Source organism: Somniosus microcephalus, unplaced genomic scaffold (genome assembly GCF_052327205.1).
Source record: "Somniosus microcephalus isolate GS21.2 unplaced genomic scaffold, FLI_Smic_1.0 unresolved_chr2, whole genome shotgun sequence".
NCBI lineage: Eukaryota > Metazoa > Chordata > Chondrichthyes > Squaliformes > Somniosidae > Somniosus > Somniosus microcephalus.
In genome coordinates, this window is record NW_028225180.1 from 59,646,100 (window position 1) to 59,718,188 (window position 72,089).

The 72,089-nt window shown below is 43.2% G+C and overlaps 1 protein-coding gene across 8 annotated transcripts; it reads right to left on the reverse strand.

Annotated features, from left to right (window-relative positions):
- Positions 1 to 9,673: 9,673 nt before the first annotated feature.
- LOC147092704 (beta-1,3-galactosyl-O-glycosyl-glycoprotein beta-1,6-N-acetylglucosaminyltransferase 3-like) lies at positions 9,674 to 37,009 on the reverse strand. 8 transcript variants are annotated; one of them, XR_015075064.1, is made up of 5 exons: positions 36,937 to 37,007; positions 29,689 to 29,782; positions 20,834 to 20,919; positions 12,455 to 12,518; positions 9,674 to 10,063 (listed from the first exon to the last, which is right to left on the reverse strand). XR_015075064.1 is itself a non-coding variant. In XM_085975993.1 (2 exons), the coding sequence occupies exons 1-2, from the start codon at positions 20,436 to 20,438 to the stop codon at positions 17,484 to 17,486; spliced, it is 1,347 nt and encodes a 448-aa protein (XP_085832119.1). In that variant the 5' UTR covers positions 20,439 to 20,827; the 3' UTR covers positions 16,417 to 17,483. The 8 variants fall into 8 exon arrangements, 1 of the variants encoding a protein (XP_085832119.1); XR_015075063.1 differs by lacking the exon at positions 12,455 to 12,518; XR_015075065.1 differs by lacking the exons at positions 12,455 to 12,518; positions 29,689 to 29,782 and having other exon boundaries at positions 36,937 to 37,009.
- Positions 37,010 to 72,089: the final 35,080 nt, after the last annotated feature.

The window sequence follows — 72,089 nt, forward strand, 5'->3', positions numbered from 1 at the left end:
CGGGCACAGATAAACAAGTGTTGAGTATGATATTTTGGCTATTACTGAGACGTGGCTGAAAGAAGGGCAGGACTGGCAGCTCAGCATTCCTGTTTATAGGGTTTTCAGGAGAGATAAAGAGGTGTTAAAAAGGAGGGGGTTGCAATATCACCACATCAGAGGAAAATAAATTAGGATAAAATACACACCAGCCCGAGCAGCTTCCGAAAAATTATTAAAATTATGGCGTGTAGGCAATAGTTTGAACGACAGACAAGGCCGTGTGAAAATATAAACTGTGTGTGTGTATTTATAGAATCATAGAAACTCAAAGCACGGAAGGAGAACATTTTGCCTGTGCTGGCTGAGAAAGAGCAGACGTGCTTAAAATTCATTCTCTAACACAACGTTTTTATAAAATACACTGACCTATCTTTCTGATGTCCAAAGTGGATCATCACATACTTCCCCACGTTGAACTCCATTAATCACAGTTTTGCCCACTCACATAATCCATCAATGGCCTTTTACAATTCAGTGCTCCCATTTACACTGCTTACTTGGCCCCCAAATTAGTGCCATCAGCAAACTTGGATATCCGGTTCTCTATTCCTTCATCAAAGTCATTTATCAATATAGTGAAAAGCTGAGGGCCTAGTCCAGATCCCAAGGGACACCACAAGTCACATCTTGCCAATTGGAGTACATACCCATTATCACTACTCTGTGTCTCCCCCCACCTAATCAAGTCCCTACCCGTGTCAACACATTGCCTCAAATTCCTTGCGTTTTGGTTTTTGCTTACAGTCTCTCGCGAAGAACCTTATCAAATGCCTGCTGGATGTCATTATATTAAATCTAGTAAATCCCTCTGTATGATTTATTTCTCGTTTTCTCCATGTCTCTGGTAGTTTATCCTCTCCCTCTACATTGAGGACCGATGCATGCCTGCCATTTCCATATTTTCAATTACAATGTCACCTGCGTCTATCCAGAAGGGGTCCGCATTATCCTAACCCACTCTGTGAGACCGTGAATAATTATGCTAAACCTGAGATTCAGCGATTTTTGTTAACCAAAGTTATTCGGTGATCTGGAGCAAAGGAATGCAAATGGAAATAACAACCGAAAATGCTGGAAAAACTCAGCAGGTCAGGCAACATTCGTGGAGAGAGAAATAGAGTCAACGTTTCAGGTCGAAACCCTTCGTCAGGACTGAAAAATCCCAGGAAATGAAACAGATTAAAAGGCCAGTTTGGGGGCTGGGAAATGGGGATGAGAGAACAAAAGGGAGGTGAGGAGACACTAAGAGGTATTCAAAACGTCACGAGATTGTGATAGGACTAGTGGAGAGACAAAAGACGGCTCTAGATTATGAGTGAGAGTGCGCTGGCAGAATGAGAGACAGCTGCTGTGTGGGAGAGAGAAAAAGGGGGAAGGGCCGTTTGCATTCGTACGATTTTGCTATCGTACGAATGCAAATGGAGTTCGGTCACAGATCTCATTGATTGGCAGAAAGGCTCGAGGGGTTAAATGGCCGACTGCTGTTACTATTCTCATTGTTCAATAATCAGAGCACGAATGTGGAGATGAGAATCGCGATTTGGAAGCAACGCTTGAACAGGAACTTGAACCCTAGATTCTGAGATTAAAAGTCTGATTCTCTAGCCAATGAACTATCCAGGCTCTTGTTGACGAAAGTTCACACCAGGACATGCATTGGCTGCCGTGCATCATTGCATCCTCTACAAATTCAATGTTCTTGTCCAGTAATCCTGTCAGTACAGTGCATTTCTCTAATACACCCAGTCTGACTGCCTCAAGCCGGCTTAATTTCAGAAATATTCTCCCTCCCACAAACGACACGCTCTTTAGTAGCGGCCTCAGATGTGATACATGCGGTCACCCAGGTATCTGTATTGAATCTTCAACTTTTCACCATATTTATTATTGACTTGGATGGAGCAATAGAGCGCTGTAGATCCAGGTTTGAAGATCGTACTAAGATCGGAGGCACGGCAGTAGTGCAAATTAAACTGGGAGATAACCAACTGGACAGAGACAGATAAAGTGAGCTGGTATAATTATGTCAAAATCGACTTCACTGAGCGAAACTGTGACACCATCCAGTTCGGAGCATTTTATTATATATAATGGGAAGCCGTTAACTGTTGAGGAGCTAAGAGATTTGCGAGTCCCAGTTCGGAAATCATTATAAGCTAGTAGACTTGGAGCAAAAGACTTTTGATAATGTCCCTCATAAGGCACTGTTAGCTGAAGCTGAAACTCGAGGAAGTGAAGGCAAACTATTGTCCTGTTTCGGAAATGGGTTGAGCGACAGGAGAAAAAGTGTCTGTATAATGGGCAGGTACTTTAAATGGCAGGATAGTGGAGTCCCTGAGGGATCGATTTTGAGGCCTCAACTATTCACTGCTTTTATTAACGACTTAGTTGATGGGATTGAGAGACATATATCCAAGTTTGACGCTGACACAAAGTTAGGCGGCATTATAAGTAGTGTAGATGGAAGCATGAAATTAAAATAGATATTAACAGATTAAGTGAATGGGCAATACAGTGGCACATTGATTTAAATATTAGCAAGTGTGAGGTCATCCACTTCGGATCTAGTAAGGAGCGACCAGAATACATTCTAAACGGCCAAGAGCTGGAACCAGTGGAAGTCCAAAGTGATTAGGGGTCCATATATATATGTATATATATATATGTAAATAAATATCATATTAAATTGTCATGGACAGGTAATCCAGGGAGCCAGACACGGCTAGATAAGCGAATGTGGACTGACAGGAGTGACAGTTTAATGGCACAGCTGCAAGTTTCCTCAATTAGAGACGATTTCTGAGGATCAGACAGCGGTTGAAATAATCCCAGTGTTTAAAGTAAGGCCACGAGTGACCTAATGGTTGAGTACCTGGGCGAGAAGCAATGTAAAAGGGAATTATATTGGTTTGAGGGACGATGTGTCATCTTTAACTAACATGCTGGAATTTCTGAAACACATTACTGGCCTGTAGGGCAGGGGAAATGCAGTTGGAATGACCTGGTCGAATTTCAGCAAAGCAGCGGATAAGGTTTCACATCTACAAACGGTGAGGGATTATGGGATGGGTGGGAGATCTGGCACTGCACAGAGAGCACATTACAAAATATAAGTTGTTTATCGACAAACGAGAACCTGTAAGGGGCGGGTGACTATTGAACTACTGGGATCTTCCTTGGTACCATTTTATTTTTAATGCTTTGTTTAATAGAATCTCAACGGGGATGTGGGTATCTTAGAAACAAAAAATGGAAATGATACCAACATAGGTAACATTATAAAACCATAGAAATTTACTGGGTGGGATTAGGTCATGTGACCCATTCTATCTGTTCTGGGTTCTTTTATACAGCAATCAAAAACTATCCACACTGTTCTCTCTCCACAACCATTTAATTTCACTGCTTCAATATTAATTTAACTTTCCCTTAACTATTCCATGAGGCAAAACATTACTGCTGAAGCAAGCCTTTGCTAACCTCTCTGCTCATTCCCTTTGTGACCATTTGATGTCGATCACCCTTTATGGCTTGCACCCCAACTAGATAGAATGAACCCTCCCTATTCACTTTGCTAAAGCAGTTCATATTATTAAAAAACTTCTATTATATTTCCTGTTATCTTTCGCTGCTCCAGTGCAAATAGTACCAACACCTTGCCCCTCTCATCACCAGTATAGTTCTGATCCATGTCACCATCCTGGTGTAACTACACTGCCCGCTCTCTGTGGATTTAATGACCTTTCCACAATGAGGGATCGCAGCTGTACCTGGTGTTCTAACAGTAGCCTCACCAGTATTTTGTAACAATTCATCCTCACTTGTTTATTCTAATGATCTATGCCTATGTCTACAAAACACAAATTTCTGTTGGCTTTATCATGGACGTATCCACCTGCCAACACACTTCCTCTGAATTGAGTATTTGGATCACTATCGCTTCCTGTCTGATGTGAGCCCTCACAGTGCGGACGAAGTGATATACAAGATCGACGTCACCGGCTTGTTGGTAGAAAGACAGACCAAATAATTGGAGTCACAATGGTTTATTCAGGCCTGGGGAGAATCTCTCATGTCACTGCGTGAGTTGAACTCCACCGATATCCTAGCAACGTTCAAAATTATACAAAAATCAAACCCCTGCCCTAGGGGCGGGTGCAAAGCTTATCAGCATATGCTAAGTTATTGCTAAATGGCAATTATAAACCACGACATTTCATCCTTCCAGCCGCCTACAGATGACAGTTCTGTTATCAGTTGGTCTCGTCACCTTTTGTGACTGCGGGCCTCATCTTAATTGCTTTACAACCATCCATTTGCCTCTAGCCAGGTGGTTTGCTTGTTACAAGCACAGACTGTTGGCCTCATCTCGGGTTACTTCTGAAAAGCAAGCGCATCCTCATTAGTTCCACCATACTTTGATGTAATGCAACCCTGTTGTGAGTTCACAACAAACAAATTCTGAGGTATGTTGTATATGTGCTGCCACGCCTGGCCGAGCAGACATCCTCCCCAATCTTCCCACAAGTTGCTCTGCAGTTTAATTTCTCAGCAATCTAAGTCACTTAATCATGTTTTTAAAGCTTAGCTGGTTAAATGCAATATACAGGCCCATATATCGTTTCACTCAGGGTATGCATTAACTCATTACCTCCACCTTGTACATTGGTGCTACATTATACGTACTCTAACATATAAATTAAAGTATAATATTAATTTGGTTACTTCAGTCACCCCTTATTGCCCATTGGTCACTTTGACCCAATATGGCCAACACAGTACAGTTTAAGATTGTTTGCTGAGTACCGTCGCCCTAGTGGTACCAAGCCAGTGTGTCTAGTACTCATACTTCCGCAATCCCAAACACAGTTATCATAATAATTATTCACACGCCCTACCCCTTTTGTTTGTTGCTGGTTAGCAACAGTGTTTCTTTCTCTCCTTCCTTCTTTATTTGTTTGATTACGGCTTGTGGTAGTTTTTTGTTCTTTCGCCACCAGCAATATCCACAAAGTAAGAACAAAAGGATCATTAATACGGCACCTTGCACAACTACCAACACGTGTGACATGATCCTTATCCAGGGGTGTATATCGACATTTAGCCCCCAGTTTCAGATCATATTGTACCAAAGAGTTTCCGCTAATATTGTACTAATGTCTTTTTGTTGATTCTTTAAGTCTTCTTCTATTTTATGATAATATTTAAAATATCCTTCGTTTCCTGCCGTTTTTTCTTCCAAGCTTCCTCTTCCTCTAACTTAGGAATTGCCTTGGGCTCTGGTATGACATAAGTTTCAACCTCTTTATTAAGTCCCATATTATCAAGTGAACAGGTTTTCTTTTCCTGCTGTCTTGGTGGGTGTATATATTAGTGTCCTATCTGTGTAGGTATATTTAGATCAAAACAAAAGTTTGGGGAATGGGACAAGTCATATCTTGATATTCATATTTCTGTTCATTTGTGGTGACACAACATGTCCTGTTCTTACATGTTGCTACACTTTTCCGGAGTATCCCCCTTGGATATACCTCAAGGGTGCAATTGGGGATTTTTGTAAATCTGCACTCGGATGTGTCTCCCTCGTTGGGGGTGTGTGTGCACACCCATGTCCTTCCCTTGTGGTGGCACCCGTCCATTACCACCCCCTTTAAAGTTCCATTCTTCTGGTTATTATCTTCATCCCTTTCCCAAAGTGCCATGGTAGGGACCATCATGACGTTTAACTCATGTACCACTCCTATATTAATCACATCGTATAGGGGCTGTCCCTCTTCTGGGAGTTGTGGGATGGCCAGTATAAAGCCAATCATCTTAGTCCATGGGGTCAGACAATTGCCTGTACTTGTCCCATTTTACGCCCCTTGCATAGACTTTCATTTGTGTCAATCCAAGGTACCAGATCCTCATTCGTAATCCAATCAGGGATCTGTCCATTATTTATTTGCCTCATGTTATGCTGAGCATTCGACAATAGCCATGAGCCATACATGGCACATATTAGTTCCTTATGGGTTTGGCGAGAAGCATTGATAAGTCGATCAATAATTGTATTGATTGTTTCTGTATGGGGGGCTACTATCTCTTCCACCCCCAACAATTGCATAATTGTCTGTTTTCCTGCCAGTGCCAATTGCTGGCTATTTCCGGTAGCTTGTTTTAGTAACTTTTCTATTTTTGCTTGTAGTTCTTCTACTTCTTCGTTTACTCCTTCTATGTCCAAGCTATTAACTGTTGCTAACCCGGCTGCATACCCTGGTCCAACCATTTCCAATACTTCCCGTTTCTTACTTCTTTGTAAGGTAGTTTTCTCCTGTGGACCCTCGAATTGTTTTACCCACAGGGAGTTCCATATTTGTTTTGTATGATTGTCACACATCGCTGGCATCTCAAAGTGCTCATATTAATGGCAAGCTTAATAACTCTATGTGCCACACTAAAATACACCTCATCCTGTGTTTTCCTTATTACTAATCGCCCTCGACAATGGCAATACTTATGCTCATCCCTAGGATCAAGGCGAGGACATTCCACCTCATTCCGGCCGTCCAATGTTCCTGTAATTACAGAAAGGAGGGGGCTGGTCGTCACCAGCCAGTTAGAATTATTCTACTCTTATCCGTTCTATCAGTTCAAAATGCTGTACATCTGATTCATTTCTTGTTCTGTGGCTCTGTCTCCAGACATACCTGAAGATGCAAACTATGGCTTATAACATTATCATCATACACAGCCCTATCATTGATATATGTAGTAACTCCCCTTCCCATTCTTTATACCTTCGAGCATACTCCTCACTCTCCTCAAAAGGATCAAATCATAATTTTCCTTCTATCACTGTGGGGAAATATTAACTTAACATTAAGAAACTTAAATTTATCAGCGTCCAATATCTTTAAATTTTATTCAGTAATACTGCAGTTGTTGCTTGGTGAACTTAAACAGCTGTCAGTGGAAAGGGTTAACTCCTTTGTAGGTTTTTGAAGGTGGAGCAAAACATTATGGCGTTACTTCACGTAACTTAAAAAAACATTCCTGATCGAAAAAGACAGCTGTGTTTTCACACTTTAACTAAATAGGAAAACGTGGGCTTCATTGGTCAGCTTCCCTTTCTCAGCTGCCCACTTAGCTGCCTCGTCTGCCCATGCATTGCCCTGTTGGTGTCGGTCAGTAATCTTCTTGAGTGCTTTAATTTATTATTGCGCACTCTTTGGGTAGGAGAGATGCTCCTACTAATTCCCTGATTATATTCTCGTGTCTTATAAGTCCTCCTCCTGATGTCATATATCATCGCCTACTCCAGGCTACCATGTAATCAGGCATCACCCCAAAGGCATACTGACTATCTGTATAAGTTTACACTTTTTCCTTTGGCTAACCTCAGGGCTTCGGTGGGAGCCATCAAATCTGCTACCTGAGCCAATAGGCTTCCTTCTCGCCGACTTTCCCTTTTAACCTGTCCGTTACCATTGTAATGATCCTTATTCTGGTAGTTATAGATCCGGAATGGCCTATTCTGGACTGGTAATCCCAGGGCAGGAGCACTTACGAGGGCTTGCTTCACTTTACAAAAGCTGTTTCATGGTCGGGGCCCCAGTCCACCAGCTCCCGGGATGGTTTCCCCCCTTTGATCAAATCCTGTATAGGCTGGGAGATTTCTGCATATTCTGAGATACAGTTCCAGCAATAATTAAATAGCCCTAATACCTCCCCTCCCCACTCTGGTACGGTCCCTTCTTTCTGTTTTCTCTAGCTGCTTGGACGTACGGGACTGTGAGAAATCAAAGCACGGAGCCAGTGATTGCATGCTGCTCCTCTTGGCCCTAATGCCGCTATCATCAAACTTCGGGCATTTGTCTCTTCCCTTGTGTTATTATGCATCCTAGGCAGATTACATCGTCCTTCCCTGCCTGTACCTTTTTAGGGTATACATTTAGTCCCACGTTCTGTAGTGCTCCCAGTATCGTTGTCAATTAAATATTGTAGAGGGACCTGCCACTATCAGATGTTCTCGCAGAGCGGAGTTAACTTATTCAATGTGGTCGACACAAATTTACACCAACCAGAATTTCACCATAGCAACCGCGACTCCAAGGTTAAATCTTAGCCTGAAAATTAATCTTTTGTTAAACAAAGTGTGTTTGTTCTTCTCAGTTGTTTTACACACCAGCTTAACCTAAATTCGTTCAAAGATTTTTTTTCAATTCTGGGGGCACAATATTATTGACACATTCTTAAAACTTGCAAAATCCAAGACAAGACAAAAGTTTTAAACGCTTTTAACACAGAGAAGTGGGTGGAGCTAAAACACATAACAGAATCTTTCTTTTAAAGACAGACTTTTCAGACAGAAGAAATAGTGTAACTTCTTAAACATTCATAGTCAGGAAAACTTTCAGACTTTGACGCACACATATTCAACCAAACTGAAATTCCAGCATTTTTTTAAGGTTCCTTTCACTCAGCAAATCTTGTGCTTTATTTGTCTCGGCACAGATGTTAATAACTTCCATGTTGGTAAAGCTGTAAGTTTATTATTTTCTCCTTTTTAAATCGGCGACTCAGCAGGTTTCCCTGGCTTTCCAAATCCCTGTTCTTTTTTCTTCCTTTGCTGAGTTTCCAAATTGGTTAGCCTGCAAATTAGATCTTTTTCCTTCTGTATCTCTTCCTTCTGCTTCGATTCCTTACATTGTTTCTGGTAACAAGCTAAGATTACCATTCCCCCTTTTCCCTCTTTATCTTTGATTTGTCCCCTCCACCAAGCCCTTTGCTTTCTGGCACTGTCGTCCAGGTCCCATCCTTTCCTTTTGAGTGATTCAATTAATTTTATTATTTTTATCTACCAGGAATCGGGTTGTTGAATCCAGGCCCCCATCACAGTGGGGAATCCTCCTTTCCATCTCCTTTTTTTCTATGATTCTAAATTCACTCGTTTCACTTTATATATCTGTTCTCAGATTTCCTTCTTTACTTCCTGTCAATCACTCTGTTTCGTTAAACACACACACCAACCCTTTAGTCACGAGATTCTGATACTGTGGGGTCTGTATCTCCCTACGTCTTACTTGATCCTGGCCGTCAAGTGGGACTATTGTCCTCTTAATTCCGACTCAGGCTGGGTGTTTGGGACAGACCTCACCCTTGTCCGTTTCAACCTCTTTGTGACGATTGAGTTGATTCATTCACTCATGATTGTACAATCATTCATTTGTTTACTGAGGATTCGTTGCGTCTCGGCTTAAGAGGATTTCCCACTTCCCGGGTTAGGGGATTTGCCACCCTTGCCGGCCTTTAAAATTTTCATCGGCCAGAAGGACTCATCCTTCACCCAGTGTTAAAACAGCCTGGTACTGCAGTCCGGCAGCTTTAACCACCTCCAATTAATGGTGTCTTACTTTTTATAGTTGTTTTGTATGTCGATCTTACTTAATGTCTCGCCAGCAATTAACCTCTAATTTTACAGGTGGTAATTTAAACATACTCACCCGTCTTAGGTTATCATTGTCCGAGAGTTTTGTTCAGATCGTGTATCCCATCCTCGTTGCCAATTGATGTGAGCCCCCAGATTGCGGACCAAGTGATATACAAGGTCGACTTCACCGGCTTGTTGGAAGAAAGACAGACCAAATAATTGGAGTCACAATGGTTTATTCAGGCCTGGGGAGAACCTCTCACGGCACTGCGTGAGTCCAAAAAACCACCGATATCCTGGCAACATTCAAAATTATACAAAAATCAAACCCCTGCCCTAGGGGCGGGTGCAAAGCTTATCAGCATATACAGAGTTATTGCTAAATGGCAAGTATAAACCGTGACATTTCATCCTTCCAGCCACCGACAGATCACAGTTCTGTTATCAGTTGGTCCTGTCACATTTTGTGACTGTGGCCCTCATCTTAATTGCTTCACAACCGAAGATTTGCCTCTAGCCAGGTGGTTTGCTTGTAGATGTTTTCTTAAGATAACAGTCCTCGCTCAGTCTGTGCAAAACACAAACTTTTGGCCTTGATTTGGGTTACTTCTGCAAAGCAAGCACATCCTCATTAGTCCCACCATACTTTGATGTAATGGAACCCTGTTGTGAGTTTACAGCAAACGAATTCTTAGATGTGTTATCTCATATATGTGTTGCCTCGCCTGGCCGAACAGACATCCTCCCCAATCTTCCCACGAGTTGCTCTGCAGTTTAATTTCTCAGCATTCGAAGTCACTTAATCATGTTTTTGAAGCTTAGCTGGGTAAATGCAATATACAGACCCATATATCGTTTAACTCAGGCTATGAATTAACTCATTACCTCCACCTTGTACATTGGTGCTACATTATACATATTCTAACATAAAAATTAAAGTATAATAGTAATTTGGTTACTTCACTTTCCAACCATACCCGTCAGCTCCTTTCCATTGAGACTCTGCTCCCATTTCTTGTCGTTCCTCGCAGATTGGGGCGAGATCATCGATGAACAATTTCTAACTGCTTTAAAGTAGTTGGTATTTTTCAATTATTATTTGGGACAAAGTATAACCACATAATAAGACGATAAAGACCAAAAATTCTTTCTGACCATCTGCAAATATTCAGCAATACAGAATAATTATTACTACAATAGCTAAATACTGTGGATGCTGTAAATCTGAAATAGTAACAGAAAATGCTGGAAACACTCAGCAGCCCAGGCAGCATCCGTGGAGAGGGAAACAGAGAAACAGGTCCCAGACCTGCAACGTTAACTCTGTTTCTATCTCCAAGGATGCGGCCTGGAATTTTGGAAGATCACAAACATTGCTTGCAATATCTATACCACTTTAAAAGCCCTAGCATGTAGGCCATCAGGTCCAGGGGGTTTATCGGCTTTTAGTCCCATTAATATCTCAATTACTATCATGATTACTAATTTCCTTGCATTGCTCATTCTCCCTGACCCCTGGTTCACACTATATTCAGAATTTTGTTTGTGTCTTCTTCCATGGAGACAGATACAATGCATTTGTTTAATGTCTCTGCCATTTCCTTGTACCCATGATAATTTCTCCTGTCTCTGCCTGTCAGAGACCCACGTGTACTTTCGCTAATCTCTTCCATTTACATACCTTTTTCATGTTTACAATCTGTTTTTATGTTTCTGCCTCTTTAATTATGTACGCGAATGTATGTTACATTATATACAATTTAGAAGCACAAATTCAGTTTAAAAGCAATGTTGTGTTAGCCATTGCAGAGTTATGTTTGCAAACTGAGCATGATTGAGATCTTAACTTTCCAGCTGACATGATCATTAGAAAGGACAGGAAAATTGCTAAAATACACAATTAAGCAGTAGAAAGAAACAGTTTCAGTAAAGGTTGATCAAGAAGTGGAAGCACTATTCGTAGAGTTAAGGAGCAGCAAAGCATGACATCTCTGGTGTGAGTTGCCTGCAGAGCACCTGATCAGAGTGATTCAATGGGATGTTTAATCACGGAGATCAGGGAAGCATATAGCCAAATGTAGTTATAAAGATAGATTTTAATTTTCAGGCAGATGGGGAGAAACAGAACCGCTCAAGAAATAAAGGTAATAAATTAATAAAATGCATTCAGGGCAGTTTTCAATATTGGATATTTGGATCCATGTGGGGGCAGCTCAATTTGAGGGCAAGGGATCGTCCTTAAATGAGCATCCATAATGGGACTGCAAGGAAAATTGGCTTGAGAGGTAGATGGTCCTGTATCAAATCAACGTTGCAATTTAACTAAGGCAAACTTCTAAGCAATGGGAATCTAGTTGATCTCATGAAACTTAACGTATCTTAACGGAGAAAACTTAAACCAAACAGATAGAATTATTCAAAGAAGTAATTGGTACGATACAAAAAGCAGCACCTGCCCCTTAAAACACAAGTATCCACTTATGTGGTTAAGTAACCACAGCCACCAAATGAGGCAACATACAGTATCCAGCTGAACAATTCACTTTCACAATTGGAGTGAGGATTGTAAATTCAGCATTTTGTGAGAGCTAGTAAAAGCAACAAAAGGTGTAAAATGTAATAAGAGGTGAAAAAACGGAAAATGGATTATCCAAACTAAGAGCAAAATATTTGTATGAATATATTAAGAGAAACAGAGTGGTAAAGGAGCAAGTGGGCTAGAAAAGACAGATGCGAGCGAGATTATAACTCGTAATGAGAAATGGGAGATTGTTAAATGAATGTTCTGCATCTAATTTAACGTGGAAAAATACAGTAAAATGCCAGCTATATGAAGGAACCGAAAACAACTCATGGGCAGGAATATAGTGGATTTAATAGAAGTGAAATAGTAACGAAGAAAATAATGTAATTTAAGGTACACAAATCTACAGGTGCCGATGGTTTCCATCCCATAGTATTTAAAGAAATAGGTGAGGAAATTGCATATCTGTTACATACATTTCCAAAGCTCCTAGATGTCGGGCCTGTGCCGTTGGTTTGGGAAATTGCAAATGTTACTCCACTATCGAAGAAGGGAGTGAAAGAAAAAGCAGGTAAATACAGACTGGTCAGTATAACGTTAGTTGTGGGAAATATAGTTGAATCGGTTATCAGAGAAGAGTGAGTGAACACTTAGACAAGTATGAGCTACTCAAATAGAGGCAACATGAATGGGCGACGGACAGGTCATGTCTGACTAATCCAGCTGATTTTATTGACGTGATCACTTGCATGTTGGACAGTGAATTGTCCATGGAAGATGTCTATATGGACATTCAGAAGACATTTAATAACGTTCCACAAAAGCGAATATCAACAATAAACAAAATGAATGGACTGGTGGTTAATCTTGTAACATGGATTGGCAATCGATTGGCAGATAGGAGACAGAGATTAGGGATAAACAGAATGCTCTCTGATTGGCAGGATTTGACAAGTGGTGTTCTCGAGGGATCTGTACCACTGCCTCAGTTTTTAACCATATATATTAATGACTTCGATGAAAGAACAGTGAATTGTATATTCAAGTTTGCATTACACTAATTTAGGAAGAAAAGTAGGTTGCGTACGAGGGAGTAGGAAATTACAAAGGGACATAAACTGCATAGAGTGCGAAAACCTATAGCAGATACAGTTGATTGTGATGAAATGTGACACCATCAACTTTGGATCATAGAGAAACAAATCAAAATTGAATTAAAAATTAGAAATCGATGCTTCCGTTTTACATAACGTTGGTCAGATCCCATCTCGAGCATTAATTTCAGTTTTGGCCAACGAATATCAGTTACAGCACATATTCACTAGAATTATACTAGCAATTGCAGAGTTAGATTATGAGGCCAGGTTGCATATACCTGGTTTGTATTTCCTTGAGTTTAAACGTTTGAGGGTTGATCATATCGAAATATTTAAAGTCATACATGGATGCCATGGGGTAGATACAGACATACTATTTCCTCTAATAGGGACATACAGACTAAGTTCAATTCATGAATCTGTAGACAGGAACCGTATGGTGTAACATGCGATTCTCCTCCGCATCTCAAGCGATTCACAGCAGCTATGTCTGATCCTCATTTTCACACTGGAAATGCGATATTCATGCAGCCCCATATTATAGAAACATAGAAACATAGTAGATAGGAGCAGGAGTAGGCCATTCGGCCCTTCGAGCCTGTTTCGCCATTCAATGAGATCATGGCTGATCATCCAAATTCAGTACCCTGTCCCTGCCTTCTCCACATATCCCTTGACCCCTTTAGCCTAAAGAAATATATCCAACTCTTTCTTGAATATACTTAATGAACTGGCCTCCACCGCCCCCTGTGGCAGAGAATTCCACAGGTTCACCACTCTCTGGGTGAAGAAATTCCTCCTCATTTCAGTCCTAAATGGCTTACCCTTTATCCTTAGACTATGACCCCTGGTTCTGGACTCCCCAGCCATCAGAAACATCCTTCCTGCATCTAGTCTGTCCAGGCCTGACAGAATTTAATAGGTTTCGATGAGATCCCCTCTCAATCTTCTAAACTCCAGTGAGTATAAGCCCAATCGACAAAATCTCTCCTCATACGTCATTCCTGCCATCCCAGGTATCAGCCTGGTGAATCATCGCTGCACTCCTTCCATGGCAAGAACGTCCTTCCTCAGGTAAGGCGACCAAAACTGCACACAATACTCAAGGTGTGGTCTCACCAAGGCCCTGTACAACTGCAGCAAGACATTCTTGTTCTTGTACTCGAACCCTCTTGCTACGAAGGCCAACACACCATTTGCCTTCTTAACTGCCTGATGCACCTGCATTCTTACCTTCAGCGACTGGTGCACAAGAACACCCAGGTCTCTTTGCACTTCCACTTCTCCCAATCTATTGCCATTCAAATAATAATCAGCCTTCCTCTTTTTGCCACCAAAGTGGATAACCTCACATTTATCCACATTATAGTGCATTTGCCATGTTTCTGCCATATTACCCAACCTGTCCAAATCGTACTGGAGTTTCACGACATCCTTCTCACAGCATAACCTCCCACCCAGCTTTGGGTCGTCTGCAAATTTGGAGATATTACATCCAATTCCCTGGCCCAGATCGTTAATATATATTGTGAGCAGCTGGGGTCCTAGGACCGATCCTTGCGGCACTCCACTTGTCACTGCCTGCCACTCAGAAAATTACCCGTTTATTCCAACTCTTTGCTTTCTGTCCGCCAACCAGTTATCTATCCAAGTCAATATCTTGCCCCCAATCCCATGTGCCTTAATTTTGCACGCTAATCTCTTATGCGGGACCTTATCGAAAGCCTTTTGAAAGTCCAAATACACCACATCCACTGGTTCTCCCTTATCTATTGTACCAGTTACATCCTCAAAAAATTCCAATAGATTAGTCAAGCATGATTCACCTTTTGTAAATCCATGCTAACTTTGTCCGATCCAGTCACTGCTTTCCAAGTGCTCTGCTATTACATCTTTTATAATGGACTCTAGCATTTTCACCAATACCGATGTCAAGCGTGCCGGTCTATAATTCCCCGCCTTTTCTCTACCACCTTTTTTGAATAGTGGGGTAACATTAGCTACCCGCCAATCCATGGGTACCGTTCCAGAGTCTATCGAGTTCTGGAAGATGACCAACAATGCATCTACTATTTCTAGGGCCACTTTCTTAAGTATCCTGGGATGTAGATTATCAGGCACTGGGGATTTATTGGCCTTCAGTCCCATCAGTTTTCCTACCACCATTTCCCTGCAAATACTGATTTCTTTCAGTTCCACCCTTGCATCAGACCCTATGTTCCCCGGCATCTCTGGGAGGTTATTTGTGTCCTCCTTTGTGAAGACAGAACCAAAATAAGTATTTAGTTGGTCTGCCATTTAATTGTTCCCCATTATAAATTCCCCCGATTCTGACTGCAAGGGACCTACCCTTGACTTCACCAATCTTTTTCTCTTCACATATCTATAAAAGCTTTTACAGTCAGCTTTTTATGTTCCCTGCAAGCTCACTCTCATATTCTATTTTCCCTTTCTTAATTAATCCCTTTGTCCTCCTTTGTTGAATCCTAAACTCCTCCCAATCCTCAGGATTATTGCTTTTTCTGGCCAATTTATATGGCCTCTCCTTTGACCTTATGCTATCCCTAATTTCCCTTGTTAGCCACGGTTGGGTCACCTTTTTTGTTTTATTTTTATGCCAAACTGGGATGAACAAATTCTGTAGTTCATCCATTCGGTCTTTGAATGTTTGCCATTGCCTATCCACAGTCAACCCTTTGAGTGCCATTCCCAATCAACCCTACCCAACTTGCTCCTCAGACCATCGAAGTTTCCTTTATTGAAATTGAGGACCCTTGTCTCTGAGTCAACTACTTCCTTCTCCATCTTAATGAAGAATTCGATCATATTGTGATCGCTCCGACCCAAGGGGCCTCGTACAACAAGATTGCTAATTAATCCTTTCTCGTTACCTAATACCCAGTCTAAGATGGCCTGATGGACTGTTATAGTCCTAATCAGGAGAATGCTCCAGTGTGAACGATTGATGCAGCCTCTGTTACATTGCTATTGAGGAGAAAGCTCCAGTTTGAACGATCGATGCATCCAGTGTAACAGTACTAATCAGGAGATTCTCCAGTGTGAAGGATTGAGGCTGCAACTGTTAAAGAGCTAATCAGGAGAATGCCCCAGTGTGATCGATTGATGCAGCCTCTGTTATATTGCCATTGAGGAGAATGCTCCAATTTTAACGATTGATGCTGCCACTGTAACAGTACTAATCAGGAGAATGCCCAGTGTGAACGATTGAGGCAGCCTCTGTTATATTGCTATTGAGGAGAATGCTCCAGTATGAATGATTGATGCAGCTACTGTTACATTGCTATTCGTGGTGATACTGCCGTTTGAACAACAAAAAATGCTTACATTTATATAGCGCCTTTAATGTAATAAATCTTCCCAAGGCACTACAGAGGAGCGTTATCAAACAGCATTTAACACCGAGACACAAAAGCTGATTTTAGCACCGGCCACCAAATACTTGCACAAAGAGGTCGGTTTTAAGCAGCGTCTTCAAGGGGGAGAGAGAAGTCCAGAGGCGGAGTGTCTGATGGAGCAAATTCCAAATCATATGTTCCAGCCAATTTGAAGGCTTGAGAATCCGCAAGACGCCGGAATTGCAGGAGAGTGGAGATTTCGGAGGGTTGTAACACTGGAGGAAGTTACAGAGATAAAGAAGGACAAGACATTTAAAATCAAGGATGAGAATTATAAACTGACGCATTGCTATAACGGAAGCCAATGTAGGTCAGCGAGCAGAGGCGTGATGGGTGAATCGGTGAATGGAACCTGGTGCTAGTGAGGATACAGTCTGATGAGTTCTGCATGAGATCAAGTTGATGCAGTTTGGAAGATGGAAGGCAGGCCAGGACAGCATTAGTTTAGGCAACTCCATAGGTAACAAATATACGGATGTGGATTTGAGCTGCAGATGAGCTGTGGCAGCGGCGGAGACGACCGAGGTTACAAAGGTGGAAGTAGGCGTGCTTGGTGATGGAGCCGATATGAGATTGGAAGCTCATCTCTGTGAAATAGGCCGCCACATTTGAGAACCGTCTGCTTCAGCCTCAGACAGTGACCAGGGAGAGTATGGCTGTGGGATGGATTGTGTGGCGAGGAGCAAAGACAGTGGCTTCGGTCTTCCCAACATTTAGTTGGAGCAAATTTTTGCTCATCCAGATTAATGCAGCCCCTGTTACTGTTCTGTTCATGAGAAAGTTACAGTTTGAGTGACTGTTGCAGCCACTGTTAGTGCTGTTTATGCAAATGTTCCAGTTTGGGTTACTGATCGAACCCCTGTTATTTATTTTGGTTCATGTGTGACATTTTCCCGCATTATTATTCAACATGTTGCTTCAATCGGCAATCTGTATGCATTCGCTGATAGAGTCCCGCCATCTGCCAGTGACTCAAACATTCCCATTCATTCTTAACTTCTTGTTCCATGAATCGCTCTGTGTCGGACATATTCCTCCATACATTGCAAAGCTGTGTTGTCCACTTCAGGATCAAACTTGTTGGCGAACAAAAGTTTCTGTTGGACGATCCAATGGAGATCTCCAGACCCATACACACAGAGCTGATGGCTGTACCTTCCTGTACAAGACGGATATAAGCCTCCTTTCGCTATATCACCAGCTTCAAAAGACCACTTCACTACTCGAGTAAGGACTCGTGCGTCACCCCTGTGTTGCCTGGGAGTGTATGAAATGGAGCCGGGCACCTCGGGCATTCTCTGAAGTGTGGCCCAGATGTGTTCATCGGGGCTGTAGGTATCCTTGGACCACTTGAAAAATGCCTGGATTTCCGCGTTCACAAATAAAATGCTCACAAATTCTCTGGTAACCAGAATGTATGCGCTTCCCACAAACATAGGGCTGTGAATGGGTGGGCGGCTCTTCACTTGATCTGTTCTGACCACACCCTCGTAAATATCATGATGATATTTCCATCGTCTCTGAAAGTCAACACAAAGAATTATCGTTTTTCATTGAACAACTTAATTCTCATTTTCTTGCCACACCACACTTAGCATCAGTAACGATAAACTTTCATTCTCTCAATGACTTTGAACTTTTTCTACATTTTTGATTGGAAACATATTGCGTGGAAAATGTTGATACCTGGAGCGACTCAAAAGAGGAAATGATGGAGAAATGACAAGGCGGTGGCTCACTGCACTGCTACTAATGGCTTTTTGAAGGGCAATTATTTCGAAAATATATCAACAGATTGGCTCAGATTGGATATTTAGAATTGTTCCGGCCACCGTAAGCATCGCCTTTAGACTTGTGACAAAAAATAAGGCAATCAGCAATCACACCCGCAATTAAACTATGTCAGGGTTTTGAAAACAATGTAGGAAACTGCAAATGTTCTTCTGCCACGGCTTCAGTTGCCCAGGAAGAGAGCCCAATACAATAAGTATGATGTCATCTTTCTATTTTGGTGCACATACCAAGTGATTTTAAACATCTGATATCGGGCTTGAGGAAACCTAACTGGAAATTCTGATCAGCCCTTGACTGTCCAATGCAGTGAAGCAGGAGATGTGAGACCACCTGTAGGGACACATTTAATTCTGGTGCATCACGTGATGTGTAGTGTCACTAAAGTCTGATGATGTGCATGTTTTTATCATCCAATCCTACAAATATCTATTCAATTATTTACTTCATTTAACCTCAGCCGCCCCCTCTAAGTTGGTGCAACCCACGTGGTCATTGCACTCTGTGCTTAACAAAGTAAATGTATTGAGGAGAACGCTACTGATCTACAAACATAGGCGACATTGGTCAGGGAGCGATAAATATAATAGTGCGAGTAAACTGGATGGAAACAAAACTGGAAGCAGTGACTGAATGAGCGAGTGGGGGGGCGGGAGGAAGGTCGAGGGAGAGTTGGATGGATCTTTGAATATATCGATGAATGGACGGGCGGATGGATGGCGAGATATTTGGGTGAATGGATTTGTGGGTGGGTTGATGAATGGATGGATGAATGGATGGAGGGATGGATGTATGTATGGATGTATGGATGCATGGATGGATGGATGGAAGGATGGATGGATGGATGGGTGAAGGGATGGATGGAGGGATGGATGGATTGATGGATGGATGGAGGGATGGATGAAGGGATGGATGGATGGAGGGATGGATAGAGGGATGGATGAAGGGATGGATGGATGGAGGGATGGATGGATGGATTGATGGATTGATGGATGGATGGAGGGATGGATGGATGGATGGATGGATGGAGGGATGGAGGGATGGATGGATGGATGGATGGATGGATGGATGGAGGGATGGATGGATGGATGGAAGTATGGATGGATGGATGGATGGAGGGATGGATGGAAGTAATAATGGATGGATGGATGGATGGAGGGATGGATGAAGGTATGGATGGATGGAGGGATGGGTGGAGGGATGGATGGATGGAGGGAAGGATGGCTGTATGGATGGATGGATGGATGGATGGGTGGATGAGCGGATGCATGGATGGATGGATGGATGGAAAACCAGGATTAATGGATGGGCATCCGATATGAAGCTGGACCATTTACCTGTTTGTCTCCCAGTGGAGGGTCCGACTCTATAACATTTGAGCTGTTCATGGCCATGAGACTTTTGACTATCTCCCGGTTGCTTTTTATTGGAAAGTCTTTTCCACAAACATTGATGAGGTATCTCCACGGGACAGGGCTCCGCAGCAGCTCTTCCATACAGTTCAGATCAGCCTGAACTCTGGACCATGAGGCATACGTCATTGTCTCTGATTTTCCGACTACAAAAACATTCATGAAACAGGAAGCGATGGCCTGGACCGCCGAGTGAAAAGGCTTTGGAGACTTCCTGTCCACATGGACACAGTAAACATTCTGAGGAGCATAAATGCCTCTCAGGAGCCTCTCAAACATCTCGATATTTTCATTGACCACCATAGAATAGGCCAGAGGGAATTTGCGTTCCTCGGCACTTAAGGGGAATGTGATGTATTTGCGGTTTTTCACAAAAGAATCGCAGTCTCGGGTCATTGCTAAATAATCCATTTCAGTGAAGGCCTTATATTTGTTTGCGATTGTGATCGCTTTCAAAAGAGCGTTTTCAACAGCTTCCAAGTCACCCCTAATTATCTTCCCACAACTCGAGTTCTTCTCTGACAAATCGAGGAATTCAAATTGCGCATCGTAAACTAGTTTTCGATTAACAGGTTTTAAATTATTTATGTTTGTGTTTTCACTCCAGCCAAAATACACATAAATATATATCACAGAGAGTCCATACAGGATCGAGCACAATGCCACCCACCTGGCATGATACTGAGCCAACATCCTCATTGCTCTTCCACCGGTATTTGAAATGTCATTTCCAGATTTAATCATATGCAAACATGCAAATAGAGGGATTATGTTCTTGAATGGCAGGCACTCTGTTCAGGCAATATGGGAAAATTGGAAAACGAATTTTCAGGCACTGGTGACTTGAAATTGGATGCACTTGGCTGAACATAGCAAGTGTGATTTCATCGGGGTCAGCTGGCTCTCCTGTTCGACAGGTCCCATCTGTTCCTGTTGTCTTGTCCTCCCTTGTTGTCAGTTGCTGTTGTCGGTCAGACTTTACGCCTTACCTCACTTTCACTCTCTCCATTTTAGCGCTTCGGTGGCTCTCAGTTTCTCAGCACAGAGATTCGATCTTTGCTTCACAGAGGTCCTGGTAACAGGCTTCTCTGTCATGTAACTGGTATCACTTGGATTACAGATTCCAAGTTCACTATTACCTTACATAACTGCCGCCTGTTGGTCAAAGTTTCATCAAAGAAGGCAGGAGCGGGCTGTGGGTGGATCTTCTGAAAGATTGAAGATCCTAACAGATAAGGGTGAGAAAAACAACAACATATTTAATAGAGCCTAGAAGAAAGGAGCATAGCTTCAAACAGGGGCGAGACAAGAAAGAAAACATTGCATTTATATAGCGCCTTTTGCGAACTCAACACGTCCCAAACGCTTCAAAGTCAATTAATTACTTCCAAAGGGTGGGCATTGTAGTACTGCATGAAACACATCAGTATTCTGTACTGCCCCTATGGTACCCCAGCGCGCTCTCACTATGGCACCTCCAAATGTGCAGTGCTACTTCAGTCCTGACTCTTCAAAGGTACTGCACTCCATCAGTACTGCCCCTCCACAGAGCAGCAATCCCTCTGCAATGCCCCTCCCAAATTGCAGCACTCCCACAGTGCCATTCCTCTGAAAGTGCAGCACCCCATCAGTGCTGCACCTCCGAAAAAGCAACACTCCCTCATGACTGCCCGTCAGACAGTGCAGCACTCCCTCAGTATGAACATGCCGAATGTACTGCACTCCCACACTCCTGACATTCCCACGGTGCATCGCTCTCTCAGTGCTAGCACTTCGACAGTGCAGCCCTCCCTCAGTACTGGCCTTCCTAATGTGGCACAATTCCAAACGTCTGACCCAGCGACAGTGCAGGACTTCCTCAGTACTGTGACTCCGACAATGCAGTGCACCCTCAATACTGCTGCTCTGACAGTGCAGCGTTACCTCAGTACTGCCACCCCGACAATGCAGCGCATCCTCAATACTGCTGCTCTGACAGTGCAGCGTTACCTCAGGACTGTCATTCTAACAATGCAGCACTCCCTCAGTACTGCCGCTCCGACAGTGCAGCTCACCCTCAGTACTGACACTCCGAGAGGATAGCACACATTCAGTGCTGCCCTATGTTAGCCCTGCAAAGATAACCCCGCTATTTAAAAAAGGAGGAAAACAAAAAACGGGGAACTCAAGGCCAGATAGCTTAACAACAATAGTACACAAAATATTTGAGTCTATTATTAGGGACATCGTAACAGGGCACTTAGAAATTCAAATATAATTAGGATGAGTCAACATGGTTGAATGAAAGGGAAATCGTGTTTAACAAATCTGTTTAAGTTTATTGAAGATGTAACTAGTAGGATGGATAAAGGCGAACCATTGGATGTGGTGTATTTGGATTTTCAAAAAGCATTCAATAAGGTGACACACAAGAGGTTATTACACAAAATTAGGACTCATAAGTTGTTGGTAATTGTGGTGATTATTCTTTGTTTAGTAAGAAGTATTGTGATTGGTTGTTTGTTTCCTGCCTTGGGATATATGCTGTAATCTCATTGGTAGTTGATGTCATGTGATTTGTGGTGGCCATCTTAAATTCAGTTCTTTCCAGCCTTTAGTTGGGACTGGGTGTTGAAGATGTGCTACAGGATTTTTAAGTTAATAAAGCATAGATTAGAAAGGCAAATCTATTCTTTATTTCAATTTATTAACTTTATGAGACAGGATTAATTAAAAATGTCCTAGTAAAGGATCCACTTGGAATGAGTGACCATAACATGGTTGAGTTCCATATTCAATTAGAGGGTGAGAAGGTTGGATCTCAAACAAGCGTGCTGAGCTTGAATAAAGGAGACTATGAAGGTATGAGAGCGGAATTAATTAGAGTGGACTGGGAAAATAGATTAAAGGGTAAGACGGTACATGACCAGTGGTGTACATTTAAGGAGTTATTTTACAACTTCCAAAAAAAATATATTCCACTGAGGAAAAAAGGGTGTAAAAGAAAATATAGCCATCCGTGGCTAAGTAAAGTAATTAAGGATAGTTTCCGACTAAAAACAATGGCATATAAGGTAGCCAAATCTAGTGGGAGGATGGAAGATTGGGAAGTCTTTAAAAGACAGCAAAAAATAACAAAAAGATTGATTAAGAAAGGGAAGATGGATTATGAAAGTAAATTAGCAAAAAATATAAAAACAGACAGTAAAAGTTTCTATAGTTATATAAAAAGAAAAAGGGTGGCTAAAGAAAATGTTGGTCCCTTAGAGGATGAGACCGGGAAATTCATGGTGGGAAACATGGAGATGGCAAAAACACTGAACAATTATTTTGTATCAGTCTTTACAGTAGAGGACACTAAGAATATCCCAACACTGAACAAACAGGGGGCACTAGGGGGGGAGGAACTAAATACAATTAAAATCACTAAGGAAGTGGTATTTGGTAAAATAATGGGACTCAAGGCGGATAAATCCCCTGGACCTGATGGCTTGCATCCCAGGGTCTTGAGGAAAGTAGCGGTAGGGATTGTGGATGCATTGGTAAGAATTTTCCAAAACTCACTGGACTCAGCAAAGGTCCCGGCAGATTGGAAAACTGCTAATGTAACACCCTTATTTAAAAAGGGTAGTAGGCAGAAGGCTGGAAACTATAGACCTGTTAGCCTAACATCTGTGGTTGGTAAAATGTTAGAGTCCATTATTAAGGAGACAGTAACGGGACATTTGGATAAAAATAACTTAATAGGGCAAACTCAGCATGGTTTCATGAAGGGGAAGTCATGTTTAACAAATTTGTTTGAGTTTTTTGAGGAAGTAACATACAGGGTGGATAAAGGGGAACCAGTGGACGTAGTGTATTTAGACTTCCAAAAGGCATTTGACAAGGTGCCACACAAAAGGTTATTGCTCAAGATAAAAATCACGGGATTGGGGGTAATATTCTGGCTTGGGTGGAGGATTGGCTCTCTAACAGAAAGCAGAGAGTTGGGATAAATGGTTCGTTCTCAGATTGGCAACCAGTAACTAGTGGTGTTCCGCAGGGGTCAGTGCTGGGTCCACAACTCTTTACAATCCATATTAACGATTTGGAGGAGGGGACCGAGTGTAACATATCAAAGTTTGCAGATAATACAAAGATGGGATGGAAAGTAGTGAGTGAGGAGGACATAAAAAACTTGCAAAGGGACATAGACAGGCTAAGTAAGTGGGCAGAGATTTGGCAGATGGAATACAATACTGGAAAGTGTGAGGTTATGCACTTTGGCAGGAAAAATCATCGAGCAAGTTATTATCTTAATGGCAAGAAACTGGAAAGTACTGTAGTACAAAGGAATCTGGGGGTCCTGGTGCACGAAACTCAAAAAGTTAGTATGCAGGTGCAGCAAGTGATTAAGAAGGCCAATGGAATGTTGGCTTTTATTGCTAGGGGTTTGGAATATAAAAACAGGGAGGTATTGCTGCAGTTGTACAAGGTATTGGTGAGGCCGCACCTGGAATACTGCATACAGTTTTGGCGTCCATACTTAAGAAAAGACATACTTGCTCTCGAGTCAGTACAAAGAAGGTTCACTCGGTTAATCCCGGGGATGAGGGGGTGGTCATATGAGGAGAGGTTGAGTAGATTGGGACTCTACTCATTGGAGTTCAGAAGAATGAGAGGCGATCTTATTGAAACATATAAGATTGTGAAGGGGCTTGATCGGGTGGATGCGGTGAGGATGTTCCCAATGATGGGTGAAACTAAACTAGGGGGCATAATCTTAAAATAAGGGGCTGCTCATTCAAAACTGAGATGAGGAGAAACTTCTTCACTCAGAGGGTGGTAGGTTTGTGGAATTTGCTGCCCCAGAAAGCTGTGGAAGCTACATCATTAAATAAATTTAAAACAGAAATAGATAGTTTCCTAGAAGAAAAGGGAATTAAGGGTTACGGGGAGCGGGCAGGAAATTGGACATGAGTCTGGGTTCGGAATGGTCATGGCCCTGTGGGTAGTGGAGCGGGCCCAGGGGCCGTGTAGCCTTGTTCTGCTCCTACTGTGTTCTAATTCTGTTAGATTTCAGGAGATGGTTTTATTCCTGTTCCTGGCTGGGGTGGAGATCGCCTTTACAGAAGGTAAGTACTGTAGAAAATATAGGGAACAGAGTGATCTCCTGGAAGAATTTCGATCGCCTAGATGGATCGGAGAGGAATTTCCCAGATTTTTTTCTCCCAAATTGGCCATTGGGTCTTTATCTGGTTTTTCGCCTCTCCCGGGAGATCACATGGCTTCGGGTGGATGCAGAGTGATAGAAGATTTGAGGTTAGGATCAGATCAGCCGTGATCTTATTGAATGGTGGAGCAGGCTCGAGGGGCCGATTGGCCTACTCCTGCTCCTATTTCTTATGTTCTTATGTTCTTATGTCAGAATGGAGCGATATCTTCAACCAGAACGATTCAATGCTGACCCTAATTCTGCAGGAGTGGATGATAAATGGAAACATTGGTATTGTACATTTAAAAACTTTTTGGATGTGTTGGATCAAGAATCTCTAAATAAGCTGAATATGCTGATCAACTACATTGCTCTGGATGTGTATAAGTATATTTTGGACTGTAAAACTTATGAAGTGGCTATTTCTACATTGGAAAAGATTTTTGTTAAACCAAAGAATGAGGTATTTGCACGTCACCTTCTATCTGCCCGTAGGCAGCAGGTGGGAGAATCTTCGGATACATATTTACAAGCACTTCGGTGCCTTAGTGTTAACTGTAATTATAAGGCCGTGACGGCTGAAGAATATAAGGAAGAATTGGTACGGGATGCTTTTATAAATGGATTACTGTCTAGATCAATTCGTCAGCGGTTGTTAGAAAATAAGACTTTGGATCTTAAGAGTGCTTTTGAGCAAGCTTCTACATTGGATGTGGCTCAGAGAAGTTCGGATTCTTATGCTCTTTTTAATCGGCCTGTGACTGTGGTTTCGGCAGTTCCGGATGAAAAGGAATTATGTGGACTTAATAGGAGTGGTTTACTAGATTCTGAAACAGTTTCTACTTCAGCGGCTGTTGCCTCTAGGATTCAGAAGTGTTATTTTTGTGGGAACGTCCGGCACCCTTGTCTGAAGTGTCCTGCTCGGGAGGCTGTGTGTAGTAAATGCGGCAAGAGAGGTCATTACGCACGTGTGTGTAAATCATCAGGTTCAATTACCTCCTCTGTGACTATTCAGCCTTTAGATAGGGCATATATTGCATCAATTTCTGCTGCATTTGCTCATGGCCTAAACAAAGCTATAGTTACGGCCCAAGTTAATGGGTTGGAAGTGAAGGCCCTTATAGATACGGGCAGTACCGAGAGTTTTATAAGTCTTCAGTTTGCAAAGGAGAAGCATTTGAAAATTTCGCCTGCTTCTTATCAGGTGTGTATGGCTCAGACGACTCTCACTTCACAAGTAGCTGGTTGTTGCCTTGTGAAATTGATTCTTCTAAGTAATACATATACTGATATACGCCTATCTGTTTTGCCTAATCTCTGTGTGGATATTTTGATTGGTCATGATGTGCTTCAGTTACACGAGTCTCTCAGTCTTTCATTTGGCGGGACTAAGCCACCTTTATCTATTTGTGGATTAACCTCTTTTTCCATTTCTCCATTATCACTTTTTTCCAATTTGATGCCGGATTGTAAGCCAATTGCTACCAAGTCAAGAAGGTATAGCAGTCAGGATAGAGAATTTATTAATTCTGAAGTTCAACGTCTCTTATTGGAAGGAATCATTGAACCTAGTTGTTCGCCTTGGCGGGCACAGGAAGTTGTCACGACTAACGAGAGACATAAGAAACGAATGGTGATAGACTATTCCCAAACTATTAATAGGTATACTCAATTAGATGCGTACCCTTTGCCTAAGATTGATGAGCTTATCAATAAAGGATCTCAGTATACGGTTTTCAGCACTATTGACCTAAAGAGTGCTTATCATCAGATTCCTATTGTTAAGAAGGATCAACCATATACGGCCTTTGAGGCTGGTGGAAAGCTGTATCAGTTTTGCCGAATACCATTTGGTGTTACTGATGGTGTTGCTTGTTTTCAACGGGCAATGGATGCTTTTATAAGTGATAACTCTCTCTCAGACACCTTTTCATACTTAGATGACATCACGGTGTGTGGCAAATGAAGGGTGGAGCATGATTCTAATTTAGAAAGATTCCTTCAAGCTGCGGAAAAAGTTGGTTTAACTTTCAATAAAGAGAAGTGTACCTTTTTGACCACTGAGGTAAATCTACTGGGGTACATTATCTCGGGAAACAAGATTAAACCAGACCCAGAATGTTTGCGACCATTGATTGATTTACCTTGTCCTACTAATTCTAAGGCTTTGCAACGAGTTGTTGGACTGTTTTCTTACTATTCTAATTGGATTGCAAATTTTTCACAGAAGATCAGGCCTCTTATTCGGGTTACGACATATCCTCTATCATGGGAGGCCAGGACGTGTTTTGATAATTTTAAAAATGCTATCCTTGGAGCAGTTGTGCATTCTATTGATGAGCAGGTTCCTTTTGTGATTGAGACGGACGCTTCTGATTTTGCAATTGGGGCTACTCTGAACCAAAATGGAAGACCTGTGGCCTTTTTATCACGTACCTTGAACAATAGTGAAAAAAGGCATTCTTCAATAGAGAAAGAGGCATATGCAATAGTAGAAGCACTGCGTAAATGGAGACATTATTTATCGGGGCGACATTTTACGTTGGTAACTGATCAAAAGTCTGTGTCCTTTATGTTTGATGTCAAACATTTTGGAAAGATTAAGAATGATAAAATAATGAGGTGGAGGATTGAGTTCGCATGTTACCATTTTGATATAGTTTGTCGTCCAGGGAAGGATAATGTTACTGCTGATGCGCTGTCGAGGGCTTATTGTTCTGTGATTCATGGAGATACGCTTATTAATCTTCACAATGCCTTATGCCATCCTGGGGTTACGAGGATGATACACTTCGTACGCAGTAAGAATTTGCCCTTTTCAGTTGAAGACATCAAGCGGATGACTTCATCATGTTCTATCTGTGCTCGGTGTAAACCGAATTTCTTTAAGCCTCAACGAGCTCATCTTATAAAGGCTACTTCTCCTTTTGAACGTTTGAGCGTCGATTTCAAGGGGCCTCTTCCTTCAACTACTCAAAACCGATATATATTTACTGTTGTGGATGAGTTTTCAAGGTTCCCTTTTGCTTTTCCTTGCGCAGATGTATCAGCTGCTACAGTTATCAAATGTCTGACTCAACTTTTTGTCATCTTTGGGATGCCTGTGTATATCGATTCGGATCAGGGAAGTTCTTTTATGTCTTCCCAGTTGAAGGAATACCTTCAGAGTTGGGGAATTTCTATGAGCAGAACTACCCCATATAATCCCCAGGGTAATGGACAGTGCGAACGATACAATGGGGTGATCTGGAAGGCAGTTATTTTGGCTTTGACATCCCGGAACCTTAAGAATACACAGTGGGAAATGTTACTGCCTGATGCCCTGCATTCCATTAGATCATTGCTTTCAACGGCTACTAATGTGACCCCCCATGAAAGGCTCTTTAACTATCCGTGGAGATCTACTACGGGATATTCGGTACCTTCATGGCTTACTATGCAGGGACCTGTGCTGCTTCGACGCCATGTTAGATTGTCAAAATATGATCCTTTAGCGGAGGAGGTGGAGCTGTTGGAGGCAAATTCCCAATATGCTCATATTCGATTCCAAGATGGGAAAGAAAGTACCGTTTCAATTAAAGACTTGGCTCCTTGTGGTGGCCAGCCCTCTTCTGAGGATATTAACAATAGTCATGATTCAGATAATGTGGATGCTGTTACAGATACTACGAATATTTCCAATCTGACTGCAGATAATTATACTTCTATTAGTCAGCCCTCGATGGATGTTCATGACCGTCCCAGTTTACCTCCTGATGGGATTTCTAATCCGGAAACCGTTGAAAATCGGGATATGGATAGCCTTCCTGCAGAAGATACTTCTGTGTCTCCTGGTGTGGGAGGGCAAGTAATTTCACCAAGGTTGAGAAGTTCGACACAAACAACATATCCGGTCCATCGATTGAAAATGGACTTTTAAATTGATAGTAATGTTTTAAAATTGTTGAAATATTATATTGTATTGTTTTAGTTGAGAGATACTTAATACTTATGTGCAATGTTACTATTTGTTGTTGCTCACTTAGTATTGTGTCATGTTGATTAGTTTTATTTTGTCTGTGCATAGTTTTAGTTGTAAATAATTAATTATAAATTGTAAAGGTTATTTAGGTTGGAGTATATTTTAAAAGGAGGGGTGAATGTGGTGATTATTCTTTGTTTAGTAAGAAGTATTGTGATTGATTGTTTGTTTCCTGCCTTGGGATATATGCTGTAATCTCATTGGTAGTTGATGTCATGTGATTTGTGGTGGCCATCTTAAATTCAGTTTTTCCAGCCTTTAGTTGGGACTGGGTGTTGAAGATGTGCTACAGGATTTTTAAGTTAATAAAGCCTAGATTAGAAAGGCAAATCTATTCTTTATTTCAGTAATATATTAGCATGGACAAGAATTGGTTAATGGACAGAAAACAGAGAGGAGGACTAAATGGGACTTTATTGGTTTGGCAGGCTGTAACTAGCGGGGTACCGCAAGGATCATTGCTTGGGCCACAGCTGTTTACAAACTGTATCAATGACCTACATGAAAGGACTAAGTGTAATGTATCCAAGTTTGCTGATGATACAAATTTAGTTGGAAAAGTAAGCTGCGAGGAGGAAGCAAAGAGGCTGCAGAGAGTATTGGCAGGTTGACTGAGTGAGCAAGAACATGGCAAATGGAAAAGAATGTGGGGAAGCAAATGGTATGTTAGCATTTGTTAGAAAGGGATCAGAGTATAAGATAAAAGAATTCTTAGCACAACTATACAGGACACTTTTAAGGCCACACCTGCAGTACTGTGTGCAGTGCTTGTCACCATACCTAAGGAAGGACATACTTGCCTTAGGGGGAGTGCAACGTCGGTTCACCAGACTGGTTCCTGGGATGAGGAGATTGCCCAATGAGGAGAGATTAAGTAGACCAGCCCTATATTCCCTAGAATTTAGAAGAGAGATCTAATTGAAACATATAAAATTCTTAAGGGGCTTGACAGGTTTAATGCTGAGAAAATGTTTCCCCTGAATGGCGAATTTGGAACACAGGGTCACAGTCTCAGAATTAGGGGTCAGCCATTTCGGGCTGAGATGAGGAGAAATGTCTCCACTCAATGGTTGTGAATCTTTGGAACTCTCCAACGCAGAGAGCTGTGATTGCTCAGTCACTGATTATATTTAAGACAGAGGGAGATATATTTTTGGGAACTATGAGAATTAAGGGATTTGGGGATAGTGCAGGAAGGTGGAGTTGAATTAGAAGATCATCAATAATCTTATTGAATGGCGGAGCAGGCTCGAAGGGCCCAATTGCCTTGTCCTGCTCCTAAATCTTATCTTCTTAAGCTCCCTCCATACTGGCCCTCAGCCAGTGCAACACTGCCTCATTATTATCCCTCCGACAGTGCAACACTCCCTCACTACCATCCCTCCGACAGTGCAACACTCCTTCACTAATTTCCCTCCGACAGTGCAACACTCCCTCACTACCATCCCTCCAAAAGTGCAGCACTCCCTCACTACTATCCCTCGGACAGTGCAACACTCCCTCACTACTATCCCTCCGACAGTGCAAAACTCCCTCACTACTATCCCTCCGAAAGTGCAACACTCCTTCACTACTTTTCCTCCAACAGTGCAACACTCCCTCACTACTATCCCTCCGACAGTGCAACACTAGCTCACTACTATCCCTCCGACAGTGCAGCATTCCCTAAGTACTGACTCTCCAGAGGTACTGCACTCAATCAATTCTGCCCTTCCGACGGTGCAGAGCTCACTCAGTACTGAACTTCGAGAGTGCAGCACTCCATCAGTACTGCTGCTCCAACGGTGTAGACTCCCTCAGTACTTACATGAACTGGCACGATACCACTGAACCAGCACTAAACAGACATCTCACTATCTTAGCCCTACGCGAAAACTCCTTTGCCCCAACACCAGACCGACTCCGAACTGATACGGCAATTCACCAAAAACCCTGCGAACCAGATTTAATACACATTCTCCGCAGACCCAAAGCTGCACCAACACTCCACTAACGCAGCCATATACCGACACCAAATCACCGAACACTGCACTGTACCTCCACTAACCCAGAAATATACCAATTCCCAAATGTGGAGACCTGACACCGACACACAACTGACCCATAACTACACAGGTATACCTGATACCCAGTCCTGCACCGACACACCATTGACTCAGGCCCGATACCAAGACCCCACTGAAGCAGCTGTATACCGACACACACTGACACAGACCTACAGTGACACTCCACTGACCCAGCCCAAACATACACATCCCTGACCCAGCATACCTCGAAACCCCATTGATCCATTGCTACACTGACACTACACAGACACTGCAATCAGCCAGACCTATCCTGTTGCACCACTGACCCAGCCCTATACCAACAAACTATTGACACAGCGGTGACAGACACCCCACTTACACAGACCTACATCGACACCCGACTGATGCAGCTCTAAGCAGGAACCCCATAGACCAAGTCGAAGAGCCCACTGACACAGACCTAAACCGCTAAACAACCGACCCAAATCTACACCGAAACACAAAGACCCTGCCCCACACCAAAACCCCAGTGACCCAGCTCCACACCCCTCTGACCCAGCCCCACACCCCACTGAAACAGCCCCACACCCACTGACCCAGCCCCTCGCCGACAGCCCTCTGATTCAAGACGGCACCCCACTGACTCAGTCCTACACCAAAATACCACTGTCCAAGCCCCACACAGACAGCCCACTTAAGTGACCCCGCATTCCACTGACCAACACCAACCAACTGACCCAGCGTCACACACCACTGACCCAGCCTCAAAGAACAGTGACACAGCCCCAAACCCCAATGACAGAGCTCCACACCACGCTGACGCAGCCCCGCACCCCACTTACCAAACTCTATACAGGCACACCACTGGCCCAGACCAACACCGAAGCCCCACTGCCCCAGCACCATACCGACCCCCCATTGACCAAGCCATGAACGGACACCCTACTAACCGAGCCCCCACCGACCCACACTGACGGAGCCCTAAACCAAAACTCCACTGACGCAACCCAAACCAATTCCACACTGATCAAGCGAAACACACCAATGAAACGGAAACCCACTGATCCAGCCCAAGAGCACACTGACCCAGCCCTAAACCGACAAATCACTGACCCAACCCTACACAGAATCCCCACTGACCCCAGCCTACACCGACACTTCACTGACCTTGCCCCACACCCGCTGAAACTGCCTCACAAACCTTACCCTACACCTAACCAAACCCTACACCGACACCACACTAAACTAGCCCAACACCGAGACCCCACTGATTCAGTCCCGCAGCGATAACCCACTGAACCAGCCCTCCTTCGACACCCCACTGACCCAGCCCTACAGCTGGCTTGCTGTCACCAAAATCCTCACATTTACTTTGGTCCTGCTTAAATCCCGTCATGTCCTAGCCCCTCCCAATCTCTGTAACTCAACATTCCCCTGAGTCTGGCCTCTCATCTGTTACATAGAATTGCATAGAATATACAGCACAGAAACATGCAATTTGGCACAATCACTCGGTGCTGGTGTTTATACTCTACATGAATCCCCTCCCAATCTATCCACCTTATCTCACTCATTAAGCATACATTCAACTACCTTTTCTCTCATGTACACTTCTAGTTTCTTTTTCAAAGCTTCTAAGCTATTTTTGCCTTAACATTGACAGCTGTGTTTTATCTCACCTAAGTCCCATGCTGCATAATTCCCTCCCTAAAACCTGTCACCTCCATCTCTTCCATTTTGGCCTTCCACAGACCCACCATTTTCAATAAAGTTGTAGTCATCCACCCCTCCTAATACCCCCTTTTTTGGCGCAGTGTCAACTTTTTCTGATTATAATTTTGTGATGTGCCTTGGAAAATGTTTCTATATTAAAGGTATTATATCAATGCAAGCTATTGTTTGAAAGGTTGTACATTTGATAAGCCTGCATGACAGTCATATCAGCAGAGTCATATCTGTTAACAGATATCACAGACTCCTCTATAACCATCCTTTGGTTTGAATCGTCCATTCAGCAAGGCAGTACCACATGAATTCGGACAGAATGGCATTTAGTCAGAGTTGGAATGCATAGGAAATCTTCAATGTTGACACTTCTATCCATGAAGTCATATTATGATACAGCACAGAGGAGGCCATTCCACCCATCATCCCTGTGGCGGCTTGATGGCAGAGCTATCCAATTAGTCCGACAACCCTGATCTTACCTGTATTTTTTCCTTCAAGTATTTATCAAATTCCCTTTTGAAAGTTACTATTTTATTTGCTTCGACCACCATTTCAGACAGTGCATCCCAGACCACAAAAACTCTCCATGTAAAGAAATGTTCCCTGAAGACGCCTCTGGTTCTTTTGCCAGTTACATTAAATCTGTGTCCTTTGGTAACAAAACATTATGCCACTGGAAACGATTTATCCTTACTTAGTCTTTCAAAACCGTTGATAATCTTGAACACCTCTATCAAATCTCATTTCTAACTGCTCTGTTATAAACAGATCATCGCCAGCTTCTCCACTCTCTCCACATTAATGATTTGCTCAGTTCTGGTGCCATGCTAGTAAATGTCTTCTGTACGTATCTAAGACCTTGACATCGTTCCTAGAGTGTGGTGCCGGAAATTGAACACAATACTCCAGCTGACGCGTAGACAGTGTTTTATAAAGCTTTATAATAACTTCCTTGGTTTTGTACACTATGCCTATATTAGTAAAGCCGAGGACACCATCAGGTTTTTAGCTGCATCTTCAAAGATGTATTTACATACAAACCCCAGGCTTATCTCTTAATGCATGTCCTTTAAAAGAGTACATTTTAGTTTATATTGGCCCAGAAATTCGGGTCTCCATGGGTGAGTACGCACGGGGTACTCACCCTTAAGCCCGATGGATGTGCCGGTTTCCTTCATGCACTGCGCATGCGTGGGAAACCGGCACTTCCGTTCCTCTGAACGAAGAGGTTCAGAGGTTGAATGCGTGCGAGGGGGAGGATGCGCGTGCGTATCGAAATTCGTTTTTTTTACAGGATTCTCCGGGATCATAAGCCTGCAGGATTTAGAAATGTAAAAAGCATGCATAAGGCCTGCTTTTTACAAGGTAAGTGGTGAACTAATTAAAATTTAAAAAAAAATTCCACAGGTTCATTATTTTAAAATACTTTAAAGCAAGGTAAATTTATTTTTAGCCCCGTTGGAATATAATTTTTATTTTCAAAAATTTTTATTATTGTTTAAAATAGTTATTTCAATTTATAGTTTATTTTAAAAAGGTGATTTAAAAAAAAAAAATATTTGAATGTTTAATGCTATTTTGGGGCCGTAGTATTTACAAGTCTTGACAACTCTTCCTGTCAGACTTATGAATGGGCTTTTCCCTGCTCTGATTGGCTGCCCATGGCGCACGTCTTCCCAGGGGACACATTGACCTAACTGCGCCCCTGGGATACGCAAGCACTGCGCGCCGGCAGCTGGACCAGGCCCCGGATCGGAATTCCACGGGGCCCTACAGCTCAACGGCCGGCGTGCAATGTAAGTGCAGACCGGGGTCTTGCACCCACGGGAAGCCCCCGACCCGAATTTCAGGGCCATTACCTTTCCTCATTTACCCTACCAAAGTATCTCCTTTCAATCTCCTCTGCATTAAATGTAAACTACCACGTGTCTGCCCATTCATCAATCTGTTTATATCTATCCTTCCCATTATTTACTAAATTTCCAAATATCAACTGATCTGTTAACTATCTCATTGTACCCTGTATACCCAAGTCCAGATCATTAAAATATATCAAAAAGAGCAGTGACCCTAATACCGACCCCTGGGCGACAACACTGTCCACGTCCCGCCAATCTGAAAAACAACAGTATTTTGTTTTCTGTCCCTTTGTAAATGTTGCATCTCTGCAGCATGTGACCCTTTAATCCCTTAGGATTTGATTTTCTAACAAGACTATATACGGTACTCTATCAGATGTCTTTCGGAAGTCTGTATGCATTACATTAACTGCACTATACTGACCAAATCTCTCAGTTACTTCATCAAAAACTCGGTCCAGTTAGTCAAACACGATTTGCCTTTAACAATCCGTGTTCACTTTCATTTATTAGTGCATAATTTTCCAAATGGAAATTAATTTTGTCATGCATTATTGTCCCGTCTAGTTTCCTGATATTTTGCATGTAAATTGTTTGGTGCTAATAAAATGTTATGAAAGTCTAAATAATCAATACTGACCTGGTATTATTCTTTCTTGTTCAGTTATATTCTAAACATGGAGTTGTGAATTATGAGGCCAGCGGGAGAAATTGTCGTGGAAAGTTTCCTCACCACCGACTTTAGGCTGACTGGCCTGTAATTTGTGGGTTTAACTCTCACCCCTTTTGAACAGCGGTGTCACATTTGCAATTAACCATGCCTCTGGCACCGCCCCCATATCTACAGAGGATTGGAAGGTTGCAGAATGAGCCTCCGCAATTCCCACCCTTACTTTCCTCAGCAATCTGGGATGCAGCCCCTCTGGACAGAATGAATTCTCTACGTTGAATACTGCCAAACATTTAAGTACTCCTTCTTTAACCAAAATCTTATCCGATATCGCCACTATCTTCTCCTTTACTGCTTCATTGGCAGTATCCTCTTCTCCAAAGTAGACCGATGCAAAGTGTTAATTGAGTACCTCAGCCATACACTCTGCCACGTACCCAAAGGTCAAAGAAGGGTTAAAAAGACCTTCTGCTGACTACCAGCTTACCACGCACACCTCCCCCGCCCGCCGATGAATTATAACCTTACAACCCGGAATATCTTCAGCACTTCGTCACTTCCAAGACAATAAACAAACCCTGGTTCAAAGGGGAATATACAAGGAGGTACATCAGCACCCGCAGATAAAATACTGGATTCCGATGGACAGAGCAAAACCGTTTACCAGAATGACGAACCAGAGCTCACTTGTGTACAGACCAGTATGGTGTTGGACAATCACACAATTAACTGAAGGATGGGACTCCATTAACATTCCTATCCTCAAATAAGTGGGACATAATTACATGATTTCAAGAGAGAATTTCGAAGGGCCTGAAAGTGTCTTCGTGCAAAAGAGCCAAGTGGATGATTCTATTCGGAATCATCGAGAGTTTCCCACCTTCATTGTGTCAGTGTCCTGTAAATTCAGTTCAATCCACTTGACACTAACAAGCAGCAGAATGCACAGAACACACTGAATGATTTGCTCTTGACTATATCCCACCATTAGCTGCAGAAGTGCTGAACTTCAGAACTAGTTGTCCGCTTCCCCTAGGCAAGCTATTCCAGTGCATCTGATACTGGCATCTGATGGACAATATATAAAGACCATAGAGCTGTGTCCTAACCAAAAAGTCAATACCAAACTGGATCCAAACAATCCCCGCCCTATCAGTCACCTCACAATGAGCAGCAAAGTAATGGGAGGATTAATTAAACAACATTCATTCATCAATAACGTGTTCACCGACGCTGTTTTCGGTGGTGCCTGTAGTCCTCGGATCCAGACTTGTTTAGAGATGCAGGAGTTTGGTGCCGCAGTAGAGGTAACCGGAACTCACCACGTCAACAAGACAGTATTTTACTCGTTTGGCACCATGGAATCCTAACATAATGAGGCCAATGCTAGTCAAAAGGTCTTATTGAAGTTTCCGTGATTGGAAACTTCGGATTTCAGTGACGTTTAGTGGCGGGGTTTTATGTTGAAAAGTCCCGACCTCGAAATTTATATTCGTAATAGTGTCATAAACGAGTAATCCATTTAAATACTATTTGCAACAGTGGAACTTAAGCGTTGCAGTTTACATTTGGAAGTTTTACTTTGATGTATTGCGCTGACTGCAGCAAGCTAATTTCTGACTAAATGTAATCCTTCCTTACCTGATACAATATGGTTCCTACAACTTTTTAATATCATTGAAAAACTAGACAAATCAACGGCAATGTGTCCATGCCTGTACATTTAGACACAATATATGTGCTCAGTACATTTTGAATGCTTACCTTGTGCTGCGGCTCCTGATCCTGGTTCCAGAGAGTCTGGGTAAATTGACGTTGTGCGTTCTGCAGGTTAATGCACACACCCTGGGTAAAAATCAGTTACATAACACAGTCATAAACATGACCTTCAGCCTGAGCAGTACAATCCCTCCCCGCCCTGTTCTCTGGTGCAGGGATCGAACTGAATCAAACACGGTCTCATTCGCATTCAAATGTTCTGCTGAATTACTGATAGTTTTACAAAAGTGATTAATTCTGTGTGTGATAACAATGATTACATTCCCAACAGCTCTTCCCTCTGCAGTTCAGAAAACGCTGCAAAGAAACAGTTTTCTGCTGCGGGAATCAGTTTTGTGTCTGCAACTCAATTTTATTGCTCACCAATAAAACCGTTTATTATCGGATTGTAAAAGGGCAAAGATGGCAAGGGAGGAAGATCGCTGTTATGTTCCTTTCATCCAGCACCAGTTGGAAGAACACAGTGAACTCTGTGAGTTGAAACGCTATGTTTGGAACTATTTTACCTTTCAATCATTAACTGTTTCTTTGTCCCGATTCAAACTCTGATTAAATGAACTACAATCGGATCGCAGCTCTAGTAATCTCAGTATGAGGCCCTTTTTAATGTTAAGATATTCCTTATTGACCTAATTTTAACAATTGCCGTCACAAGCTTTTTTTCTATTAGCAACAGGACAATGATTATAAAATCCTGGAAATAGTCTGCAGTTAATGAGTACCATCTTCACCAGGATGTTCACACCCATGAGTATAAGGGTCCGGGTTTCAGTAACTGGAACTGAATCAGCAAATGTAGGCGGAAAACAGGTGACATTTCTCTTTTATTGGCCTTTAACCTTTTGTGGTGGTGAGATAATTTCACATTTTCATTTAATCTTATTTCTAACAATTTGGCAACGTCTTCAAATTATTGTGAGACTGAGAAATTTTGAACATTGAATTGATTTCCAAATTAGCTTTTGATTTTAATAGAAATATTAAACGTTAATGCTACCTCTTGTGTCTCCTCCGTGTCTCATTCTACTTCCTGCTTCTTTCTGCTGAAGCTTTCATTCTGGGTCCGGCTCCCTCTGTTAAGTTTCGGAGATCGCTGCTTCCCTCACTGACTCTGTCCGTGGCAGGTAAGGTTTGCTTCCATCCGCCACCAGTTCCCTGTCAGTTTCACCCACGTTATCATTTCCATGAGCTCTATGTCTGATTCTGTTCTAACTCTCTTCCACAGATGCACTTTCCATTCCGCCTGTTCCATTCCTGCCTGAATTTCCCTTACATCTTTAACCGTCTCCTGCTCTACAACCTTCCTTCAACCCTAGCCATCTCCAATAATCTTTTATTCCTTACCCCATCTGCTGCAACCCTAATTGACACTTGCCCTTTCTTTACTGCTGCTCTTTCCCGATCTTCTCCACATACGTTCGCCTTCCTGCTCTATACTTGCATCGCCATCTCCTTTCCTTTCCACCTGCCCCATGTTTGATTTTCTTCGCTGCTACCGTCCCCATCTTTCAGCATGTAGGATTACCTATCCACCACAAAGTATAAACCAAAGCCATCCAAAGCTCCAGCGCCACACTAACATTACCTGCGCAGCCAATCCCACGTTATCTTCACCAAATATGGTTACAGACTCGACAAATGCTACCTACAATAAGGAATGGGCAGATGGCTATTGTTTCTCCTTAATATTCTTTATTCTTTAGTTTCACATCCCCATTTTAAAAGTTGCACTTGCTGTATTTTGCCTATTTTTTAGTTGCACTTTGTTAGGGACTCATTCTAAGCTCCAATTTTATCCCCTGACCTTGATACTCCCGTCAGAGGCAATAGCATCACTCTAACTAGCCTAGAGAAAACCTTTAACATGATAAGCACCTCGATCAGATCACCTCTCAATATTCTATACTCAAGAGAATAAAAGCAAAGTTTATGCAACCTGCCAATCTATGTATATACCACTGATCTCCACTCTTTCGCCAAACTCCCTAACAACTTTCAAAACAGGTCAATAGGCTGCCTTTAATGTCATGCACTCTCATTTTTGCCAATTATCTATTGTGTGTAACCTCATCAAATGGCTTCTATAAGTCCACGTAGATAACATCCATAGACCTTCCTTTGTTTACCTTATCAGTGACCTTCTCAAATTATTCAACTAGGTTAGTCAGACAAGATTACTTTTAACAAAGCCATGATCAGCTCATATCAGCTCACATTTGCTCAAGTGCTCAGTCACTCTACCCCTAATGACCGATTCGAGTAGCTCCCCCTCAACCAACTTTCAAGTGGCATGTCTGTAGTTAGCTGGTTTATCTCTATCACCCATCTTAAATAATGGAGTGACGATAGGAATTTCCAGTCTAATGGCACAATTCCCGAATAAAGGGAGCTTTGAAAGATTATAACTAAAGCTTCCGCAATTCCCAACATTACCTAGATAACCTTGGGTGGAATCCGTCAGTGCCTACAAATGTTTAGATTATGAGTCCCAGTATTTATTACATGAGCATTTTTAACATTTTAAATACAATAAGTTCTTCCACTTGAATTGTTTTCAGTTTCCCTTCGATCACTGGTATTTTGTCCTTCTCCTCATCTGTGAAAACGGATATAGAGTATTTGATGAAAAGAATCTATAATTACCTTGTTAGCTATTACCATTACTCTCGTCTTTGATGGTATCACATCTCCCTCATCCACACTCTTACTCTTAATATACATACAGAAATATTTACTATTAGCCTTTATGTTACTTCCAAGTTTTTTTTCATATTTCCTATTTGCAGAACTTTAAATTGTGTTTGTGTTCCGTTGTTAATTTTTATATTTCTCCCAGTTCTCTGGATTACCGCCTTTCTTGGCAATTGTGTGAGACACTTCCTTTAGATTTATACTGCAACTTACCTCATCTTGGTTGACCGTATCATTTTGATTTTCTGCTCTTTTGGGATACGAGTTGGATGACTAGCTGTGGCCTATCCCGAATTTAAGGAGAGACTGAATGCAGCCACCACACAATGATCAGGAAATATTGGATGGATTCATCGATAGCGACATGAAGCCACACTCGCTCATCAATACTCTGCTCACCGACGCTCAGTTCGTGTCTTGTCTGAAATCCTCGGATTGGGAATTATTCACAGATACAAGATTTAATTGCAAGAGAAAAGGTGACAGTATCAACCCTCGCCAACAACGTGGCATTTAACTCGGTATAGTACCAAGGATCCCGAGAATCCTGAGCTCAATATGGGTCAAACTTTTAGGCTCCCGTGGCTGAAAAAATTGGATTTCGGAGATAATTTGGGACTGCATGGTATTTTGAAAAATCTAAACCTCTAACTCTTTGCATGGAAACGTGTCATAAATGATCAAATATGTGAATTCTATTTACAACAGCAGAATTGTAGCGTCTGAGTTTAAACTTAGAAATGTTATTCTGTTGAAAGATGCAACCCGTCCTTGTTCTGTAACCATTAAAACCCTTGCCGAACAACACATCTAACCATCTCAGTTTTGAAATTTTCAATAGATCTAGCCTCAATAGAATGTTTGCCAGAAAGACTTCCACATTTCCATTAGCCTTTGAGTGAAGACTTGCTTTCTGACTGGCCCTGAACGATCTAGTTCTAATTTTAAGGTTCTGCCCCTTTGTTATGCACTCTCCCACCAGAGGACATAGTTTTTCTCTATTACATAGATAAAATTGATTAGAATATATATAACACAGAAACAGGCCATTCGGCCCTAATAGTCTGTGCTGGTGTTTATACTCCACACACGTCTACTCTCATTCCATCTACCATAAAGCAACCTTTCAGCATACCATTCTATTCCGTTTTTTATCCGGTACTCATCTAGTTTCCCTTTGAAAGCATCGAAGTTACTTGCCTCAGCCACATCCTGTTATAGCGAGTTCCATATTTTAAAGACTAATTGAGTAAAGAAATGTCTCCTTATTCATCTATTGAATTTATTAATAACTATCTTGCATTTATGACCCCTAGCTTTGGATTCTCCCACAAATGGAAACATTCACTCCACGTCTGCCCTGTCCAAACCATTCATAACTTTAAAGATTCCATCAGGTCACCTCGAAGCCTTCTCTTTTCTGAAGAAAAAGGCACCAACCTGTTTTAATTTTCCCGATAGCTGTAATCACTCTTGTTTTGCATTTTCTCTAGTGCTTCCATGTCCTTTTTATACAAAGTTTCAGAATTCTCTGAGCTATTTTGTCTGCAGAGAGCCAGAGTACCCTGAAATATTGGGACTACTGAGGGTCAGAGTATGCTGAGCTCTAAAGAGGGTAAGAGTACACTTAGCTAATGGGTCTGTAGACGGTCAGAGTGCTTGCGTTTCTCAGTCAGTAGAGTGTCTGAGCACCATGCGCTATTCAATCCCTAGAAGGTCACTGTTCCTGTTCTATTGAGTATGTAGTGAGCCAGGATAACCTGGGCTATGTAGAGTGCCGGAGTAGCCTGGGCTATTGGCCCAGAAATTGTGCTACTTACCACCATCCATTTGCTCTGCTATCCTGGCTAAAATGGCGTGCCACTCAAGTGCCCTTCACTGGCGTGGGACTAGGCAGCTGCTATTTTGGTGAGAGCCTTAGCCCTGCCGATACAAGCGCTGGCTTGGAGAAGTAAATGAAGAGTGGGTGACGTCAATCGGCAGGCAACGTTCTGTTCGCCACAATGTAGCAAAAAAGCCACTCGAAGTAAAATTCCCATACCATCATTATACATATATCCATCCCATATGACATTAACAAATCAACTCATCACACTTATGCATTCTTTTAATGACTGCCTTATGAGTGCCTTTGCCTGTCCTACTGATGTCATATGTGCTCCCGCAGTGGGTGCAGCATGGCTGGTGGAATGTTGCTTACTTGCAATGGGGGACAATGCAGATGGCCTTGCTGGCCGACCTTGAGGAGCTTACGACTGGAAGTGCCACATCGAGTGATGGTGCTTCTTCTTCTTAATATTATTATTCCGATTCATTTTATTCTTATTTTTCTTCTTCTTCACTCTGCTCACTCTTTTGCATTTGCTGTGTTTGTGAAATGAGGAAGGCACAATGGCAGAGTTGTGGTGAGGGGAGGGCGAGAACGCAGGAGATGCATGCGAGCAGGACGATAAATTATGAGGATACCAGCAGCTTATATCCTTTCAGCCCCGCCGCTGGCCAAGGGATTAGCCATGCCCCTGTCAAGAATGGCGGGTGCCGTCTCCTCCAAGGGGGTGAGGTGAGGCTAGGAATGGGATATGTGCCCCGTGACTGGGACTGATTGTTGGTAGGTGAGCGATTATAGGTCGGGCATCATGCATTGAGCAGTGCGTGAGGCTAGTGATACAGTTGGTAGGAGACGGCTTTAGAAGATGTATTCACTGACCTTGACAATTGGTCTGAGGCCATGAAGCTCCTTTGGCTACTGGAGCCAGGTGGTGGGGGCTAAACAGCTGGCAGTGATGGCCTCTGTGATGTGGTCCCGCTTCCTTCATTCTGGTGGACCTCCTGACCCCTATGGGTAGAGGACCTCTCCTGCAGTATTGGTACACTGCACACAGCTGGAGTGCTGCGTGTGGGAACCTGGATGCCCCTACGCTGGCTGGCTGAGCCATTTGTGTTAGTGCTGAGGCACATTTCCCATTTTTTGGAAGTGGGGAAGGGAATTCTGCTTTAAGTGCTGTAGACTCGCATTTGAGATCTATTTAATACTGTTTTTTTGGAAGTCCGTAATGGCTGAAAACTGCATTTTGTCTCTGCATTTTACTTTTAATTTGCATTGAATGCATTGCTCCTTTACTTCATAGCCTTTTAGTTGCCAACAACTCTTTGGGATCTCCTCAGCCTCGCTCCAAGAGGCTGTAAGAAGCTACAACATCGCTCCTGGACGGGAACTTCAGGTCGGATGCCTCCACCATCGCCACCAGGAGGGCGTTACACTGGAAGTCAATGCTGCGCTACAAATCTCCACCCCGGTATCGGTGTGGCCATTTTCAGCGGCCGTAAGCTAGAGGCTGCGGTGACATCGGCAGGTTGCTGTCGATGTCCAATTTCAAGGCCATTAACTTCTTGTCACAAAATAGCATTTATTTTAATTCTCTCCCTCCTGGTTTGTGTTCATAGAATCTCGATGTGTGAACCAACACTCAACTGCACCAGTAACAGCGAAAAAGTAAACATCTTTCAATTATTCTCAATGAACCCATCTTTTAGCACAACAATTGTATAATGCCGTTTAATCTGTGGTATGGATTGAAAATCCTGCTCAAATCTAGCTATTCAAGTAAATATAAAATGAAGCATACAGAAAGGCTCTTTACCGTATATGAAATTGGTTTCTCGAACTGAAAATAGGACTTATTTCTGAAACAACTTTGTCCTTCGCCATAATTTTTATTGGAATTGAGATTCAAAATGTTCAGTATTTTGCTCTTGTAGAGAGCGGAGCAGAGTTCCTCGATACAAGCGTCTGTGAGACAGTTGTTATTCAATTTGCAGTACAACGGGACCAGATGTAACGATGTGACTTAGAACAAAATGGATCCGTATTTTCCACTCGGAGGCATCCCGCGGACGGAAGCCTCTGATATGCAAAAAAGAGTCGCACCGACATAAAGACTCTGGACCCACGTATTCTTCTGATTTCATCAGGGGTACGCCTGGGCTGCGTATGACGTCACGCCGCCCAGGAGCGCAGCATGCCCGGAGCCTCGGGCTTGGATCATAGGGGGCACCCGCCCACAAGAGCTGTCAACATTTTTATTTGTATGGGCCACGCCCCCTATTTTTTTAATTCTTCAGAGGCGTTCAACACTGAAAGTAGCTGTAAATCTCAATGGTAAGTTCTTTCATTATAGTTTTTAGAAAAACTTTTGTAAACTTTTAGAAACTTTTAAAGACTTTTACATGGATTTGAAGAATCTTAAATAGTTTTAAAGAGATTTCAAGCAATGTAAAGAGGTTTAAAAGCCCTGAAAACGTTTTCATTAATATTAATTCATCAGCAAAGTGAAATGGTAGGACCAAGCACAATTCGCATGATTAAGAGAGCTTAGAATTTCGCTGCTGATGACATCAACACAGTCCTCAATGAGGTTGAGGCAAAGTGCCTGTGGATCCTTGGGAATGAGAAGTCCAGGGCGCCGTGCAAAGGACAGATGAAGGCTTGTCTGAAATTGCCCAGGCTCTCAGCGCAAACTCCAACATTCCACAGACAGCGGAACAAATTACCCCCAAAATGTAATGATTTAATGCGATGTGCCAAGGTTTGCACAGTTATTGGAAAAGTCAATTGTGACACTGTCAGGGCCCCAGCTACATGTTCCTCTGCTGGGCGCCAAAGGGCGGTTTTGGATGCCTCAGTACACTGCTGCCATGCCTCTGGACCCCTCTCCTCACCTGTGCCTCATTAAAGTATTTGTCTCACCTGTGTCTCATTTGAATAATTGTGTCACGTGACCAATCAGGCCTGTTATTTAAGCTTCATGTTTGCTGTCCTCTGGGCTCTCAGTCTTGAGTTCTCATGCCTGCAAGTAACAGGTCTCTGCTTGTCCTGTGTTTGAGGAACCTCCTGGAGAAGCTTCTTTTGGGTTTTGCTCGGTCTCGGGTCTCACTCTGTGTTTTGGGAAACCTTCTGGAGAAGCTTACTTTGGGCTTTGCTCGGTCTCGGGTCTCACGCTGTGTTTTGGTAAACCTTCTGAGAAGCTTCTTTTGGGTTTTGCTCGCTCTCGGGTCTCACCCTGTGTTTTGGTAAATCTTCTGAGAAGCTATTTTTGTGTTGTGCCCAGTCTCGGGTATCACCCTGTGTTTTGGGAAACTTTCTGGAAAAGCTTCTTTTGGGTTTTGCTCAGTCTTGGGTCTCACCCTGTGTTCGTGGAGCCTTCTGAAGCAGCATCTTTTGAGTCTTACGCCATCGCAAGCCTCCGGTTGATTGCCTGCACTTGGTTCCATCACCGTACCGTAACAGACACTTTAAATTTAATGGACCTATTTTTGAACACCTCTTAGATGTTGTGAAATGACTTCATTATCCAGGCATCTGAGCTCGTCATAAAATTTTATGGCTTTCGGACCAGCTCAGGGTCATCCATTGTGCTCTTATCTTGACTCCACAGCTTTGAGTTGTAAAAGTTCAATTAGTGATTGCAAAATATCCCTGTCTCCAAAGCAACATTTGTCCATGTGTCTCAAAGGTAGGTGGGTGAACTCTGGTGAAAAACATTGCTGTTTCATGACGTTTCATTTTTTCTATTTTAATTTTGGTGTAAAATTGTTAACAATGCCAGCGAACGTGCATTGACAGGCGGAGGTGTTGTCACGTTAAGGGATGCATTGGAGTATGAGCAAAGGGTCGAGCAGTTGCTTGGAATCAATAGCGGCTGTTCAGTGCCTGCTTCCCAATCAGGCATTGAGGTAAGGAAAGGTGAGTTGGTCTGCCCAGCTGTTTGTTTAAAACTGTTAGATGTGTGTTGAATATTAGCTTCTGTGCTGTGGCAGATCCTGCTTCACCTTTGTAAATGTTTACTGTTTCCTTCCCACAGGTAGACAGCATCCTTCTCACACACGAGATGAACAGTGCGTTGAGTCTGTTGCTGCAGAGTGGATTGGGGAAGGGGTTTCAGATGCAGTGCGAGCAGTAAGAGAGGTGGAGGAGGAGGATAAATTTGCACAGTCTGAGCTAGCAGAAGGGCAGGCAATTGACCTTGGGTTGTTGTACAGCACCTGCATCTCCTGGCGCCTCTGGCTCTGTGCGAGGCACAGGTGACTGTAGTTCCACAGCCAGACACCAAAGCGATAATGCAGAGCAGATGGGCGATGCAGCAAGTCGTTCAATGCAACGGAATGACATAGAAGCTCAGCTGCAACAGATTGAAGTGTTGAGTCAAGAGATGTGTACTCTTCATGGGAATAAAGTTGACTCTTGCCTCTATCAGGCAGAGAATTGATGTTGTTGATAAAATGTTAATATGGCACTTAATCAGAATAACGAGTCTCTCATTCAACTCTTGCAGTTGCTTAAAACAGTTTTTGCCACCATTACTTTGACTCCTGCAGAACCACCCATGCCTGCTCCCAGCGCAGAGACAGTGCAGGCCGACGAGACAGCAGCTCCGCCAGTCCTGATGCAAAAAAATGTTGCCTGTCAGCAGCAGCGGCAGCATGAGCAGCAACCCTGTCACGAGGCAATTGCTGAAAGGCAAGTGATGCCACACAGGTGCCTTTCAATTGGCAGCAGAGGGCTCCAGTCACAAAGGGATTCATTAAGAAAGGGAAAATAGAATATGAGAGCAAGCTTTCATGGAACATAAAAACTGACTGTAAAAGCTTTTATAGATATGCAAAGAGAAAAGGATTGGTGAGGTCAAAAGTAGGTCCCTTGCAGTCAGAATCAGGGGAAATTATAATGGAGAACGAAGAAATTGGCAAAATTAAATACATATTTTGATTCTCTCTTCACAAAGGATGACACAAATAACCTCCCAGAGATGTCGCAGAACATAGGGTCAGATGAAAGGGAGGAATGGAAAGAAATCAGTATTTGTAGGGAAATGGTGTTAGGGAAATTGACGGGATTGAAGGCCGATAAATCCCCATGGCCTGATAATCTACATCCTAGGGTATTTAAGGAAGTGGCCCTAGAAATAGTAGATGCATTGCTGATAATCATCTTCTAACATTCGATGGAACCTTGAACAGTACCCATGGATTAGAGTGTAGCTAATGTTACCCCACAATTCAAAAAAGGTGGTAGAGAGAAAACGGGGAATTACAGACCAGTAAGCTTGACATCGGTAATGGGGAGTTCATTACAAAAGACTTAGTGGCAGAGCACTTGGAAAACAGCGACAGGATCGGACAAAGTCAACATGGATTTACAAAAGGTAAATCGTGCTTGACTAATCTACTTGAATTTTTTGAGGATGTAACTGATATAATAGATAAGGGAGAACCAGTGGATGTGGTGTATTTGTAATTTCAGAAGGCTTTTGAGAAGGTTCCGCATAAGAGATTAGCGTGTACAGTTAAGGCACATGGGATTGGGGGCAAGGTATTGACTTGGATAGAGAACTGGTTGGCAGACAGAAAGCAAAGAGTTGGAATAAACGGGTCCTTTTCCAAATGGCAGGCAGTGATTAGTGGGATACCGCAGGGATTGGTCCTTGTACCCCAGCTATTCACAATATATATTAATGATCTAGACAAGGGAACTATATGTAATATCTACAAATATGCAGAGGACACAAAGCTGGGTGGGCGTGTGTGCTGTGAGGAGGATGCCGAGAAACTCCAGAATGATTTTGGCAGGTTGGGTGATTGGGCAAAAGCATGGCAGATGCAATATAACGTGGATAAATGTGAGGTTATCCACTTTGGTGGCAAGAACAGGAAGGCAGATTATTGTCTGAATGTCAATAGATTGGAGAAGGGGAAGTGGAACGAGACCTCGGTGTCCTTGTGCACCAATCGCTGAAGGTAAGCCTGCAGGTGCAGAAGGCGGTTAAGAAGGCAAATGGTATTTTGTCCTCCGTAGCGAGAGAGTGTGAGTACAGGAACAAGGATGTCTTGCTGCAGTTGTACAGGGCCTTGGTGAGACCGCATCTTGAGTATTGTGTGCAGTTTTGGTCGCCTTATCTGAGGAAGGATGTTCTTGCCATGGAAGGAGTTCAGCAAAGATTCACCAGACTGATACCTGGTATGGCAGGAATGATGCGTGAGGAGAGATTGGGACGATTGGGCTTGTGCTCGCTGGATTTTAGAAGAATGAGTGGGAATATCATTGAAACTTATAACATTCTGACAGGACTGGTCAGACTAGATGCAGGAAGGATGTTTCCGATGGTCAGGGAACCCAGAACGATGGGTCACAATCTAAGGATAAGGGGTAGGCCATTTAGGACAGAAATGTGGAGGAAATTCTTCACCTGTGGAATTCTCTACCACAGAAGGCAGCAGAGGCCAATTCATTAAATATATTAAAGAAGGATTTCGATTTATTTCTTAAGGCTAAAGGGATCAAGGGGTATGGGGAGAAAGCAGGGACCAGGTACTGAATTTGGATGATCAGCCATGATTGCATTGAATGGTGGAGCAGGCAGTGGGGTCGAATGGCCTACTCCTGCTCCTATCTTCTATGTTTCTATGACTTGTCCAGGCACCGGAAGTGTGATTTCAGAACCCCGATTGTCCTCTCCACCATTTGCCGTGTGGACACGTGTGCCTGGTTGTATCTCTCCTGAGCCTCATTATTGGTCTTGAGGTAGGGAGTCAGCAGCCACGATTTTAGCAGGTAGCCCTTGTCGCCCAATATCCAAGCAGATCCTGGAGGGAATGCGCTGAGTGTGCCATATAAGCCGAGTTACAGATGATGAAGGAGTCATGAGCACTTCCCCGGTGATCTGCATTCACGTTTAGGATTCTGAGTTGCGCATCATGGACTATCATGACATTCAATGAATGAAACCCCTTCCTGTTGATGTATGTCACAGGTGCATCAATTGGTGCCTTCAGTGCAACATGGGTTCCATAGACGGTCCCAATCACTTCGGGGAATCCAGCAATGTTATAAAATGCAAGGGCCATCTCTTTTTAATGGCGCGTAAACAAGTCATAGTCTATGCACTCTGAAACCCTATGGAAAATGGCATCGGTGGCCTGGTTAATGCAGGCCAACGCAGCGCTTTGGGAGATGTTGGAAATGCCACCGTCCCTCCTGCTTGCAAACAAGTTCAGTGCTGTGGCTACCTCAATGTTCACTGACAAGGCTGTACGGGTCTTCGAGCATGTTTGTAGTTCCTCCTTTAACATGTCACCTGGTCGCCCGATTGTCTCTTTTCTGAAGCTCAGCCTCCTCAAACACAGCTCCTCCGACAGCAGTTCCAATGACAGCCTCTCCCTGTACACACACTGGGGTGAGAAGTAGCTCCTCCTGATCTGGAGAAGGTGATGGTTCCTCAGTCATCTTTCTTGTTCCCTGGCGATTCCAATTCCCTGCTGCACAATTGCACTGAGGATCCGGGCAAAGGGCATGTTTCTCCCTCACAGGCTTCCTCTTTAAACAGATGAAGCACTTGTAAGGAAAAAATAGAAAGAGTTGTAAAAGTAATTTTAATAAAGTGAGTGGCTAGAAAATCACTTCAGGCTATGGTGGGAAACGTGCAGAATCAGATCGGGAACATGTCATACCCGCCTGATGAATATCACGGCCCGAGATGATTGTCTAAGAACTTTAACATTTTCACAAATTCATACATACAATTTTTAAAGGGCAGACAACTGGTAATATATAACTAAATAATTTATTCTAGCATAATTATTAAAAACATTAGTAAATGTGAAATACATCTTTATTAAACAGCCACTTTCACATTTAAAAAAATGAAATCTATTTCAATCGAATGCTAACCTTGTGCACAGCGAGAGTTGCTCTTTAAATTAACTACACTCCTCAAAGTAAGATCCAAAAGTAATAATGGCCAAGTAATTCCTCTCCCAACGCGTGAGTACGGACGGGGTACTCACACGTGTGCCCGGAGGAATTGGCGGTTTTCAGCATGCACAGCGCATGCGGGGAAAACCGGCATTTCCTCTCCTCTGACCCAAGGGGTTAAGAGGCTGAATGCGTGCGACTACACAGGCAGCGCGTGCGACTTGGATTTCCTTTATTTTCAAGAGTTGCGCATGTGTAAAGGCCTCCGGTTTTTACGCATTGAAAAACCACACGTAAGTACTTAGTTTTACAGTTAAGTGGTCTATTAATACAATTTATAAAAAAAATTTCCACAGGTTTATTATTTTTATAGAATTTACAGTAAGGTAAGTTTAGTTTTAGCCCCGATTTTTTATATAACCTTTTTCAAATTTTAAAATTATTGTTTAAAATAGATTTTTACAGTTATTTATGGGTCATTTAAGTAGTGAAATGTTTTTTTTAATTTTCTTTCAAGTTTAAGTGGTGTTTTGGTGCCAGGAGTTTTCATGAGTTTGACAGCTCTCACTATCAAACTCATGAATGAACTTTTGCAACCTCCCATTGGTTGCCCTGTGCTCACGTGATCCCAGCCGGCTTATCGCACTAAGTACGCCGCTGGGTCACGCACGCACAGCGCGGCAGGACCTCAAGCGGGCCAGTGAGAGGAAATGCAATGCGGCCAGGTTTTAAATGTCAGCGCGCCGGGTAAGTGCGCACCGGGGGCTTGCACGCACGGTAAGCTCCCGATCCTTATTTCAGGGCCAATGTCTTAAAAAATATTAAAGTTGTTAAAAACTTACATCAGGCTTTCTACAAAGAACTTTGAACACTTTCACAGTTAAAAATGTTCCGTTTCCAAGCCCACTGTTGGAAAAACCTCTTCTTCCTGCAGCTTCTTCCGGTAGAATGCAGGCTGTACGTCTGCTTCTACTAGTCGCCGCTTTTTCGGACGTAACTGAACTTAAGCAGTTGAGAAATGATCGGAAATCTGATCAAGTAAGGCCAGTTTTCTTGCGCATGCGCCTGATTTGTCAAGAGGATTCTTGACTTGAAACGCCAGTTTTCAGCTCCTGCGCTTCGCATGCCTGAAACCAGCATTTCCGATGTCCCTACGGGTGTGTACACAGCCAGTACACACCCGTAGGCATCGGAAAATACGGGACCATTGAGATGCCCGGAATCGATCACAGTACCCAACTCTTCCACCCGAGTGCCTTCTTTAAGCACCGTCAACACCGCTGCCAGCCCCGCGTATTCTGCAGATCGAGTGCCACAGTTATATTGAATAGTGCGCAGGACCTCACCCTGTGAAAATGTCAGCGCAGCCAGCCCCGCAACATACTGCCCGCTCACATACTCACCCGTACACGAAGCACTCCATCCTCCTTATTCTGGTCCGCAGTCAATTCCTTAAATATAGCGATGTAATGATGTGCAGGTGGTATCACACTCGTGGGGCGTTCCCTCAATTACAACAACTCGCTGTGTAAAAAAATATTTTGTCATGTCTCCTCTGGTTCTTCCTCGACGTGGACCAGCTGCTTTCGTCCCCCAGCACCTGGACATTCTAATTCTGTGAATCTCACCAGTTTTGTTCGGACAGGGTTTTGACTGGAACGTCACAGCTGCCTCGCAAAGGACAATGAAGCAGGAGAAGTTGCAACCTCTGAGAAAATCTGAAGCCCATCAGAAATGCTTATCAATCTGAATCCCTAAATCTTCCTGTTACTTTTAAAGTTTTACCATTTATTGTAAATTATTTGAAGGGGAAAATACAGGTCTATGGGGAAAGAGCAGGGGAGTGGGATCAATTGGATAGCTCTGCCAAAGAGCCAGCACAGGCACGATGGGCAGATTGGCATTCTTCTGTGCTGTATCATTCTATAATTCTATGATGACCTGGCACCTTCAATGTTGTCTCTGGCAGTTACAGTGAAGCAGAGGCCAGTTTTCAAACTTGTAACATCCTTTTTATATTATTAAGGAAAAGGTGCCGGTATAAGACCCGTTTTCAGCGCGGCGACACTGCCGCGGGAAATCACAGCTGGATTTAGGCTGTGAAAACAAAATAAAACTCAGCGCACGGTGGGTCTGGAATCCAGGACACTCAGATTGAGAATGTAACGCTCCACCGACTGAGCGAGCGGTCCTGATTCAGTCTTGCGTCATTGTGACTTATTGCAGAGAGGCGGCTGTTGGCTCTGCCCCGGCGCTGCACTGTCCGCCGCACTGACGGTGCCGCCATTTCTTCGAATGCATCGTTTAACAGAAGCCAATATCAGGTCATCTGCAGTTCAAACTGTCGGGAAGAACCCCGGCTCCGCGTGGGGGCTAGGCCAATTCCCAAAATAAGGTTGAACAATATTTGACATCTGGAGTGAAATACCTCATGGCGTTTGTACAACGGTGGCGCGGGGGCCAAGTGGTAAGGCGTCGGTCTTGTAACTCGACCAGCGTGTGTTTGACCTCCGTGCCTGTGTTAGGTTTGAATATATAGCATATAAGCATTAGGAGCAGGAGTAGGTCATTTGACCCTTTGAGCCTGCTTAGCTATTCAAAAAGATCACGGTTGATCATCTACCTCATCTCCACCTTCCTGCACTATCCCCATATCCCTTCAATACATTAATATTCAAAAATCTATCGATTTCCGTCTTGAATAACCTCAATGACTGAACCTCCACAGCCCGCTTGGGTAGAGAATTCCAAAGAATCACCTCTCTCTGGGTGAAGAGATTGCGCCGCATTTTAGTCCTAAATGACTGACTCCTTATTCTGAGATGGTGGCCCCTGGTTCTAGACTCCCCAGCCAGGGGAAACATGCTGCCTGCAGCTCCTCTATCAAGCCCTGTAAGAATTGTGAATGATTCAATGAGGACACCTCATTTTTCTAAACTCTTGAGAATATAGGTCTAGTCTACTCAATCTGCCCTGTTAGAACAATCCGACCATCCCAGTAAACAGTCTGGTGAACCTTGGTTGCACTTTCTCTATGGCAAATATTTCTGGTGATGTTTTCCGAGTGGCTCGTCCCTTGTGCAGCCGCTTTATTTCGCAATATTTCAGCTCCTGCGACAATCTGTCTTTATATAAACTTGGACACGTTGCACTTTGAGAACTTCTACAGGCCTCGCCGATCCTTGATTCACTGGTTTGAAATCGGACAGCGGCAGAAATCGGACTGAGGCAACAATAAACCGAATCACTTACCACCTTTTTCTATCAGTCTCAAATTTGTGCGTGTGAAACATAGAAACATAGAAGATAGGAGCAGGAGTAGGCCATTCGGCCCATCGAGCCTGTTCCGCCATTCAATGAGATCATGGCTGATCATTCAAATTCAGTACCCGGTCCCTGCCTTCTCCCCATATCCCTTGATCCCTTTAGCCTCAAGAAATATATCCAACTCTTTCTTGAATATATTTAATGAACTGGCCTCCACCGCCCTCTGTGGCAGAGAATTCCACAGGTTCACCACTCTCTGGGTGAAGAAATTCCTCCTCCTTACAGTCCTAAATGGCTCACCCCGTATCCTTAGACTATGACCCCTGGTTCTGGACTCCCCGGCCATCAGAAACATCATTACTGCATCTAGTCTGTCCAGACCTGACAGAATTTCATAGGTTTCGATGAGATCCCCTCTAAATCTTCCATACTCCAGTGAGTATAAGCCCAATCGACACAATCTCTCCTCGTACGTCATTCCTGCCATCCCAGGTATCAGCCTGGTGAATCTTCGCTGCACTCCCTCCATGGCAAGAACGTCCCTCCTCAGGTAAGGTGACCAAAACTGCACACAATACTCAAGGTGCGGTCTCACCAAGGCCCTGTAGAACTGCAGCAAGACATCCTTGTTCTTGTACTCGAACCCTCTTGCTACGAAGGCCAACATACCATTTGCCTTCTTAACCGCCTGCTGCACCTGCATGCTTACCTTCAGCGACTGGTGCACAAGAAAACCCAGGTCTCTTTGCACTGCCCCATCTCCCAATCTATTCCCATTCAAATAATAATCTGACTTCCTGTTTTTGCCACCAAAGTGGATAACCTCACAGTTATCCACATTATAGTGCATTTGCCATGTTTCTGCCCAATCACCAAACCTGTCTTAATCGTATTGGAGTTTCACGACATCCTCCTCACAGCATACCCGCCCACCCAGCTTTGTGTCGTCTGCAAATTTGGAGGTATTACATCCAATTCCCTCGTCCAGATCATTAATATATATTGTGAAAAGCTGGGGTCCTAGGACCGGCCCTTGCGGTACCCCACTAGTCACTGCCTGCCACTCAGAAAATTACTCGTTTATTCCAACTCTTTGCTTTCTGTCCGCCAGTCAGTTCTCTATCCAAGTCAATACCTTGCCCCACTCCCATGTGCCTTAATTTTGCACGCTAACCTCTTATGCGGGACCTCTTCGAAAGTCTTCTGAAAGTCCAAATACGCCACATCCACTGGTTCTCCCTTATCTATTTTACAAGTTACATCCTCAAAAAATTCCAGTATTTTGGTCAAGCATGATTTACCTTTTGTAAATCCATGTTGACTTTGTCCGATCCTGTCACTGCTTTCCAAGTGCTCTGCTATTACATCTTTTATAATGGACTGTAGCATTTTCCCCACTACCGATGTCAGGATTACCAGTGTATAATTCCCCGATTTTTCTCTGCCACCTTTTTTGAACAGTGGGGTAACATTAGCTACCCTCCAATCCATGGGTACTGTTCCAGAGTCTATTGAGTTCTGGAAGATGACCAGCAATGCATCTACTATTTCTGGGGCCACTTCCTTAAGTACCCTGGGATGTAGATTATCAGGCCCTGGGGATTTATCGGCCTTTAGTCCCATCAATTTTCCTAACACCATTTCCCTCAAAATACTGATTTCTTTCAGTTCCACCCTTTCATCAGACCCTATGCTCCGTGGTATTTCTGGAAGGTTATTTGTGTCCGCCGTTGTGAAGACAGAACCAAAATATGTATTTAGTTGGTCTACCATTTATTTGCTCCCCATTATAAATTCCCCCGATTCTGACTGCAAGGGACCTACGCTTGACTTCACCAATCTTTTTCTCTTTACATATCTATAAAAGCTTTTAGTCAGTTTTTATGTTCCCTGCAATCTTACTCTCATGTTCTATTTTCCCTCTCTTAATTAATCCCTTTGACCACCTTTGTTGAATCCTAAACTGTTCCCAATCCTCAGGATTATTGCTTTTTCTGGCCAATTTGTACGTACTCTCCTTGGATCTTATGCTATCCCTAATTTCCCTTGTTAGCCACGGTTGAGTCACCTTTTTTGTTTTATTTTTATGCCAAACTGGGATGAACAACTTCTGTAGTTCATCCATTCGGTCTTTGAATGTTTGCCGTTGCCTATCCACCGTCAACCCTTTGAGTCCCATTCCCCAATCAATCCTATCCAACTCGCTCCTCAGACCATCGTAGTTTCCTTTAATTAAATTGAGGACCCTAGTTTCTGAGTCAACTACTTCATTCTCCATCTTAATGAACAATTCGATCATATTATGATCGCTCCGACCCAAGGGGCCTCGTACAACAAGATTGCAAATTAATCCTTTCTCGTTACATAATACCCAGTCTAAGATGGCCTGATCTCTGGTTGGTTCCTCGACATATTGGTCCAGGAAACCATCCCGTAAACACTCCAGGAATTCCTCCTCCACAGTATTGTTACTAATTTGGTTGGCCCAATCTATATGTAGATTAAAGTCACCCATGATGACTACTGTGCCATTATTGCACGCTTCTTTAATTTCCCTTTTAATGCCATCCCCAAACTCTGCCTTACTGTTTGGGGGTCTATATACCTCCCCCACTAATGTTTTTTTCCCCTTAGTATTTCTCAATTCTACCCATACAGGTTCCAGATCATCAGAGCTAATATTCTTCATTACAATTGTGTTAATCCCTTCTTTAACCAGTAATGCTACCCCTCCTCCCTTTACTTTTTGCCTATCTTTCCTGAATATCGAATACCACTGGATGTTAAGTTCCCAGTCTTGGCCATCCTTGAGCCACGTTTCTGTAATCCCAGCCAAATCATATTCGTTTACCTCTATTTGCACAGCCAATTCAACCACATTATTATAGATGCTCCTCGCATTAAGACACAAAGCCTTCAGGCTTGTTTTTTTAAAGCTCTTAGACCTATTAGACTTATTATTTACTGTGGCCACGTTTGATTTAAACCGTTGATTTCTCTGACTGCCACTTTTGTGTTTCTCCTCCTATCTTTTGCTTTTATCCTTGTTTCCCTTTCCTCTGTCTCCCTGCTCAGGTACCCAACCCCCTTCCATTTTAGTTTAAACCCTCCCCCACAGCACAAGCAAACACTCCCCCCTAGGACATCGGTTCCAGCCCTGCCCAGGTGCAGACCATCCGGTTTGAACTTATTCCACCTCCCCCAGAACCGGTTCCAATGTCCCAGGAACTTCAATCCCTCCCCCTGGCACCATTCCTCTGGCCACGTATTTATCTGAAGTATCCTTCTATTTCTACTTTGACTAGCACGTGGCACTGGTAGCAATTCTGAGATTACTACCTTTGACGTCCTGTTTCTTAATTTACCTTCTAACTCCCTATATTCCGCTTTTAGGACCTCATCCCGCTTTTTATCTATATCGTTGGTGCCTGTATGCACCACGACAACTGGCTATTCACCCTCCCCTTCCAAGATATTCTGCAGCCGCTCGGAGACATCCTTGACCCTTGCACCAGGGAGGCAACACATCATCCTGGAGTATCACTTGCGGCCGCAGAAACGCCTATCTATTCCCCTTACAATTGAGTCCCCTATTACTATATCTCTACCACTCTTTTACCTCCCATTCTGTGCAGCAGAGCCACCCCTGGTGCCATGAAGTTGGCTGCTGCTGCCTTACTCTGATAAGCCATCCCCCCCAACAGCACTCAAAGTGGTATATCTGTTGGAGAGGGGGTTGGCCACAGGGGACCCCTGCACTACCTGCCTGCGCCGTGTACTCTGCCTGTTGGTCACCCGTTCCCTTTCTTCCTGTCCAACCTCTACCTGTGGTGTGTCCAACTCCCTAAACGTGCTATTCACGATGTCCCGAGCATCGTGAACGCTCCAGTATGCATCCAATCGCAGCTGCAGTGACGCAATGCAGTCTGTCAGTAGCTGCAGCTGGGTGCACTTCCTGCACACGTGGTTGTCAGGAACACAGCAAGTGTCCCTGAGTTCCCACATTTCGCAGGAGAAGCAGATCACAGGGCCGGGCTATCCTGCCATGACTTTCCCTTTAATTAATTGATTTTAAATTAAATCAATCATTCCCACTAATTACACTACAGTTAAATAGTTTACCAACAGTCCCCGCTACACCAGAGAGACCATAGAAACTATAAAACAGTGTTAAACTTTAAAAAATAGAGAAATACTCACCAACCAATCACTTACCTGCTTCCTGCTGATGTCACACTTTGATTACTTTTTGCCTCTCTCCCGGAACCTGGATTGGTATGCCTCTGGTGCTTCCTCACAGGACCGCTGCCTCTCCGGTCTCGAGGCTCTGGGCCTCGCTGCCTCGGGCTGCTCCTTTTGTCCTCCGCCGCCTCTGGTGATCCCTCGCAGGTCCGCTGCCTCGTCGGTGTCGGGACTCTGGGCGTCGCTGCCTCGGGCTACTCCTTTTACCCTCCGCCACCTCTGGTGCTCACTCGCAGGTCCGCTGCCTCGTCGGTGTCGGGACTCTGGGCGTCGCTGCCTCGGGCTACTCCTTTTACCCTCCGCCACCTCTGGTGCTCCCTCGCAGGTCCGCTGCGTCTCCGGTCTTGGGGCTTTGGGCCTTGCTGCCTCGGGCTGCTCCTTTTGTCCTCCACTGCCTCTGGTGCTCACTCGCAGGTCTGCTGCCTCTCCGGTCTCGGGGCTCTGGTCCTCGCTGCCTCGGGCTGCTCCTTTTATCCTCCACCGCATCTGGTGCTCCCTCGCAGGTCTGCTGCCTCTCCGGTCTTGGGGCTCTGGGCCTCGCTGCCTCGGGCTGCTCCTTTTATCCTGTGCCACCTCTGGTGCTCCCTCGCAGGTCCGTTACGTCTCCGGTCTTGGGGCTCTGGGCCTCGCTGCATCGGGCTGCTCCTTTTATCCTCCACCACCTCTGGTGCTCCCTCGCAGGTCCGCTGCCTCTCCGGTCTCGGGGCTCTGGGCCTCGCTGCCTCGGGCTGCTCCTTTTATCTTCCACCGCCTCTGGTGCTCCCTTGCAGGTCCGCTGCCTCTCCGGTCTCGGGGCTCTGGCAGCGACCCTCACTCGGAGACCTCACACCTCGCAGTTTGCGGTCTATAATCTAATCTACCACATAAATAACTGCAGATGAAGGAGGCAGAGGAAACCGGACCTAAAACATTTAGAAAGTCGTGGAGAAAGGCAGAGATAGAGACGAACAGAAATAATTATATTTCCCAATCCAATAACTTCCCAATCCATTCATATATCCCACAGCGTGACAGGAAAGCATCATCCATTCACTTGCCCAATCCATTGATAGTATCTGTCCGTTCACTTACACAATCCATTGATGGAATCTGTACATTCAATTTTCCAATGCATTTATGGTATTCATCCATTCACTTTCCAAATCCATTTAATGTATCTGTCCATTCAATTTCAACAAGCATTTATGCTATCTGTCCTTTCACTTTCCCAATCCATTGACAGTATCTGTCCATTCACTTTCCCAATCCACTGAACTTAAAAATAAAAATAAAACAAAGAAAGTGATTCAACCGTGGCTAACAAGGGAAATTAGCGATAGCATAAGACCCAAGGAGAGGACATAAAAATTGGCCAGAAACAGCAGTACACGTGAGGATTGGGAGCAGTTTAGGATTTAACAAAGGAGGACAAAGGGATTAATTAAGAAGTGGAAAATAGAATATGAGAGTAAGCTTGCTGGGAATATAAAAACTGACTGTAAAAGCTTTTATAGATATGTGAAGAGAAAAAGATTGGTGAAGACAAGTGTAGGTCCCCTGCAGTCAGAATCAGGGGAATTTATAATGGGGAACAAAGGAATGGTAGACCAAATAAATACATATTTTGGTTCTGTCTTCACAAAGGAGGACACAAATAACCTCCCAGAGATGCCAGGGAACATAGGATCTGATGAAAGGGTGGAACTGAAAGAAATCAGTATTTGTAGGGAAATGGTGTTAGGTAAATTGATAGGACTGGAGGCCAATAAATCCCCACGGCCTGATAATCTACATCCTATGGTACTTAAGGAAGTGACCCTAGAAATAGTAGATGCATTGCTGATCATCTTCCAACATTCGATGGAACCTGGAACAGTACCCATGGATTGGAGGGTAGCTAATGTTACCCCACTATTTAAAAAAGTTGTTAGAGAGAAAATGGGGAATTACAGACTGGTAAGCCTGACATCGATAGTGGGGAAAATGCTAGTGTCCATTATAAAAGATGTAACAGCAGAGCACTTGGAAAACAGTGACAGGATCGGACAAAGTCAACATGGATTTACAAAAGATAAATCGTGCATATCTAATCCACTGGAATTTTTTGAGGATGTAACTGGTAAAATAGATGAGGGAGAATGAATGAATGTGGTGTATTTGAACTTTCAAATGGCTTTCGATAAGGTGCCGCATAAGAGGTTAGCGTGTAAAGTTAAGGCACTTGGGCTAGGATGGTCATGGTATTGACTTGGATAGAGAACTGGTTGGCAGACAGAAAGCAAAGAGTTGGAATAAAGGGGTCATTTTCCGAGTGGCAGGCAGTGACGAATGGGGGACCGCAGGGATCGGTCCTCGGACCCCAGCTATTCACAATATATATTAATTGTCTAGACAAGGGAACGAGATGTAATATCTCCAAGTTTGCAGATGACAGAAAGCTGGGTGGGCATGTGTGCTGTGAGAAGGATGCCGAGAAACTCCAGGATGAATTTGATAGGTTGTGTGATTGGGCAGAAGCATGGCAGATGCAATATAACGTGGATAAATGCGAGGTTATCCGCTTTGGTGTCAAAAACAGGAAGGCAGATTATTATCTGAATGGCAATAGATCAGGCGAAGGGGAAGTGCAACGAGACCTGGGTGTCCTTGTGCACCAGTCGCTGAAGATAAGCATGCAGGTGCAGCAGGCGGTTAAGAAGGCAAATGGTATGTTGGCCTTCATAGCGAGAGGGTTTCAGGACAGGAACAAGGATGTCTTGCTGCAGTTGTACAGGGCCTTGGTGAGACTATATCTTGAGTATCGTGTGCAGTTTTGGTCACCTTATCTGAGGAAGGATGTTCTTGCCATGGAGGGAGTTCAGCGAAGATTCACCAGGCTGATACCTGGGATGGCAGGAATGAATTAGGAGAGATTGGGTCGATTGTGCTTATACTCGCTGGTGTTTAGAAAAAAGAGAGGGGATCTCATTGACATTCATAAAGTTCTGACAGGACTGGACAGACTAGTTGCAGGAAGTATGTTCCCGATGGTCCTGGAGTCCAGAACCAGGGATCACAGTCTAAGGATAAGGGATAAGCCATTTAGGACAGAAATGAGGAGGAATTTCTTCACGCAGAGAGTGGTGAACCTGTGGAATTCTCTACCACAGAAGGCAGTAGAGGCCAATACATTAAATATATTCGAGAAGGAGTTGGATATATTTCTTAAGGCTAAAGGGATCTAGGGGTATGGGGAGAAAGCAGGGATCGCATTGAATGGTGGAGCAGGCTCGAGTGGCCGAATGGTCTACTCCTGCTACTACCTTCTATGTTTCTATGTTTCTATGTATCTGTCCATTCACTTTCGCAATCCATTGATGGTATCTGCGAATTCACTTTCGCAATCCATTGATGGTATCCTTCCATTCAATTCCACAATCCATTGATGGTATCCGTCCATTCACTTTCGCAACCCATTGATGGTATCCATCCATTCACTTACCCAATACATTGATGGTATCCGTCCATGCACTTTCTCAAACCATTGATGGTATCAGTCCATTCACTTTCCCAATCCATTGATGATATCCGTCCATTAACTTTCAGAATCCATTGATGTATCTCTCCATTCACTTTCTCAATTCATTGAAGTTATCTGTCCATTCACTTACCAATCCATTGATGGCATCTGTCCATTCACTGTCCCAAGCTATTGATGTCATACATTCATTCACTTACCCAATCCATTGATGGTATCTGTCCATTCGCTTTCCAAATCCATTGATGGTATCTGTCCATTCACTTTCCCAATCAATTGATGGTATCCACCCATTCGCTTTCAGAATCCATTGATGTATCTCTCCATTCACTTTCCCAATCCATTGATGTTATCTTTACATTCACTTTCCCAGTCCAATGATGTCATCCGTTCATTCCCTTTCCCAACCATTGATGGTATCTATCCATTCACTTACCCACTCCATTGATGGTATCTGTCCATTCACTTTCCCAATCCATTGTTGTTATCTGAACTTTCACTTTCCCAGTCCAATGATTGTATCCATCCATTCCCTTTCCCAATCCATTGATGGTATCTGTCCATTCACTTTCCCAATCCGTTGATGGTATCTGTCCATTATCTTTCCCATTCCGTTGATGATATCTGTCCAATCACTTTCCACATGCACTGATGCTATCTCTCCATTGATTTCCCAATCCATTGATTGTATCTGTCCATTCACTTTCCAAATCCATTGATGGTATCCGTCCATTCGCTTTCACAATCAATTTTTTGTATCTGTCCATTCACTTCCCACAATCATTGCTGGTATCTCTCCATTCACTTCTCCATTCCATTGATAGTATTCACCCATTTACTTTCCCAATCCTTTGATGATATCTGTCCTTTCACTTTCCCAATCCATTGATGGTATCTGTCCATTCACTATCCCCAATCATAGATGATATCTGCCCATTCACTTTCCCAATCCGTTGACGGTATCCATCCAATTTCTTTCCCAATCCATTGATGGTATCTGTCCATTCACTTTCCCAATCCATTGATGGTATCTGTGCAATCACTTTCTCAATCCATTGATGGTATCCGTCCATTCACTTTCACAGTCCATTGATGGTATCCGTCCATTCACTTCCACAATCCATTTATAGTATTTGCCCATTCACTTACCCAATCCATCGATGGTATCTGTCCATTCACTTTCGCAGTCCATTGATGCTATCTGTCCATTCACTTTCCCAATCCATTGGTGTTATCTGTCCAAATAAAGTTGAATTATTATTATTCACTTTCCAAATCCATTGATGGCATCTGACCATTCACTTTCCAATCCGTTGAAGATATCCGTCAATTCACTTTCCCTCTTACTTGATGGCATCTGTCCATTCGCTTTCCCAATCCATTGATGGTATCCATCCATTCACTTTCACAATCAATTTGTTGTAGTTGTCCATTCACTTTCCGCAATCATTGATTTTATCTGTCGGATCACTTTCCCAATCCATTGAAAGTTATCACCCATTTACATTCCCAATCCATTGTTGCTATTTGTCCATTCACTTTCCAAAGCCATTGAGGGTATCCATTCATTCAAGTTCACATTCAATCTATTGTACCTGTCTATTCACTTTCCCCAATCATTGTGGTATATGTCCATTAAATTTCCCAATCCATTGATGCTATCCGTCCATTCACATTCCCAATCCATTGATGGTATCTGTCCATTCACTTTCCCAATCCATTGAAGTTATCTATCCATTCACTTATTTATTCCATTGATGGTATCTGTCCTTTCACTTTCCCAATCCATTGATGGTATCTGTCCATTCAATTTCCCAGTCCATTGATGGTATCCATTCATTCACTTTCCCACTCGATTGATGTTATCTGTCCATTCACTTTCCCAATCCATTGATAGTACCTGTCAATTTACTTTCCCAGTCTATTAATGGGAGCTGTCCTTTCACTTTCCCAATCTATTGATGATGATAGTTATTTGGCATCAGCTGTGGAATAAAATTAAATTTAGCAGCACCATTTAATTCGCAGCGGGATAATCATTAAGGCGTTGGTATTATAAGCCAAAGAGCGTGGGTTCAACTCTACTTTTTACCTTTGCAAGGCTCGATCTATTAAGATTTTCTGATATGACCAGTATGTCTAATGATCCATTGTATTATGATATTTCTACGTCTGCTATTCGTTCCTGTCCATAATTATTTTTGAACGCTATTTGCCCATGTTTCAGCTAACGTGATGATGGACTGGTTGTTTCTCACGCATTCATGTTTCCCAATCTAGTATGCTCCCCAGTAAAAGAGAGATAGATCGAGTCCATGTCCATTGACAGAGCTAAGCGATTCCCATGGTAAGGGATCAGATCAAAGCTCTGCCATCCTGTTACATACAGATGTGTATGGTGGTGGTCAATTAAGCAACTAACGGGAGGAGAAGGCTCCACGAATATCCCCATCCTCAATGATGGCAAAGCCCATGACGTCAATGCAGAAGCCAAGGCTGAACAGTTCGAAAACATCTTCAGACAGAAGTTCCCAGTGGATGACTGAGCCCGGCCACCTCCCGGGATCTGCACCATCACAGAAGCCAGTCTTCAGCTCATTCGATTCACTAGGTACGATATCAAGTAATGGTTGTGCGCACTGGATACAGGACAGGCTAAGGGCACGGTCAATATCCTGGCTGACGTGTTGAAGACTTGTATTCCAAAAGTTGCTGCGCCTCTATGCAAGCTGTTCCATTACAGCTACAACACTGCCATCTGCCCGACAACATGGAAAATTGACTGTTATGTCCTGGCCACAAAGAAACAGGAAGAATCCAACCTAGGCAATTGCCGACCTTTCAGTGTACTCTCAGTTATCAGCAGCGTGATTGAAGGTATCATCGACAGTGCTATCAAGCAGCACATATTCACCAATAACCTGCTCACCGATGCCCAGTTTGGGTTCCGCAAAGACCATGCGGCTCCACACCTCATTACAGCCTTGGGTCTAGCATGGAAAATATAATTGAATTCCAGAGGGGAGGTGAGTGTGACTGCCCTTGACATCAAGGCAGCATTTGACCGGGTGTGGCATCAAGGAGCCCTAGTAAAACCGAAGTCCATGCGAATCAAGGGAAAACATCTCCTTTGGCTGGAATCATACCGAGCAAATGTTGGCTGGTCGTGGTTATTGGAGGTCCAACAACTCAGATTCAAGTCATCGCTGCAGGAGTCCCTCAGGACAGTGTCATAGGCCCAGCTATCTTCAGCTGCTTCAACAATAACCTTCCCTCCATAATAAGGTCAGAATTTGGGATGATCACAGATGATTGTGCAGTGATAGTGCCATTCGCAACTCCTCAGATAATGAAGGATTCCATGCCCGAATGCAGCTAGACCTGAAATACATTGAGGCTTGCTCTGACAAGTGGCAATTAAAATTCACGCCACACATGTACCAGGCAATGAATATCTCCCACAAGAGAGAGTATAACCACCGCCCCTTGACATTCAATGTTATTACCATAGCTGGAATCCCCCACCATTAATATCCATTGACCAGATACTTCACTGGAACTGCCATATAAATACTGCAGCTCCAAGAGCAGATCAGAGGCTGGGTATTCTGCGGCAAGTGACTTTCATTCTGACTCCTCGAAGACTTTCCACCATCGAAAGGCACAATTCTGGAGTGTGATGGAACACTCTTCACTTGCCTGGATGAGTGCAGCTCATACAACACTCAAGAATCTCGACACCATCCAGGACAAAGCATCTCTTCTGATTGGCACCTCATCCAGCATCTTTAACATTCACTCCCTCCACGACCACTGCACCGTGGCTGCAGTGTGTATCAGCTACCAGGAAATAAAGCTAACGTTTCAGCTCGATCTTTGTGCATCATAGAGATGTAACAGGTATTAAGCAAGTACAGAGGCAGGAAGAGTTGGGGACACTAAAAGGAAGGTCTGTAATAGGGTGAAATGTAGCAGTGACCAGAATCTGTCCGAGTTCGCATGGTGGTTGTGCCACACAACATAGTGGCATGTGTTCTCAGTGTGAAAACGCGATTTCGTCTCCACAAATACTGTGCGGTGGTCACTCCTGCCAATTCTGTCATGTAGAGTTTCTACTGTGACAGGCAGATTTTTAGTACGAGTTCAAGTAGGTTTTTCCCTCATGTTAATGCTCTCACCACATGCCGCAAGCACAGTGTAGCAGTAATGTCCTTCAGGACTCGGCCAGCTCGGACAGTAGTTGTGCTACCGAGCCACTCTAGGTGATGGGCATTGAACTCCCCCACCCAGGTTATATTCTGTGCCCTATGCTATTCAACAGGGAGGAATAATAATTCATCAGCTGAGGTAGGTGGTAGTCTGACGGAGGTTTCCTTGGTGATGGAGAAGTCTTGGTCCTTGACTGAAAGGTATTATACTATGAGTATGACTATGTCAGGCTGTTGCTTGACTAGCCTGTGGACAGCTCTCCCAATTTTGGCCCCAGTCCCCATGTGTTATTGAGCAGGGTCTTAAACGGTTGACTTGTCTGGGCATGCCATTGTCGTGTCCTAACCCAACGCCTAGTGGTCTGTCCGAATTCATTCTATTTTTGCAGCGATTTGATACAACTGATTAGATTGTGAGGCCATTTCTGAGGGTAGTTAAGAGTCAACATATTTCTGTGGGACTGGAGTCACATACAGGACAGAGCAGGTAAGTATGGCATGTTTCCTTCCATAAGGGCCATTAGTGAACCGGTTGTGTTTACGAAAATCTGATAGTTTCATGGACACCATTAGAGATATTAGCTTTTTATTGCAGATTTATTGAATTCATGGAATTTAAATACACAAAATGCCATGGTGGGATTTTGATGTAATGTCTCCGGATAATTAGCCCAGGCCGTTGGATTTCTATGCCAGAAACTTTACCACTATGTTAAGGTAACCTGCTGCTGTTTCTGAAAACAATAGATGTTTACAATCATCGAAAGTGCTCATCCATTTATACATCCCAGTCTATTAACTATCCCAATCCATTGACAGATCTTGATCCACTGACTTTCCCAATCCATTGATATGATCCAATCCAATGCGTCTCCCACTTCACTCAATTTTCACAAGGGCTTTGATAATGTTCCACATCGTAGACTCCAGATTTAAGATTTGCGCATGTGGAGTCAGGTGACAAGTACCAGAACTAAAAACAATTTGGCTACAAAAAAACAGAGAGTGGGGGTTACTCAGACTGGTGGCAGGCCGGAAGTGACGTTGAACAATGATCGGTGCTGGGACCACTGTGTTCACCATTTGCACAATGATCTTGGACTCAATAATCTGAAATGCACTATCAAATTTCCAGCTGGCACCAAATTGGCAGCTTTAATTATTGCTGAAGAATACTGCGACCACATACAATAAGATGGTAACAAACTTACAGAATGGAAGTGCAAATGGCAATTTAATTTCAATATAAAAATGCGTGTGGTGTTTTATTTTCGGGAGGAGGAATAAGATGGCAACATACTCCAACTGTACACTTGTATTGAAACTTGGTTAGATCACACTTGATGTACTGTGCACAGTCTGGACTGAAAATTACAAAAAAGTGATATAGAGGTACTGGAGAAGCTGCAAACAAGATTGGGCTTGCGGCAGGTGCTGAGAAAAACAACACGAGGGAAAAATCTACTTGAGTGAGAGGTTATAAATATCAACAGGCAGGGAACGTTTTCTCTAGAAAAGAAAAGGTTGAGGGGTGACCTAATAGTGGATCCAGCATTATCAGGGGGTAGAGGTAGAGAAAATACTCATGATTGTGGGGTATCCGAAAGAGTACTGATATATATAAGACATTCGCTAATAAATTAGGTAGTAATTGAGGAATAACTCTTTTTCCAGAGCGTTTGTAGAATGTAGAACTCCCTACCACATGGAGTATGTTGAGGCGAGTATCATTAATGCATTTTAAAGGAGGTAGAAATATAACGAGCAGCAATCAGAACCCCAGCTCCCTGTGGCAGAAGATCAATTCAGAAACTAGCATTGCAAATGTTTGACATCAGGTGTATGGCATCTAGAGTGTGGCACCTGGTGGGAGACATCTGGAGTATGACACCTGGAGTGGTATGTCCGGAGTCACTGATGATGCATGGAGGTGTTGTGGTGATCCAGCATTAATCAGTCGGTCTTATAAACCGCAGAGCGTGTGTTCAACCCCTGTCCGTGCCTCTGTTAGTTTTCAATATTTAAGGCGATGTTTAAGCAGCACCTCCTCAAAGACAATACATCCTTCCCGAGGTGCAGTGCCATAAACCGAATGAAGCGCTCCAGATAGGGTCTCACCAAGCCTCGTTGCAACTGAAGCATAAGTTGCTCACAATAGTATTCCAGCCCGGTTGAGATAAAGGCCAACATTCCTTCAGCGTTTTTCACTAGGCCACTAGCAACTTAATCATCAAACATTAAATCGAATGGGACCTTGCAGGCTACTCACAATGTTTATTTTAGCGACTTTGTAGTGAAGTAGAGTATGTTAGTATGTGAGATTTCCATAGTGAAATATTAGTATCAGGGCAAGTCTACTTAGATTTTTATACCGGCCTGAGATATAAGCTGTTCGATCCTGCATTGAAATATGTAAACCACTGGAACTGTTGACCTCAGCACCAGAAGTTCAATTACATTTTTCATGTTAACAATCCTATGACGAACACACAAAGATCCCTGCAATGTCCGGGAGCTGAATGTGTGCGAGACACTGCTCTTAATCCACTCGATAATGTGGACCATATCGAGCTGTTGCACCTTGTCCAGAACAGTAGAACCAGAGGACTCGACGTGAGATTGAAGGGGGTAAATTCAAAATTGTTTTCTGGAAACATTATTTCAGCGGCGACTGTCCATCTACGAAACAGGATTCCTTCCTAAACTTCATAACAAAAACTAGAGGACAGAGAAATTCAGGGGAACAAGCCAGCAAAATTAGAAATAGAGTAAAAGGGAATTCAGTGGAACACAGAAATTGTTTAATTAGAAATAGAGGTCAGTGGAATATGGCATCTGATGATAGAAACAGGGAGCAGCGGAACACAATAACACTTCGTTTAAATTAGGGGACAGGGGAAGCCAGCAACTGTACAATTTGAAATAGAGGACAAGGAGATTCAGGGTAATAAAGTAACAGTCTAATTAGCCATAAAATGAAAGGAGACATGGGGTAACACAGTAAATAACTGTTTTTTTAGAACTAGGGTACTGGGGGTCAGTAGCTGTTCATTTAGAAATAGAGGAGATGGGATTGTCAGGGAAACACAGTACCTGTTTAATTAGAAATATAGAAACACAAGGGACTAAAACAATTGGTTCATTAGAAAGGGGGACGGGGAATGTCAACGACATCAGGTTGAATGTGACCCGGTAATGTAATGGTTAATTTTTCATGCCTTTGCATTTTATTTCACATGTTATTTTTGGATGATGTGGTTGATTACACAGCCCCTTCTCACGATTGTATCTGGGTGCAGAACATCGCTGACTGATGGAATTAAAACCTCTGCCTGCTGCCTGACTCATGCCTTAAATACTGTTGGCCATCTGAATGCAGTTAAATGAGAATGTGCCTGTTACACAGAACTGCCCGCAGCTAATGAGCAATTTCCCAAATGCTGGATGCCAGACAGACTGACAGAGCCGGGGCTCCACGGGGCCCTGCAAAGAAGAGGATTTTGGTTTGGGAGAACTTCTGGGTCAAGTGAAACTGTAAAGAATGAAGGGTAAAGCGGAGTCTTAATCACAGTTAATAACTGAAGCACATTCACAATTAAAGTACAAAGGCTATTGTCAGCATAAGCTTTTCAATAAAGTCCTTGAACATTGGAGTGAGGCGTCATAGGTTTATTACGCACATAATACATGAAATTGTGCTTGCACACACACTTAAAAGGTAAAAATTACATCCACACCTGAAGATGATTGGTGTGGTGATGCAAACATGGCACAGTCCTGAGCTCAGTATGGGAGGCCTTTACCAAACCGAATATTCATTCGAAACTCAGTTTTGTTTCATTTTTCTCACTGCTGCTACTTGAAAATCCTCACAATTCTGCATTACACAATTATATCAAAGTTAAAATAAAACTGCACATAAAGACAATTTAATTGATTTATCTGAACATAATATCACTCATATAATTGCAATGGTACGAAGTGAAACCTTTACTATTGAGACTGTCTGTCTCTGTATCTAAAGTACTATTTGAAAATGAGGATGGATGTCCAGATGTTTTCCTTTGCAAAACTAACTCTCTTCACAAACTTGCAATCTAGTATACTGTATTCGCTGCTCACGATGCGGCCTCCTCTACATTGGGGAGACCAAACGCAGATTGGGTGGCTGCTTTGCGGAACACCTCCGTTCAGTCCGTAAGGGTGACCCCGAGCTTCCAGTCGTTTAATTTCACCGCTCCATTCCCACTGGGACCTCACCGTCCTTGGCCTCCTGCATTGTTCCATGGAAGCTCAACGTAAACTCGAGGAACAGCACCTCATCTTCCGATTAGGCACTTTGCAGCCTTCCAGATTCAAAATCGAGTTCAACAATTTCAGATCATAACCTTGGCCCCGATTACATTTTTTTAATATATTTTTTTCCACCCCTTTGTTTTGGGTCTTCCCTTTCCCCCCCTTTCCTTTTTTTCTCTCCCACATGGCAGCTGTCTCTCATCCTGCCTGTACACTTCAAACCTAATCTGAACCGTCTTTTGTCTCCACTGTCCTATTAGCATCTCGTTTGGTTTTGAATACCTCTTAATGTCTCTTTTACTTAATTTGTTCTATCGCAGCCCTGCCTTCGGCCTATTTTATTTCCTTTACAATTTTGAAAAAGGGCTTTGACCCGAAACATCAACTCTAATTTCTCTCCACGGATGTTACCTGGCCTGCTGATTTTTCCAGCATTTTCTGCTGTTATTTCTCTTCCCAAACTGTTACCAAAGGAAGAAAGCTTCCTGAAATTGATGTATCTGTTTGCAATGGGATGTGATTAATGAAATAGCTTATTACTTGATCCTGAAACTGACCATTGCTGCAGGGACAGCCCTGGCCCAACAGCCCCACGGTACTTTAAATCGACTTGTACTTCCGGCTTAACAGGAAAACGCTGAAGATTAACATTACTGCAATAGAAATTAAAAAAAAGCAACACACGTACGTTAGGCAAGCCTGATTAACCCTTTCCTTACAGCGCCCTCTTTGTTGACTTTAGGGTATTTCAGGTCAATACTAAACAATATCTCCTCAGCATAATAAATCTATCTCGGCCTATTCTATTGTGCAGATCTCCATCCATTGGTTTTACACATGTTCTCACTCGCCAGAGACACATTAACCATTTCATGTAGTGTTGTTGTCTGCATGACTGACCATGTTTTGGATCCGTTCTCCAGAGTAACTTCATCACGCATGGAGCAGGCTGGTTGCTTCATGCACAACGTGTCACTTCTGCAAAGACAGCAATCTCCCAAGATCTTACAGTGCCAGTCATCCGATACAAGCCATTCCTGCCCCTTCTGGCTATCTATCAATGGATCGCGAGTCGGTCAGTGATTGATAAGGATCGCCCTTGCCTGGTCCCAATGTTTCGCGTATTTGCCAGGCTATCAAGAATGTTATTTTCTTTCTTTATCTAAAGCAAGAACACAACCATCACCAAGAGAAAGCTAGCAATTAACCAACTTCACTACAGTGTCCAGACTTTCACTAGACTGTGCATTGATACCATACTCATATCTTTTGGCGTGTCCTACCCAGGTGGTTTACGTTAAGAAGGGATGGGACAAGTTGGATGGAAGTGAACACCTTCCATTTGCTGAAGGATCAAGGACAAACGGCCACAGATTAAATGATAAATGTAAGAGATTTAGAACTAAAGGGAGAAGACTATTTACATGGTGAGTTTTGAGACCATGAATATAACGGAGGAAGAAGATATATCAATATTGAAGATTAAATTGCAAATCTGGCTGAATATAAATAGGTTGAAGGGATGTTGAGAACGTGTGGGTGAAGTCATTGGAACTATTAGCTCGGGTGAAGGGTAAAGCCGACAAGGACTTGTTGGGTCGAATGAATGGACTGTTATAACATTTCAACATTGTGATGACCAGTTGAGATTTTCAGTAAAAATCTGTGATCAAAGATGTCTAATATCACACTGACGAGTCAAGTTCCTACTGCCTCCGTCATTAGACACTGATCAGGAGAGAGGGCCCAGTTCTATTGGTCCAGGAGACAATGGGGGGCGGAGTCTGATGGGGAGAGCAGCGCCTGCAACATTCACACCGAGATTACAGAATTACAGATAACCAGCTTTGTAACGCATTGTTTCAATATTAAAGGAAACTTTATCGATTATTTAAACAGGGTGTAAGCAGGTCAACGCTGACGCCCACATGCTCTACTCCACTGCTGAAGCTCAATCATAACCGTTCTCTTTGAATCTTGAGCGGGAAGTGGGAGAAGTGATTTCTGATACCTGTTCATTCTTACGACAACTATCTGCTTTTGTCCGAACAGAATGACAGACATTCTAAAATAGAACACAAACTATAATTTAACTCTAGTTAGGACAGGAAGCTTTGGTTTAACTTTTCTTTTTTTTAACAAATATCTGAATAAATGCCCAAGGAGATTTCAGCAGCTTCTTCAGCTCTTCCCTGAATTTAGTTTGTGTAGCTGCATAAATACACATGTTTGTACAGGATCTCAAGTAAATGAGCAGATATCCAGTTTCAGTGGCGACGTATGCAGGGCTGTATAATCGGGCCGGTGGTGCACGGCCAGGTTGTTATCTACAAAACTCACGGCAGACGTCAGCCACAACAATACAAAACTGGCCGATACAGTGAACAGTAAATTAATGGACTTCCTTCGGTTCTCCTTTTCTGGTTCGCTCTGATTCTCACTGCTGTGTCCTCCGAGTCCCCTGCGGGCTCTACTGGCCACTAAAATACGCCTGATTGTCAAAAAATTAAGCAGTAATATAAAACAAAAGGAAGCCACGTAATGAAAATATTTTGTTAGCGGAAGTAAGCTACACCTGCAGGCGATGAAAAAAAGGCCGCACTGGGGCAGCCTCCCCAGGGGACATTGTTGATTATTTGTTTTGGTTCAAAGGCAAACCAAAATGGGATGTTCTCTAAATACACCAGGGCAGAGACGATTGCTATAACCGTGGCTGGAGTTCTCACTGTGCAACACTTCGTTTTAAACTTTTGACAACATAGAGGAATAAAACGGTAAAATGTGAAGGAGACGGTAAACCACACCGAAATATCCAGGTTGGCAATACAGATGTACATCATGAATGTGTTAATGGCTGTGTAGGACAGGAATGAATATGGGAAGTATTTACTCAACATGTTATATACGATTACTATGAGGATCATAACCAGTAGATTTGCTGTTGCCACAGCCACCATGTAGACTGCGATACATTTGGAAAGGCCGCATATTCCTCTGGAGAAAATCACCATTTTCAATAGGTTCGCTTTAAGAAAGAGGGACAAGTGTACGTAATGGGGACACTCGGATAAATCTTACATCGTTTTGTGGGGAGATGAACCGATGTGTTCCTACTGAAGGTTCTGCACACGTTATTATACAGACGAACATTGACAATAGACCTTCTCAAACGAAAGTAATCGTTAAACAC

Excerpts from the sequence above, each read along its gene's own strand:
- LOC147092704 (XM_085975993.1), bottom strand. The coding sequence starts at position 20,438 with ATGATTAAATCTGGAAATGACATTTCAAATACCGGTGGAAGAGCAATG. Across the intron at positions 18,012-19,619 it reads CTCCACTGGGAGACAAACAG|AGACGATGGAAATATCATCA; the intron begins GTAAATGGTCCA and ends GTTGACTTTCAG.